The sequence below is a fragment of the Arachis hypogaea genome, chromosome 15 (genome assembly GCF_003086295.3).
Source record: "Arachis hypogaea cultivar Tifrunner chromosome 15, arahy.Tifrunner.gnm2.J5K5, whole genome shotgun sequence".
Classification (NCBI taxonomy): Eukaryota; Viridiplantae; Streptophyta; class Magnoliopsida; order Fabales; family Fabaceae; genus Arachis; species Arachis hypogaea.
This window is the reverse complement of record NC_092050.1, coordinates 53360230-53432318: the sequence shown is the minus strand read 5'-3', so window position 1 is coordinate 53432318 and position 72089 is coordinate 53360230. Positions and strand designations below refer to the sequence as shown.

Genomic DNA, 72089 nt, shown 5'->3' with positions numbered 1-72089 from the left:
AGCACCACAGACACATCCCTCAAGTTTCAAGCCCTTGGTGCCTAGCCTTATTCTTTATTAACTTTTCTTTCTTTTTTAAACCCTTATTGTTTTTTTCTTTTTCTTATTAGGATCTTATTATTTAGCTAGTCTCATGGGGTGTGTTTCAAGTATATGATTCAAGACAGATAGTTGCCTTCCCACCTTGTTGGTGAACCAACTTAGCTAAGTGATTACTACACCACAAATTTAAGGACCTACTCCACAACTTGAACATCACTCTGGTCTTTTATAACATCTCTTTTTATTGGACTTAAAAGCACAAGCATACAATAAGCAAGATGAAAATGAAGGCAGGCAATTTGACTAGCAAGCATAGACCTAGGCAAAAGCAAACTTAAAGACAGAATTGAAAATTCCAAAGCTACTATGGAAGCATGTTCTATTTCATACATGATTTTCCTTATTTAAAAAAAAAAAAACTTGAAATAGAAAGATGGAACAATGAGGGAACTCCACCACCTTTTACTCTTGGGGGTGCTCATGCTCTCCTTCCTGTTTGTCCTCCTTGTGTTTTTCTTGAGTGCTTGCACTCCCACTTCCCTTGCTTTTTCCAATCAACTTCTTCCAGAAGCCAGCATCTTCCATCTTCTTTTTCAATGTTTCCTTCTGCTGTTTCACCTTCCTTTCCTCTTATTCTGTGAGATCTTTTTGGACCTCATCATACCTAGGGATTGCAGAGTGTAGATTATGCATATGACTAGACATATTGTTCAACTTGGCTTGAGTGTTTATGTTGAACTCCTCCCTATGTAGTTTTCATCCTTCATTCAGTACGCTGAACTCATTGAATGCCTTCGTCTGAGCTAGCTGTCGTTGATTGAGTTCTTGAAGGCATTTGTCTTGATGCTCTTACCTTTCAGTCACTTGATTGATGGCTTGAGTGAGCTGGGAGTAGTGTTCCATTTGCTGTTTCTGCCACTCCCCTTGTTGATTCATCCAATTAGAAAGCAGTTCTTCTTGACGATCTATCCTTTGGGCTTTAATGTGCAGTTGTTATTCTTGTCCCTCCGTATAACTCCTCACTAGCTCCTCAATGGCTCCATGAATGTGATTCAAGTTGATGTTAGTTGGATCATAGTACTCTTCTTGCTGATATTCTTCTTGTTGAGGTTCTTCTTGGTGAGGTTCTTCTTGTGGTGTTCTTCTCCCCATTTGAGGCCTTCTTTGTTGTTGGGCGGGTGTCACATATGTTATACGATGGAGTGTAACCATCCTTCCAGGGTTTACCCAAGTTAGATTGCTGTCCTCGAAGACTACCTTGGCTTTCATACACAGCCTAAGGATGGTGCTGGGGAACCAAAGTCTAGCACCTGGATCATTCTTCTCGGCTGATTCTTGAATCCCCTCAGCTATAATTTCGTTCACATTGATGCCTCCACCTTTACTAAGTAGTGTACCATAGTAGCTCGAGTAATGTTGACCTCAGAATTGTTTGCAGCTGGGAGGATAGATCTCTTCACAAGTTCAAACCATCCCTTGGCTTCCGGGATGAGGTCTCCTCTCCTGATGAACCGAGGTCTTCTATCTGAATACCTTTTCCAGTCAGATCCTATAACACACATATCATTCACAATTTCTTCAAGTTCATCATTGTCGGGGCCGTTACTTATTCTCACGTGGTAACTGGGCTCATCAAAATGTGGTGATTTCAGCTGAAGAACCCTTGTTATGGCATTGGGGTTGAAGTCCACCTCTGTTCCTCTCACGTAACTTTTGAAGGTGAGGGCCTTGGTTTTGTCTTCTCTGACCACATTTGCATAGAATTCTTTGATGAGGTTTGCATTTATCTTTGCTTCTGGGTTCGTGAGCCTTTGCCAACCCCTTTGTTCGATCTTCTCTCGAATCTGTGGGCATTCATCTTCGTTGAACTGGAATGTTAACTCAGGCAATATCTTTTTGAGCTTTATCCGTTCAAATTCATGTTCATGGAATGCAGTTTTGAATTTCCCTTCATCAAAAGGGCTGCTCTCTACCGGTTCCTTTCTCTTTTGCCTCTTAGAGCTTGATGGTGCCATGAATGATTTTTGAAAAGTGAAGGTGTTGAGGTTAGTGATGAGTGGTGGAATTCGGTTGGGTTTGGATAGGGTGTAGCTTGGAGAATTGTACTTTGAGAGTGAGAAGTTTGAAGAAGTGGTTGCTGGAATGTGAAGGGAAGTACGGACTAGGAATCACTTATATAGGAAAATGATGAGTAAACGAAAGGTGTGGATTGATGGGGTGGTTGTGTGATGGACGGATGGGGTTTTACATGGGATGAGCACAAGGATCATCAACTTTATGATGGGGTTGGTTCAGTTTCCAAGATTGTTCTCCTTCCAATGTTGCATGGTAATAATTTCCAATGCAATCCCTCTGGAGACACGTGTATAATCTTCTCTTTTTGTGGTGGCCGAACCCTTCAATTGCCCCCATCAATTCTCCTTCAAAATAAAAGAAATCTGATTAAAAGAAAACTTGTGGAAAGTGGCGGCAAAATTTAAAAGACAAGAAAGAGTAACTACTTTTTTAAAATTGTTGTTGTCAACTACTAAGTGCTATTCACAAATGCAAACCAACTGACTAATTAAATTTTCATGTATGCAACCTTGGTGACACCAAACTTAGTTTGTGGCAATGTGGTGTAAGATGATTTGTTGAAGGTGCTAAGAGTGACATGCTATGAGCTGTATTCATGTCCTCTTAGTGTGCCTTGAACACCAAACTTGTTCTTCACTATATGTTGCATAAAAGGATTTATTCAAGGATATGTCAAAGTTGATTTGTGATCCATGAACCTTGCTTTATTAACTACTTTAAAAGCATGTAAAACATGGGTTGCCTCCCATGAAGTGCTTCTTTAGCGTCACCAGCTTGACGTTCTTCCTTTGTCAGGGTGGTTGGTAATGCTTCAAATCTTCCCCCCTTGTAATAAACCTATCTCCATTGGCTTCATCAATGATCTCTACATGTTCTAGGGAGAGAACTTTGTTGATGGTGAAAACCTTAGGTAACTGAGATGGGATGGTGGGGAGATGAGGTGGGATATCTAGGAAGTAAGCTGAGATCACTTTATCCCCTGAAGAGAAATCTTCTGTAGGGATCTTTTCATTCCTCCATCTCCTTGGTATCTTCTTCTTTGTTTCTCTTGCTGTTATCCTGCTCTTTGTGGTCTCTTTTCATAGGGGGATTTTGTTGCTGGTCCCATATGATTCTGGTGGTTTTGGCTCCACTTGAGTTTCCTTTAGCTGTGACAGCTGCTGAATATTTTGTTCATCACCCAAAGGAATCCCTGAGTGTACAGCTTGTGCCTCAATGCTTGTTTCTCCCATCATCGTTCTGTCATGCTCTGTCCTTAGTTCCTTGCCTTCCTGACTTGCTTCTTGTGAGGGTTTGAAGACATTGAAGGTGAGTTGTTCATCATGTACCCTCAGTATTAGCTCTCCTCGCTCCACATCTAAGAGCGCTCTGGCTGTAGCTAAGAATGGTCTTCCGAATATGATTGGGTGAAGATGACTTTCTTCCATTTCCAATATGACAAAGTCTGTGGGAAGAAAGTAGTTCCCAACCTTCACCAGCACGTTTTCAACCACTCCTATTGCTTGTTTTTTAGTTTTGTCCGCCAGCCTGATGACTACGTCTGTGGGCATCAGCTCATTGATTTGCAGCCTCTTCATAAGGGATAAAGGCATTAAGTTGATGCTGGCTCCCGGATCACAGAGTCCTTTATCAAACCTTTTTTCTCCTATGGTACAGGGGATGTGAAAACTCCCTGGGTCCTTCCTTTTTGTAGGCAGCTCTGGTTGAATGAGAGCACTGCACTCCTTATTCATCACTATGGTTTGTCCTCCCTTGAGTGAGCTTTTTCTAGTCAGCAGCTCCTTCATGTACTTAATGTATGAGGGCATTTGTTGGAGGGCCTTGATGAATGGTATTTTTATATGGAGATATGCAAATATGTCAAGAAACCTTGAGTATATTCTCTTCTCTACACCACCATTGAGTAATTAGGGAAAGGGTGCATAGAGTCTCAGCAGCTCCTTCTGTGTAATTGTGGTTTCTTGATGATTCTCTTTCTGCTTTCCTGCTGATGTATCTTTAGGTTGTTCTGATGGTTTGTTCGGCTCTTCCTCAGTATCCTTATCACTTATAGTAACCATCTTACAATCTTCCCATCTGACTTTCTTTGCTTCACCTCTCGGATTTTTCTCTGTGTCACTTAGGAAGCTATCAGTAGGTTTGGGAATCTTCTCAGATAGGTATCCCACTTGAATTTCCAGCCTCTTGATGGTGTCTCCCTGATTCTTGATATTGGCTCGCACCTCCTCTTTGAACACTTTGTTATCTTGAATCTCCTTGCATATGCCTTCAAGTAGAGTCTCAATCCTTGATAGTCTTTCTTCCAATGATGGAGAGTTGAGATTCGAAGGATGAGAAGGGCCATTTTGACTTTGGTATGGATGTTGAGAAGTGTTATTGGGTGGGTGTTGGTATGACCTCTGTGTGGAGTGTTGGTGAGTTGCATTGTTGTTGGGGTTGTGGCGTCTCTGATCTTGGCCTTGGTCTTGTTGATTTCCCCACCCAAAGTTTGGGTGGTTCCTCCAACCAGGATTATACGTTTTGGAGTATAGGTCATGGTTCTGCCTAGGTGAATTCCCAATGTAGTTGGCTTGTTCCTGATTACCCTCTGCTTCTTCATTCACTCCTTCATGGGTTACTATTGAAGTGGTGATTGCTGCTACTTGATTCCTCTCCATCTTCTTGGTGAGGTCAGCTAATTGCTTGGTAATCATCTTGTTTTGAGCTAGCAGTGCATCCACATTGTTCAGCTCCATCACTCTTCTAGTATTGCCTCTTTCAGAAGCATAGAAGTAGTCATTCTCTGTTATAGTCTCAATGACATCTATGGCTTCTTCAATGGTCTTCTTCTTGTTCAGAGATCCCCCGGATGAGTGGTCTACTGCCTTCTTTGGTTCATACGAAAGGCCTTCATAGAAGATGTTCAACTGCACCCATTCATTGAACATATCTGGTGGGCATCTTCTTGTCAAGTCTTTAAACCTCTCCCATGCTTCATATAGAGTCTCACCATCCTGCTTCCTGAATGTTTGTACTTCAGCTCTCAACCTGTTGATCTGTTGAGGAGGATAGAATCTTGCCAAGAACTTGTTCACCACATCTTCCCAGGTTTCTAAACTCTCCTTTGGAAAGGATTCCAGCCATTTAGATGCTTTGTCCTTGAGTGAGAAGGGAAACAGAAGTAGTCTATAGGTGTCAGGATGAACACTATTAGACTTCACAGTATCGCATATCCACAGGAAGGTGGTTAGATGTTAATTGGGGTCTTCTTGGACACTTCCTCTGAATGAACAATTGTTCTGAACAAGGGTGATGAGCTGTGGCTTTAGTTCAAAGTTGTTGGCATGTATGGTTGGCCTTTGGATGCTACTTCCATAGTTTCCTGGGTTTGGGTTGATGTAAGAACCCAGAACTCTTCTCTCTTGTCCAGCCTGATGCGCTGGACCTTCTCTGCCATGGTTGTGAGCCTCTTCTTCATGATAGTTCTCCATATTCTCCTCTATGTCTGGTTTAAAGTACTCTTCCTCTTCCTCAGCATGAACTACTCTCTTTCCTCTTGCTTCCCTCCTTAATCTAAGGAAGGTCCTCTCAGGTTCAGAATCAAAGGAAGTTGAAGCACCGCTTCTTCTACCTGTCATACAACCAACAAAGCAAAAGCAAGAGAGATAGATGCAGACAGTAATTTCTACAGAAATGCTGTTAGTGTGAGTGATGTAATATATCAAACAGTTAGTGTGTTAGTGACTGAATTGTAAACAACTAATAAAGGGAAGAAAATAGCTAAACAGAAAGTAAATTACTCAAATGAACTTAAATCAAACAAAATAAAAACAAATGCTCAATCTAGTTATCCACCAATTTAATCATTATTGATACAAAATCAATCCCCAGCATCGGCGCCATAAACTTCATGCACGGAAACTTGTCTCTCAACAAATTTCTTTCAGCAAGTATACCGAATTGTCGTCAAGTAAAAACTCATAGTAGAGTGAGGTCGAATCCCACAGGGATTGATTGGTCAAGCAACTTTAATTGGAAGAACGTTCTAGTTGAGCTAAGCAGAAAGTGAGTTGAGAATTGCAGGAAATTAAATGGCGGGAAAGTAAATAGCAGAAAATAAATGACGGGATGTAAAGTGCAGAATCTTAAATGGGGAAGGGAAGTTTAGCATGAAAGTAAATGGCAATAAGTAAAGATAATGGGTAAGATCAGAAATGGGGAATTCATTGGGCTTAGGAGATGTTGCATTCTCCGGATCAAGTTCATTTTCATCTCTTCCTCAATCAATGCATTCATTAATCTCCTTGGCAATCTTAAGTGATTGAATTCCAATTCCTTGGTAATTCAATCTCTTAAATCAGATCAATAGCCAATTCCTTGGTCTAATTGCTCATGAGAAGAGATGAAGTTTGGTCACTGATTATACCACATGTATTTCCAAATCAAAGTATTGGGAGAATTATATGTCACCATATCCGCCCAAACCCCAATTTGGTCCAACATGAGAAAACATTTCTAGCATGATCTCTTCATCCCTTTTCCAAGGTTCAGAAGAGATCCAAGTATGAATAGCTTTTTTTCCAAGATAACTACTCAATTGGATGAAGATTGAAAGCTTTCTAGTAAAATAAAGAGAAAATAAAGAAGAAGGATTATGAAAGCTATTAATGATCCATCAAATTACAACAGAGCTCCCTAACCCAATGAAAGGGGTTTAGTTGTTCATAGCTCTGGGAATGGAAAGCAAAGATGGAGAGTACATTCTGAAAGTTAAACTAGAAGTGCAGAGAAAGTAAAATACAGAGAGTAATTCTAATAATGCCAAAAGCCCCTTTTCTAGTTCAAAGCTTTCCCTATTTATACTACTCTTCTGATCTTCTAGTTGGCTCTTCAAGTCTTGAATATAGGCCTTTGGATCTTGAGTTGAAGCAGTTATCTTCTTCAGTGGGCTCAGCTTTACTTGCAGAGAAAGTGTGAAGTAGGCAGGGACTTTAGCTTAGGGCGTTAGGGGTGTTAATGTTAAGTGAAAATGTGGGGTTGAGAACGTTAGTGACAATCACCTTTTTCACTAACGTTCCTAACCCAAAGTGGTCCACGTTAACTTCAACGTTAGTGGCACTAACGTGACCACTAACGTTGACCCTTGGCCCTTTGCAAACGTTACTGGGGTTTACTTTTTTCAATAACGTTGAGAGTACCCCTTTCTCCCTACGTTAGAGTTCACGTTAGAATAGTTAACGTGGCCTTTAACGTAGGCTTGCCAAATCTTCGAGAGCGTTAGTGACACTTACCTTTGTCACTAACGCTTCAGAACGCCCGTACTTCCCACGTTAGAGTTCACGTTAACTAAGTTAACGTGACTTCTAACGTGGTATTGATAGCCATCTCCAACGTTAGTGACAAAGGTGAGTGTCACTAACATTGGCTCATCATCCCTCTTCTCCACGTTAGCTTCCGCATTAATGTAATTAACGTGGCAACTAACGTGGCTCATAGTGGCTCAATCCAACGTTAGTGACAAAGTTAAGTGTCAATAACGTTGGTGATTCTTGCTCCCTCTACATTAAAGTCCACGTTAACTAGGTTAACGTGGCTTTTAACGTATCCAATATGGGCTTAGTCCAATGTTAGTGACAAAGGTGAGTGTCACTAAGTTAATGTGGCTCTTAACATGGCCAATTGTCCCTTTTGGAACGTTAGTGGCACTTACTTTTACCACTAACTTTGGAGTTCTACTTCTCTTCTACGTTAGCTTCCACGTTAACATAGTTAACGTGGCAACTAACGTGGGCTATGATGGCTCACAAAGGCGTTATTGGCAATCACTTTTCTCATTAACGTTGTAAGCTAGCCTTCATTCCACGTTAGTGGTCACGTTAGTGGTCACGTTAGCTAGACTAACGTGGCTGCTAACGTGGTTCTTCCTTGCTTTCTTTATCCTAAAATCAAGCAATAAAGTGCATCAAAGCTCTGATCCAAGTTATGAGACATGCATCATTCAATTTGTCTTTTAATTCATGCATAATTCTCATGAAATCATGTAAAATTCACAATGTTTGCTTGAATAAAGATGTAAGTGATTATTTTCCCAAAACTTGCTTATTTCTTAAGAAAATGCGTGAAACTACCTTAAAACCATAAAGAAAAGGTCAGTGAAACTGGCCAAAATGCCCTGGCATCAGGAACAAACATTCATTCAAGCAAGTGAAATTCACCCAGACACTTAGACTAAAACACTTATTTAAAGAAATTAAACAAACATAATTTAGACATAAGTATACTGTTTAGCAGGGGTATCTGTAAACTTCCGATATCGGCAATTCAAAGTACAGGCAATCAAGTGACAATACAACCTTTTGGCATCTTTGTTGTTCATCACCCTTCCTAGCTTGGTTTTCTCTTTCTCCTTGAAGGATGGTGCATAGCTTTCCCGAAGGGTTGATTGTCTTCCTGCAAAACTATTGGAAGTTGCTTATTCCCCAAGCACTTGAGAAATGGTAAGTCTATATGTATACTTGTGATTTTCAAAAATTAAGTTGGTGTGTGAACACCAAACTTAATTCCTTTCTTACCTCTAAATGCAGCAAGGTGAACATACATGTGAAACTGCAAGTGCTTTTATTAAGAAGTTAAACTATGACTGAAAATCTAAAAATTTGTCAAGTAGTTTCTCTGATTGCTTGGAGCTTCTACCCATTTATGATGAAAAATGCAATGTGCTCTTTAAGGAAGCCCATGGTGAAACATCAATCTTAGAGTTGCACATTCATCTCTAAATTTCTTTGGTGTGCAACACCAAACTTAGCTCCTTGCAATGCAGAGAAGTCTTCTTGACTTTTTTATTGACTTGGTATGAAAAGAAAATTACCTTTGGTTGGGTTGCCTCCCAACAAGCGCTCTTTTAACGTCACTAGCTTGATGGTTAGCTCTCTTAGTTGAGTCTGTATTTCAGCTTAGGCCTTTCCTTCATATCGCCCATATAGTACTTGAGTCTTTGTTCATTTACAGTCAATGTTTCCTGTGATTTCTCTTCCATAATTTCTATATGTCCATAAGGAGAAACCTTGGTGACAAGAAAAGGTCCTGACCACCTTGACTTTAGCTTCCTTGGAAATAACTTTAGCTTGGAATTGTAGAGAAGCACTCTCTGTCCTTCTTCAAAGCTTCTTGGTGCCAACTTGAGGTCATGTCTTTCCTTTGCCTTTTCCTTGTAAATTTTAGCATTTACATCGGCTTGGGATCTGAATTCTTCCAATTCTTGCAGTTGCAAAAGCCTCCTTTCACCAGCAGTATTATTATCGAAGTTTAGCAGCTTGATGGCCCAGAATGCTTTGTTTTGAAGCTCCAATGGTAGATGATAAGCCTTCCCAACACCAATTGAAATGGTGACATCCCTATTGGTGTTTTGAGGGCTGTTTTATATGCCCAAAGAGCATCATCCAACTTCTTTGACCAATATTTTCTTGAAGCTTCCACTTTCTTTTCCTGGATTCTTTTTAGTTCTCTGTTGGATATATCTGTCTGTCTACTTGTTTGGGGATGGTAGGGTGTGGTAACCTTGTGCTTTACTCCATACCTCAAGAGGAGACTTTCCAATGGTCTGTTGCAGAAATGGCTTCCTCCATCACTGATAAGGGCTCTAGGTACCCCAAATCTGCTGAAATATTCTTCCTGAGGAAATTCATCACCACCTTATTATCATTTGTTGGAGTTGCAATGGCTTCTAGACATTTTGATACATATTCTACTGCCACTAAGATATATTTATTTGAGTATGAGGTTGGGAACGGTCCCATGAAATCAATCCCCTATACATCAAATAATTCAAGTTCTAAGATGAATTGTTCTGGCATTTCATTTCTTCTGGGTAGATTGATGACAAGTCATCTTATCCTAGTTTCACTAGCCTTTTTCTTTAGTTTTCAATTGAATTATGCACTTTCTTGAGCCATAAACAAGCCAATTGGGTAGATTTTTATATTTCGTTTGATTTAATCAACCATGTATGAATTAATGCAATTTCATGAGGTTTTATGCTATAATTGTCACATATTATGAAAGAATGAATATCTCATGATTTTGAGCATAGCTTTGATGTGTTTGGTTGATTAATGAAAGGTGAAGAAAGCTTGGAGAAAGGTTGAAGCAAGAAGGAATGGCTAGGAGGAAGAGAGGACAAAAAGTTTGAGCAAAAGTTTGCCTCAAACTTTAGCTCAAACTTTTGGATTAATTGAAAATGAACCAGGGAGCAAAAAGCTGGACCAAAAGTTAGCCTCAAACTTTTTGGCTAACTTTTGGGCAGAAAGCTGGAGCAAAAGTTAGCCTCAAACTTTTTGGCTAACTTTTAGGAAAAAAGTTATAGCAAAAGTTAGCCTCAAACTTTTTGGCTAACTTTTGGCATCACAAATCAACACCCTGGAGAGCAAAAGTTTGCGCCAACGTTAGCCCCTAACTTTTTGGCTAACGTTGGCGCATGAAAAACACACCCTGGAGAGCAAAGGTTTGCGCCAACGTTAGCCCCTAACTTTTTGGCTAACGTTGGCGCCATGAGTGTGCAAGGGGAGGCCAACGTTGGAGCAAAAGTTAGACCCCTAACTTTTGCCCCAACGTTGGTATCAGCAAAGAAGGGTGGCTGATGTGAAAAGTTGGAGTAAAAGTTAGCCTCAAACTTTTACTCCAACTTTTACTCAAGCTTTCATGATTCCAACCCGGTTTAATTCGGTTCTTCTCCAAACTCCAAGAGCAATCAACCAAGGCCTCTATCAACTCAATTCCATCAAGAGCAAAGGCCCAATTGAAGGCTTGAAGACCATTTGAAGAAAGTGCATAAATAGCATAGGATTTAAGTTTTTCGGGGAGCTTTTCCTGGGAGTTTTCAGAGAGAGTTTTTGGAGAGTTTTGGTGATTGAGTGAATTTTAAATTTCTAAGTCTTGGGGAAAGAGAATTGAATTCCCTTCCTCTTAGTTTTCTTGTTTTCAATTTCAATTGCAATTGTCTTGGATCTTGGGTGGAGAATTGAAGAACTTCTGTTTCAATCTCACCTTGGGATCTTGTTTAATTTTCTGCTTAATTGAATTTCAGTTTCGGTTAATTGCTTTTCATTTACTTTCTTTGCAATCTACATTTCCTTTGCAATTGTTCTTGTTGGATCTAGGTAGGCATTGAGATCTAGACTTGGTTTTCTAGTCTCTTGGGTCCTGAGATCCGGATTTCCCATTTCCTATTCCCTGTTTACTGTTTTCATGCTCATTTACAATTCTGTTTTTAAGATCCGATTCGATTCAAGACATCCTTTTCTTATCTGTGTTTGCAATTTACTTTTCCTTGTTTAATTTCTGTAAATCCAACTCCCAATTCCCTTTACAATTCAAGCCATTTACATTTCTTGCACTTTAAGATTCTGCAATTTATATTTCTTGCGTTCTAAGTTTCTGCCATTTAATTTCTTGCTCTTTAAGATTCAGCACTTTAAATTCCAGTTCTCTTTAATTTCATGCAATTCACCAATTTCCTTTACTTTCTATGCAATTTAAATTCTGCAAATCACAAATCTCTCAACCAAATCTTGATTCGCTTGACTAAATCAACCACTAAACTAAAATTGCTCAATCCTTCAATCCCTGTAGGATCGACCTTACTCCCGTGAGTTATTATTACTTGATGCGACCCGGTGCACTTGCCGGTTAGATTTGGGTGTTTTGGAGAAATTTGTTTCTCCACAGAATGATCCCATCAAGTTTTTGGCGCCGTTGCTGGGGATTGATTAGATTGACAATGATTAAGTGAGGTGGTAATCTAGATCTAGCATTTTTATTTTCTGTTTCTCTTATTTTCAATTAACCCACTAACTGTTTGAATTTTTGCTTAAGCTAACTTAAACTTCATTCTAGCAGTAGATTGAAGTGTCACTGGTTTGTGTGTTTCTTATGTTCTGCGTGTATGTCAGGTACAAGAAGAACTACACCCACCTTTCATGAACAAGACGAAAGAACTCTCAGGAGGTTAAGAAGAGCTGAAAGAGGGAAAAATATTGTTGGAGAAGAGGAATCAGAAGAAGAATTCCAGGATATGGAGGAACATTCAACCAATCCACCTGGTGGAGCTGACAACAACAATAACAACCCACCCCAGAGGAGAGTTTTGGCCTCCTATACCTTTGCAAATGCTAGACATTGTGGAAGCAGCATTCTCACCCCTAATGTCAATGCAAATAACTTTGAATTGAAGCCACAACTCATTACATTGGTCCAAAACAACTGCTCGTTTGGGGGAGGACCATTGGAGGATCCAAATCAACATCTATCTACCTTCTTAAGGATTTGTGACACTGTCAAGTCTAATGGCGTGAATCCTGAGACCTACAAGCTTCTGCTGTTCCCGTTCTCATTAAGGGACAAGGCTGCACAATGGCTTGAAACTTTTCCTCAAGGAAGCATCACTAGCTGGGATGATTTGGTGACTAAATTTCTAGCCAAATTCTATCCACCTCAAAGAGTTATCAGGCTAAAAACTGAGGTACAAACATTCACACAATTGGATGTTGAAAATCTGTATGAAGCATGGGAGAGATACAAGGCTCTGCTGAGGAAATGTCCACCAGAAATGTTCACTGAGTGGGACAAGCTACAGAACTTCTATGAAGGACTCACTCTAAAGGCTCAAGAATCACTTGACCACTCAGCTGGAGGATCATTGCAACTGATGAAAACAGCAGAAGAAGCTCAAAATCTTATTGACATGGTGGCCAACAATCCATATTTCTTTGCTCACCAAAGAAATCGCCAACCATCACAAAGGAGAGAAGTAATGGAGCTAGAAGGAGTGGACTCAATCTTGGCTCAAAACAAGATGATGCAGCAGCAAATTCAACAACAATTTGAGCAAATGGCCAAGAGGATTGATAGCCTCCAAGTTGCAGCAGTTAACACAAGCCAACCATCATCCACATGGGGGCAAAATGAAGAAACTCAAGAAGAACAACAACAAGAGCAAGTACAGTATATGCACAACCAAGGACCAAATGAAGTGTATGGTGATACATACAATCCATCCTAGAAGAACCACCCAAACCTCAGATGGGGAGATAATCACACCCAAAACCAACAACCATGGCAGAGGAACTCGAACCAAAACAACCCAAGAAGCAACCAAAACTACAACCAGCAGCAAACTAACCAGAACCCCTATAGAAAAACTCAAAACAACTACCCCAACCCCAACCAGTACCAATCCAATAACCAACCCACCAACCAAAATGCCTACCATCCACCACCCACATCTCATAACCCACCTCAAGTATCACCTGAATCTCAAAGACTCACTAACTTGGAGACCTTGATGGATAAATTGTTGAAACACCAGGAAATGACAACCAAGAATCATGAAGCCTCCATAAAGAGCCTAGAGAGGCAGATGGGGCAAATATCCAAGCAAATCTCTATTGAGAGACCTTCAAGCTCTCTGTCGAGTGGCACAATTCCAAATCCTAAGGAAGAATGCAAGGCAATACAAGTAAGGAGTGGGAAAACATTGATGTGCAATAATGACATTACAAAGAAGCAAGCATAGAGCAGCAAAAGGCCAATAGAAGATGAGGAGCAAACAGAGGCAGATGAAACCAAGGATCAAGTTGTGATGCCAAACAAGAGCACTGAGAAACTCAAAGAGAAGGATAACCAGTCACACGGTTCAAAAGAAGTAACTCAGGGATAGCAGCAAATAGGAAAGAGCGTCACACCTCCACTGCCATATCCCCAGAGGTTCAACAAAGAAACTAAGGACCAACATTTTCATAAGTTCCTTGAGACTTTCAAAAAGCTGGAAATCAATATTTCCTTGGCTGAAGCACTTGAGCAAATGCCTCTGTATGCCAAGTTTTTGAAGGAGCTTATCAACAAGAAAAGAAGTTGGGATGAGAAAGAAACTATACTGCTTACTGAGGAATGCGGAGCCTTGATTTAAAAAGGACTTCCTCCTAAGCTTGAGGACCCAGGGAGCTTTTTGCTACCTTGCACCATTGGGGAATTAACCATCACTAAAGCAATGTGCGATCTAGGAGCAAGTATCAACTTAATACCATCCTCCTTGGTAAAAAAGTTGCATATAGAAGAAGTTAAACCAGTACAGATATCTCTAGAGCTAGTAGATAAGTCAACAGTATACCCTAGGGGTATAATTGAAAACCTTCTGGTCAAGGTGGACAATTTCATATACCCTGCAGATTTTGTGGTTCTGGATTCAGATGGGGATGATGGTGATTCTATTATACTGGGAAGGCCATTTTTGGCCACTGCTAGAGCTATCATAGACATAGAGCAAGGAGAACTAACTCTCAGGATGCATGATAAGAGTGTCACTTTGAAAGTATTACCAGAAGCCCAGTTTAGTAATAGGAGGAGGGACTCTATGGAAATTGACAAGGTGATTCACAACAATATCCCAAGGCAGAAGATTGTGCAGAAAGATAAAAAAATCCAAGAGGATATTGGAGTATTAGCCACTGAAGAGAGAAATCCCCAAGGTAAGTCTACAGCCATAAAAGAAAGATCAACAAAAAAAGGGATGAAACGCAGAAACAAAACAAAAAGGGGTTAGAAGAACAGGAAGATTCCAACAGAGGGGCTTTCCAAAGGTGACAAAGTGCAATTGATATATCAACAACTGGGAGCAAGCCGACAGACTGATGACTATTACAATGTTAGCAACATACTCTCGTTGGAACATGCTGAAATTGAACACCAGAGAACAAAGAGGAGGATCACAGTCAGGGGAGACAAGTTAAGGCACTACAATCCTCAACCACCATAAAAGAAAGCCCCAATGTCAAGCTAGTGACAATAAAAGAGCGCTTGTTGGGAGGCAACCCAACCTGATGTAGTTTTCTTTTCATAGCTTTCTCAATAAAAATGTTGAATAATTGACATGTATTGCAAGGAGCTAAGTTTGGTGTTGCACACCAAAAACAACTTAAGGGAGAATGGAGGATTCTAAGTTTGGTGTTCCACCAAAACCTCATTCAAAAGCACATTCTAACTTCCTGCACATTGTTAGTTCCAAGCAATCGAACAGATTATTTAACCACTTAACTGCTTTTTAGTCTTAACTTCATAACCTTTAGCAAGGACACAAGATTTTACCTAGAGTTAACCTGCTGTATCCAGAGAAGTGGCAAGAACTCAAGTTTGGTGTTCCCACACCAAATTAAATCCACAAGCCACACTCAATTCATGCATACTAACTGGTCATCTAAGGGCTTGAGAAGCAAGCAACTTTTGAGAATTATGCAGGGAATTTACCACCATTTGAAGACACTATGCATCATAACTCAAAAGGGCACAACAGAAGGAAGGACAAAGGAATTGCAAACCAATAGGTTGTATTTATACTTAACTTTTACTGTTGAAAAATGTTTTGACTTGTGTTTTGATAGAGTGTTCATCTAATACAAGTAGAATTTCTCTTAGAATAAGTAGGCTAGTCTATGTGTGTGCTTGTGTGTTTACTTTCACTGAACAAAACGCATGCTTTGTCCCCTGCATTTTCAATTCAATAAAAGAAATGTTTGAGTGTGAAGTGAGATAGTTCTCTGTTAGATAGAAGTACAATAAAAGTAAGTGGTGGTATGTATGTGGGATTGTATGATAGCTCACTTTTAGTGAATAAGAGAACTAGGATGTCTCCTTCTAAGTAGAAAGTGGCCTACTATCTATGAATCTCAATCAAATAAAAATCCTTGGTTAGAAAGAAAAACAAAAAGAAAGAAAAAAAGGGGAGAAAAAGAAATAGCCAAAGAGTGGCAGAACAAAAGAAAACAAAAAGAAACAAAGCTGGACACCAATAGCTTGAACCTTAGAATATATGCCTGTGGTGTCTTTGTATTAGGATCTGCTTGGACTACTAAGTTCTTTGGAGTCCATCAACACTCGGTGAGTTGGGTTAACTAACCCGGGATCATCAGCTGAAAGTCCACTATCAAGAGCAACCTAACTACAAGGCATTTAGTAGCCCAAAGAGGTGCTGGGCATCAATGTTCTAAGAAGAAATGTGAGCCAAGTGTCTATAGTGAATAATGTGTCAAGTATAAAGAAAAGGAAATGAACTTGCTACACATGACACTCAAATAAAGCTTATGAGCAAGATAATAGCCAAGGATAAAGGAATAATGAGAAGTCATAGCAGTATGTTACTTGAAGCTTGAAGGAGGCTTTCTAGGCTTAAGAATCAATAAGAGGTGAGTGTGTACATATCCACATAAAACCCCATGAACTACCAATAACACTCTACTAGCATGAACATCCTCTTCCATTTCATTCTTTCTTCTCAATAAATCATTTCTTGCTTGGGGACAAGCAAGCTTTAAGTTTGGTGTTGTGATGACAAGTCATCTTAGCCTAGTTTCACTAGCCTTTTTCTTTAGTTTTCAATTGAATTATGCACTTTCTTGAGCCATAAGCAAGCCAATTGGGTAGATTTTCATGTTTCCTTTGATTTAATCAACCATGTATGAATTAATGCAATTTCATGAGGTTTTATGCTATAATTGTCACATATTATGAAAGAATGAATATCTCATGATTTTGAGCATAGCTTTGATGTGTTTGGTTGATTAATGATAGGTGAAGAAAGCTTGGAGAAAGGTTGAAGCAAGAAGGAATGGCTAGGAGGAAGAGAGGACAAAAAGTTTGAGCAAAAGTTTGCCTCAAACTTTAGCTCAAACTTTTGGATTAATTGAAAATGAACCAGGGAGCAAAAAGCTGGACCAAAAGTTAGCTTCAAACTTTTTGGCTAACTTTTGGGCAGAAAGCTGGAGCAAAAGTTAGCCTCAAACTTTTTGGCTAACTTTTAGGCAAAAAGCTGGAGCAAAAGTTAGCCTCAAACTTTTTGGCTAACTTTTGGCATCACAAATCAACACCCTAGAGAGCAAAAGTTTGCGCCAACGTTAGCCCCTAACTTTTTGGCTAACGTTGGCGCATGAAAAACACACCCTGGAGAGCAAAAGTTTGCGCCAACGTTAGCCCCTAACTTTTTGGCTAACGTTGGCGCCATGAGTGTGCAAGGGGAGGCCAACGTTGGAGCAAAAGTTAGACCCCTAACTTTTGCCCCAACATTGGTATCAGCAAAGAAGGGTGGCTGATGTGAAAAGTTGGAGTAAAAGTTAGCCTCAAACTTTTACTCCAACTTTTACTCAAGCTTTCATGATTCCAACCCGGTTCAATTCGGTTCTTCTCCAAACTCCAAGAGCAATCAAGAGCAAAGGCCCAATTGAAGGCTTGAAGACCATTTGAAGAAAGTGTATAAATAGCATAGGATTTAAGTTTTTTGGGGAGCTTTTCCTGGGAGTTTTCAGAGAGAGTTTTCGGAGAGTTTTGGTGATTGAGGGAATTTTAAATTTCTAAGTCTTGGGGAAGGAGAATTGAATTCCCTTCCTCTTAGTTTTCTTGCTTTCAATTTCAATTGCAATTGTCTTGGATCTTGGGTGGAGAATTGAAGAACTTCTGTTTCAATCTCACCTTGGGATCTTATTTAATTTTCTGCTTAATTGAATTTCAGTTTCGGTTAATTGCTTTTCATCTACTTTCTTTGCAATCTACATTTCCTTTGCAATTGTTCTTGTTGGTTCTAGGAAGGCATTGAGATCTAGACTTGGTTTTCTAGTCTCTTGGGTCCTGAGATCCGGATTTCCCATTTCCCATTCCCTGTTTACTGTTTTCATGCTCATTTACAATTCTGTTTTTGAGATCCGGTTCGATTCAAGACATCCTTTACTTCTCTGTTTGTTGCAATTTACTTTTCCTTGTTTAATTTCTACAAATCCAACTCCCAATTCCCTTTACAATTCAAGCCATTTACATTTCTTGCACTTTAAGATTCTGCAATTTACATTTCTTGTGTTCTAAGTTTCTGCCATTTAATTTCTTGCTCTTTAAGATTCAGCACTTTAAATTCCAGTTCTCTTTAATTTCATGCAATTCACCCATTTCCTTTACTTTCTATGCAATTTAAATTCTGCAAATCATAAATCTCTCAACCAAATCTTGATTCCCTTGACTAAATCAACCACTAAACTAAAATTGCTCAATCCTTCAATCCCTGTGGGATCGACCTCACTCCCCTGAGTTATTATTACTTGATGCGACCCGGTGCACTTGCCGGTTAGATTTGGGTGTTTTGGAGAAATTTGTTTCTCCACAGAAAGATCCCATCATAGATTCCCTGCTCTCTGGCATTCATTCCAGTGCTACACCATTTCTTTTTCATCCTTGAAAATTGTGGGCCAAAAGAATCCACATTGCAGTACTTTGGCTGCAGTTTTTTCTCCAAAATGTCCCCCTTAGCAAGAACCATGACAATTCCATAAGACTTCTGGTGCACGAAATTGTGATTACACTTTTCACAACTCCACACAACTAACCAGCAAGTGCACTGGGTCGTCCAAGTAATACCTTACGTGAGTAAAGGTCGATCCCACGGAGATTGTCGGCTTGAAGCAAGCTATGGTTATTTTGTAAATCTTAGTCAGGAGATTAATGATAAGAGTGATTGTATTTATGAAAAATAAATAACATGAAATAAATAGTACTTGTGATTCAGTATTGAGAAACAGGATGAGGTTCCGGAGATGCTCTGTCATTTGAATCCCTGCTTTCCTACTGTCTTATTCTCCAAACACGTATGGCTTCCTTCAATGGCAAGATGTATGATCCTCTCGGATGAAAAATACCAGGCACGGTCTCTGCACGGCTAATCAACTGTCAGATTTTTCGTCTCAGATGAAAAATGCCATGTACAGCTCCCGCACGACTAATCATCTGTCGGTCCCCACTAGCGTCGGAATAGGACCCTTGTCCTTTTGCACGCTGTCATTGCGCCCAACATTTGCAAGTTTGAAGCTCGTCACAGTCATCCCTTCCCAGATCCTACTCAGAATACCACAAACAAGGTTTAGACTTTCTGGATCCCAGGAATACTACCAATTGGTTCTAGCCTCTACCACAAAGGTTCTGATCTCACGGACTCGGTCCGTGGATCAAAGACCCAAGCGTTGAGCTCAAGCTGTCGGCCAATGACTACGTTGAGCTCAGATAGAACGGAAGTGGTTGTCAGGTACGTGTTCATAGAATTGAGAATAACGATGAGTGTCACGAATCATATCATTCTCTAGATTGAAGTACGAGTGAGTATCTTAGAATAGAATCAAGCGTGATTGAATAGAAAACAGTAGTAATTGCATTAATCCATTAAAACACAGCAGAGGTCCTCACCCCCACCTATGGGGTTTAGAGGCTCATGTCGTAGAAGATACAATATGAAGTGTAAAAAATGTCATAAGGTTAAGAATGAATCTCTAAAAGTAGTTTTTATACTAAGCTAGTAACTTAGGTTTACAGAAAATGAGTAACTAAGTGCAGATAGTGCAGAAATCCACTTCTGGGACCCACTTGGTGCGTGCCTAGGCTGAGCTTTCAAGCTTTCACGTGCATATGGCCGAAGTTGGAGTTAAACGCCACCCTAGGTGCCAAAATGGGCATTTAACGCCAAGAATTATGCCAGATCTGGCGTTTTACGCCAGAAAATTTTTGGCTGGCTTTTAACGCTAGTTTGGGCCACCAATCTCGAGCAAAGTATAAACTATTATATATTTATGGAAATCCCAAGATGTCTACTTTCCAACGCAAATGAGATCGCGCCAATTGGGCTTCTGTAGCTCTAGAAAACCCACTTCGAGTGTAGAAGGGTCAGAATCCAATAGCATCTGCAGTCCTTTCTCAGCCTCTGAATCAGATTTTTACTCAGGTCCCTCAATTTCAGCTAGAAAATACCTGAAATTACAAAAAAATACACAAACTCATAGTAAAATCCAGAAATGTGATTTTTGCATAAAAACTAGTAGAAATATAATAAAAAGTAATTAAACCATACTAAAAACTATGTAAAAACAATGCCAAAAAGGGTATAAATTATCCGCTCATCACAACACCAAACTTAAATTGCTGCTTGTCCACAAGCAGCTAAAAACAAAATAGGATAAAAATAAGAGAATATACAATAAATTTCAAAAATATCAATGAAGATTAGTTTCAACAAGATGAGCGGGACTAGTAGCTTTTTGCTTCTGAACAGTTTTGGCATCTCACTTTATCCTTTGAAGTTCAGAATGATTGGCCTCCATAGGAACTCAGAATTCAGATAGTGTTATTGATTCTCCTAGTTCAGTATGTTGATTCTTGAACAAAGCTACTTTATAAGTCTTGGCCGTGACCCTAAGCATTTTGTTTTCTGGTATTACCACCGGATATATAAATGCCACAGACACATAACTGGGTGAACCTTTTCAGATTGTGACTCAGCTTTGCTAGAGTCCCCAGTTAGACGTGCCCAGAGCTCTTAAGCACACTCTTTTTGCTTTGGACCACAACTTTAACCGCTCAGTCTCAAGCTTTTCACTTGACACCTTGATAAACCACTATTTTATGGTTTATCTTGTGTTTAATTGAATGGTTTCATCAAGTCTTCACCCACTTATTCATACTAATTGCATGATTTTACATTTCCCTTCCTAGTTTTGTTCTATGGTTGAAAACTTGCTTCCTAGAGATCTTTAATTTGTGTATTTTAATTCTCCTTTATACCATTCGATACCGTGATCCATGTGTTAAGTGTTTCAGGCTTTACAGTGCAGGAATGGCTTAGAAAATGGAAAGAAAGCTCGCAAAAATGGAAGGAACACAAGAAACTAAGGAGATGACCAGCGAGCATCGACGTGCACACAGGCTCACGCGTGCGCGCGACATGGAGAAAATTGCAGCAACGCGTGCGTGTGCCTGACGCATATGCACGGATTGGAGTCTGCACAAAAGACGTGCATGCGTGGACGATGCGTACGCGTGACAAGGAATGTCGCTGAATGACGCGCACGTGTGACTGACACGTACGAGTGACCTGCGCGATCTACAGAAATAACAGAAAATGCTGGGGGCGATTTCGGGCCACGTTTTGACCCAGTTTTCGGCCTAGAAACACAGAATAAAGCCAGGGAACATGCAGAGACTCAACACACACTCACACATTCTCATTAGAATAGTTTTTAGGTTTTAGATCTGAATCTAGAGAGAAATTACTCTTCCTCTATGTTTTCTTTACATTCATAGTTTGTTTTCTTACTTACTCTTTTATTTATTTATTCCATATTCTTAATTCTTGTTTAGAGTGGTAATTGGATTATTTTCATGGATTGTTAATGCAAAGGATTACCTTTACTTTTAATTAATTTTGAATCCCTATTTTATTTAAATTATCATGTCTTCTTCTTATATTTCTATGAGCGTTATATTCATGTCAATGGAGTAGATTCCATACCTGACATGGGGGTTGATTAAAAGGAGACACTTGAGTTGGAAGGCTTAAGTGATGGTTAACTGGAAGTTGCTGGCTAGTTTTGTATTTACTAACGCTAGACCTTCCCAAGGGAGAGGACTAGGATTTACGAATAAGAGTTAGCTCAATCACTTGACTTTCCTTTAATCATTGCATAATATAAATTCCAATTAATCATTCCCCCAGTCAAGGCTTTTTATTTTGAATAATATAAATTCCTTTTAATTTTCATTGCACTAAATTACAATTGTTTAATCTCTGTTATTCAACTCTCAAAATTCTTGGAAACTCCTGATTAATAAATTAGTATCCTTTCCAGCAACTCGTTAGAAGACGACCTGGGACTCATACTCCCAGTATATTTATTCTAATTTTTATGACACCTTTCTAAATTGATGAGGCAGATTTTAGCTGGTTAAGAGCTATACTTGCAACGCTATTCTTATATTACAATCTCTTAATTGGCCTAATATCTGCCACGCACCAATTTTTGGCGCTGTTGCCAGGGAGTTGCAATTGTGTACTAAATTATTAATTAGTGTACAAATTTTATTTTTATTTTGTATATTTTATTTTATTTTGTTACCATGAGCTATATGTTTCTCTCATTGAATGACGCGTTCACTGCCTGATCCGAGCTTAGCCGCATTTGATCCTGAAATTGAAAGAACTATTTCACGTATTAGGCGAGCTCGACGTCGGTTAGCCTCTGAGGGTGGTGAAGTGATTGTTATCAACTTACCATTCTCATCTGAGGGCGAATCTGAACCGCCATCCGAGAGCGAAACAAGCTCCTTTACTACTGATTCAGTTGATTCACGTGCAGATAGAATGGCAGCACCTAGGAGGATTACTCTCCAGGAAGCTAGAGCCCCAGATTTTACCTGCTCAGGAGCCCATCAAGCACCTCAGGGATTCTCAGACAGCCTATTCTACTGTTAGGCGTCAGGGTGCAAATGAAACTTCTATTCTATTAACCGCCTTCCCATTTTCTCTTGGGGGAAAGGCGAGGGAGTGGTACTACTCCCAACCTGAAGCGACTGTTACTAACTGGGATACGCTCAGGAGAGAATTTCTGGAAAAATACTTTCCAGCTGAAGTTACAGATAGATTGAGAAAATAGATCTCCTGCATTGTTCAAGGTGAATCAGAAACTCTCTATGAGTACTGGGAGCGCTTTAGAACCTTCTAGACGCATGCCCCCATCACATGATTGACAGGCTAGTATTGATCAGCTATTTCACTCAAGGCATGAAGCCTCGGGATAAAACTACACTAGAAGGTGCTAGTAATGGTTCTCTGAAGAAGTAGAAGACTGCAAATGAAGCATGGCAACTGATAAGCGATTTAGCTGAGTCTACCAGAAATCATAGGCACAAGAGCAGCCACTCAAAAGCTGTTGCAGAAGTTTTTTCTAGCACTGAGACTACTACTCTTACACAGAGTATACGTGAAATGACCAACCTACTGAAGCAATTGCAGTTGAATCAATAACAACAAGCTCAACCTTTCTCACCACAACAAAGCCAACAGTTAGTTCCCCAAAGAGTATGCGAAATATGTGCTGATTACAGTCATTATACAGATGAATATTCACAGCTCCAACAAGAAGACAATATTGTGGCAGCTACTCATAACTTCTATGACCACCCGAATCAAGGATACAGTCAACAACGCGGCAACTACAACCAAGGTAGAAACTATAACCAAGGATGGCAGGACAACTCCAACCAAGGTTAGAAGGATAATTCCAACCATGGCTGGAGGGACAACTATAACAGAGGAGGTAGAGACAACAATGGAAACCAGAGGTGGAATAACAACAACAGACAGCAGAATCAGAACCAACCTTACAGAGCTCCTCACTTAAGGCAATCACAAGGACCACAGCACAACCAACAACAGGTTCCTCAAATCACTTATCCTACTTCCTCATCAAATGATGAGATGCTTCGTTCTCTTGCACAAGGACAACAAGACATGCAAACTACACTGAACTCTACTCTAAATGGTCTGAATCCCAGTTTACAAGCTCTTACCGCCCGAATAGATTCATTACCTACTTCCACTAACCAACCTTTAAGCTCTAGTGGAATTCCTTTTCAACCCTTACCTAACCCCAATGGTGGGATCAATGCCATCACTTTGAGGTCCGGAACCACACTACAAGAGAGGAACCAAGAGGAGCCAAGCCCACAGGTACACGCCCCAGCATAGGATGTGATAGAAGTGGAAGATGCTGAAGAGGAAAAGGAAGTACAAGACATTGTTGAAGAAGAAGTAGCTCAACAAAGGAATGGACCACCAAAGGATGCAGAAGCTGCAAGTGGCGCCATCCCTATTCTGTTTCCACACCTTGCAAGGAAGCCCAGAAAGCAGATAGAACTTGATCCCAAAATGGTAGAAATTTTCAAAAAGGTTGAGGTAACTGTTCCCCTTATTGATGTTATTCAGCAAGTACCTAAATATGTAAAGTTTCTGAAAAATTTATGCATACATAAAGATAAAATTAATGAATTAGAAACTATTTCTTTAGGTAGTTCCATATCTGCTTTAATGGGAGGTATACCTGAAAAATTTAGTGATCCAGGTCCATGCATGGTTAACTGTACCATTGGAGGTGTAATATTTTTTGATTGCATGTGTGACTTAGGAGCGTGTGTTAGTATAATGCCATTGTCTATATATGATACTTTAAGGCTCCCTCCCTTAAAAAGTTCGGCAGCTTGTTTTGTGTTAGCAGATAAAAGCATTATTACATTAGTTGGAATTGCTGAAGATGTATTAGTGAGCATTAAGGGGCTCATATTTCCCATTGACTTCTATATCCTGGAAATTCCCCCTAATGACTCAGGAAGACCATCATCAATCCTGCTTGGAAGACCATTCCTGAAGACTTCGAAGTTCAAGCTGAATGCATTCTCAGGAACTTACTCCTTTGAGATAAATGGCAGAACAGTGAGTTTCAGTTTAAATGAAGCTATGAAGCACCCTCCGGAAGATCATTATATCTTCTAGTGTGACATCATTGATGAAACTATAGCTGAAGTTCACCAAGAAGAAATAGAAGAGAAGCACATGGAGCAAAGTCCAAGTGTGGGGACATCCTCTGAACATAATGAAGACACCTTACCGTTATCACTAGCCCCAGATGATCCAGAGCCTAGCCATGAGTAGAAATTGGAATTGAATCCCCTTCCTCCACACCTCAAGTATGCTTACCTTGATGATAATCAGAAGTTCCCAGTTATCATTGCAACTGCTCAGTGTGCGGAGAAAACATAAGAAAGCAATTGGGTGGAGCTTGGCGGATATAGTAGGCATCAGCCCTCAAGTTTATGAGCACAGAATGTATTTAGAAGAGGAATCCAAGCCTGTCCATCAACCCCAAAGAAGATTAAATCCCACCATCGTAGAAGTTGTCAAGAAAGAAGTAACCAGGCTACTTGAAGCAGATATCATTTACCCCATCTTAGACAGTGAATGGGTCAGTGCAGTACAAGTGGTGCCCAAAAAGTCTGGAGTCACAACAGTGAAGAATGAGCATGGAGAGCTCCTGACAACTAGAGTGCAGAATTCATGGAGGGTTTGCATTGACTATAGGCGTCTCATGTAACAACCCTGTTTTTTGAGTACGTGAGATCTTTTCTGAAGGCATGGATTTTTCTGGAAGATCAGTAAAGGAAACACCTCTTTTATATCATCAAGTATCTCAATCCGCATTATCATTATGTCATCCTTAAGCTAGAACATTTTTTTAGGCAAGCTCGATAACACGGTCATGAAAAACCTAGTTTTTGAACCGTATCGGTTAGGAGTTTTGATTCGGTTTTTCATAAATAGTCTCAGTTTGACGAACCGGACTCGATTCATGATAGAAGAGAGATAATAGTATAATATTAGTATTATATTAGTATTAGAAGATGATTGAATGATATTATAAGGTTACCTGGTCTGTTTTAGTTAAAAACAGGAAATCAATTTAACCAGGTTTATGGTTTACTAGTGCAGCATAGCACCAACACTCTCTGATGACTTTAGCAATGATAAGGCCTCATTATACATGTTTTATTCTCATAATAAATATGTTACCAGAGTCATTTATGCTAGTAGCTCAGAAAATAATTTTTAAAGATGTTTTCACAAGTGTTCTGATACATCTAGTTTTAGTAGTTATACACCTGGGATATTTTAATCTTATTTTAACCCACCTCCAAGCCAACCAATCACAACTCACCCTACACCCCTAAGACACTCCAAGGCTGGTCATTTACTCCCTTTGGATGAAAATGAGAAGAGAGAAAAGAGAGAAACTTTCATGAACACTTAATCTTCAAAGCTTGATTTCTTCTGAACTAAAACTCAAATCAAAACTCTAATTTCACCAAAATGATCCTCTCTTCTTCCTCTACATAACCATGTAACTTATCAAGGCTGGAAATAAGGTGAGATGGCTGTTCCTTTCCCTTTTCAATTCGGTTTTCAAGGAAACATGCTTAAACATGTGTTTTCTTGATGTTTTTCCTTAGGAATCATGCTTAACTTGACTTGAGGGCCAAAAAAGGTGAATTTACAGCAAGTCTAAGGTTAGAAATCACCTTCTAACGTGCTAAGGGAGATTTGGTTAGTTGAGGGGATTTAAAGTTGTTCTTGATGTGATTTAGGAGGAAAAAGTGCTAAAGGACCACCTGAAAGTCTAACTGAATTAGGAGCAGCAAAACTAGGTAGGGTTTGATGAATTTAATCTTGATTGATTGTTTTTGAGTTGTGTGATTATGATATAGTTTGGCTGTGCTTGAAATTGATTGTTTGTGTGAGTAATTCTTGTTGAAATTTTGGTGAAAATTTGATGAAATTTGATGATATTTAAGCTATGAATGTTGTTTTTGAGGGCTGCTGGAAAAATGAACTCTAGAGCTTATATTAGGGTTCAATTTGTGTTAAAATCACGTAGAAAAGATGGGGTTTTAGTGGCTGGGAATTTATTTTGAATTTTGGTAAAAATCGGTTGCTGAAAAGACTGAAAAACGGGTAAAAACAGAGAAAGAATCTGAAGAATATACGAAGAACATGAAGAACACTTTGAGTACGGTGAAGAATATTGAAGAACACCTTTTAGATCTTAGAAAGGGCAAGGAAGTAAATATTTTGGTGTTTGAGGGGTTATTTTGTGATTTCTGAAAGTTAGGGTGGTTAAAGTAGAAATATTAAAAGTTACGGGTGGTAAAAAGTGAATTTTAAAGTTAAAAGTAAAAGTAAAGTTAATTTTCGAAAATATATTAATAAAATAATAAATAATAATAAAATATTAAATAATAAAATTTAATTAAAAATAATATTTTAATAAAAATAATAAAATAATGCGAAAAAGGCAGTTTTCTGTAAAAGCTTTAGAAAGATAACTTTAAGTGCAGAATCTCATAATTACCTTCATAAAACACTTAGGGAGTAGTAATAACATGTTAGTGAGGCAAAGATAAAGAAAAGATAAAAATTTAAAGAAAAGATAAAAACCAAAGAAAAAGTCTGTAAAGTTTTAATGACAGAAAAACAGACATAGACTAGTGAACGAACTAGGGCAACATAGTTAGTCCTTGAGTTGCGACTAAGGTTAGGTATTATATGAAAAGTTAAAATGTCTCAGTATAGACTTAATGAACCTATACTTGGCACAGGCTAACTATTCATACCGAAATTTACATAAGCTTTAAATACATACGTTAAGCAGAGTAATCAGAGCAGAATAAAGTAACACAGAGAACAGAGTAACCAGAATAAAGTAAAGAGATAAAGAAAAGAAAAAGTAATAGGGATATAGAGAAAAGAGTAATGAGAGCAGAGGAAACAGATACAGAAAAAAGAATAATCCGAGCAGAGTAAACAGATAAAGAGAAAAGAGTAGTAAAACCCACAGACGGATAATTAGTTAAACACAGGAAGTACCCACGAACTGAATGATCATTGATCTCGGGAAAACCTACGAACTGTTAACTATTTTATATGCGGAAAGAACCCACGAACTGATAATAATTGATTACGGGAATAACCCACGAACTGATAATCATTGATTATGGGAATAACCCACGAACTGTCGTATGTTGATCTCGGGTATAACCCATGAACTGAAGATTACTATATTGTTGAGTATTGATCTCGGGTATACCCAGGAACTGAGGATTGTGTTTGTTGTTGTATATTGATCTCGGGGAAACCCACGAACTGAGGATCATTGTTTTGTTTGTGAATTGATCTCGGAGACGCCCACGAACTGAGGATCACTGTTTCCCCTTGTGCGTATATTATGCGGTCGAGCTTTGCGCCGACTGCCGGTAGTCACGAAGGAGTGGTATTCTTACCACCGAAACGTATGCACTAAGGACACAAAGGGAAACCATATCTGTGACTTGTTCCTAGGTAATGTCGGGCTGCAAGGTGTAAACCGACACGTGAGCTCATGGCCTGCATAGGACAGACATGCATCATACTTGGTTGTGCATTTTCTCTATTATGATTGTTGCATGAATGTATGCTTTCTTTGTCTGTATTCTATTCTCTATGTCTGTGTTTGTGTTATTTTCTTATATTTTTTGTTTGTGTTCTGCTATCTGTTTTCTCTATCTTCTCTACTTATCTGTGTTTTCCATTTACTGCTTCTTTGTATTCTGCTAATAGTCTACTAAACAACATAGAATTAATGAACGTAACTAATAACCCCGGCCCTACTAAGAACTCCCCAGTTCTTACCCCTTCTCTCTCCCTTCCCCCTTCAGATGGAAGCAAGAGTTCCTTTCCGTAGTTTGCTGACGACCGTTTGCAAAAAGGATTCCGCTCTAGGTAGTCTTCTGAGTATAGGGTGAATATCGTTTTCTGTTTATGTATATACTATGAGACCAGCCAATGTCTACACCCCGTTTGTACGTGAACTTTAATCTAAATCCTGTGTACGAGAATCCTATTGTGTGGCTACTTGATGAGGTACCAGAGAGACGTCCTATAGCAATGTCTGATCGTGCAGAGGAGTAGCAGATGATGATCTACCTTTTGATGACGTTTCACCTTATTTGAGTTTTGAAGACCTAGAACGTACTTTTCCTCGCTTTAGTAGTTTGGAGGGACTAGGTGAGTATAAAGTCTAGACTAGCCTAGGTGCCAGCTTAGGGACCTCTTGAACAGGTCAGGACTTGGGATGTTGTATGCATGTATATGTATATAGTTATTATCTAGCTATATCTAGGGGTGTTCAAACTAAAAGTCTATACTCTGATAAAGGCTGAATCACTGGATGTCGTTAGTTGCTTGTGATGTCTTTATGTGTGGTTGTTTATAACAGTTTTATCTGTTATTAATTGTGAATTGATTATGAGTGATTCCTTCTTTTAATCCAAATATTTTCAAAAAAATACATCGCAAATTAACTACGCTTTTAACAACGAATCAGGCTCATATGATAAATAATAGATAATAATTAGGAAGACAAATTGGTAGCGCTCAGTTTCCGGTATGATCTAGACATATTGAAAATTAGGTCGTTACAATTTGGTATCAGAGCAGTTCGTTCCCAGTAGAGCCTGGGGAGTGGACTGACTATGCTTCATTGCATACTCTACTTGTGTGTCTGATGCTGTTAGGGTATCTTCAAGATACATTTGGCATGAATGTCTATGAGTGCTCATTTTGGGAATGTTCGTGCGTAGCTTGAGATATTAAGACTGATCACCTTAATATTGATTGTTTGGTACGAATAAGACCTCAATAACTGTGAATAGGCATGGTTTAATCGATCTCCGAACGATGAATCGACGTGAGCCACAGCTATCTTCATAGCTGTTATGATCTTAATGGCTATGGATGTGTGAGATTTGGATGCTATCAGTAACGGACCGATCTTTTGTTAGGATGGCTTGAAGGAAATAGACCGATTGAAGAAGGATTCTTGCACGCGGCTAAAATTTTGAGGGAAAAATTTTCTTTTAGGAGGGTAGAATGTAACAACCCTGTTTTTCGAGTACGCGAGATCTTTTCTGAAGGCATGGATTTCTCCGGAAGATCAGTAAAGGGAACACCTCAGTTATATCATCAATAATCTCAATCCTCATTATCATTATGTCATCCTTAAGCTAGAACCCTTTCTGAGGCAAGCTCGATAACATGGTCATGAAGAACCTAGTTTTTGAACCATATCGGTTAGGAGTTTTGATTCGGTTTTTCGTAAATTGTCTCAGTTTGATGAACCGGACTCGATTCATCATAGAAGAGAGATAATAGATTAATATTAGTATTATATTAGTATTAGAAGATGATTGAATGATATTATAAGGTTATCTGGTCTGTTTTAGTTAAAAACAGGAAATCGGTTTAACCAGGTTTACGGTTTACTGGTGCAGCTTAGCACCAGCACTCTCTGATGACTTTAGCAATGCTAAGGCCTCATTATACATGTTTTATTCTCATAATAAATATGTTACTAGTGTCATTTATGCTAGTAGCTCAGAAAATAATTTTTAAAGATGTTTTCACAAGTGTTCCGATATATCTAATTTTAGTAGTTATACACCTGGGATATTTTAATATTATTTTAACTCACCTCCAAGCCAACCAATCACAACTCACCCTACACCCCCAAGACACTCCAAGGCTGGTCATTTACTCCCTTTGGACGAAAATGAGAACAGAGAAAAGAGAGAAACTTTCATGAACACTTAATCTTCAAAGCTTGATTTCTTCTGAACTAAAACTCAAATCAAAACTCCGATTTCACCAAAATGATCCTCTCTTCTTCCTCTAAATAACCATGTAACTTATCAAGGCTACAAATAAGGTGAGATGGCTGTTCCTTTCCCCTTTCAATTTGGTTTTCAAGGAAACATGCTTAAACATGTGTTTTCTTGATGTTTTTCCTTAGGAATCATGCTTAACTTGACTTGAGGGCCAAAAAACGTGAATTTACAGCAAGTCTAAGGTTATAAATCACCTCCTAACATGCTGAGGGAGATTTGGTTAGATGAGGGTTTCTGGATTTAAAGTTGTTCTTGATGTGATTTAGGAGGAAAAATTGCTAAAGAACCACCTGAAAGTCTAACTGAATTAGGAGCAGCAAAACCAGGTAGGGTTTGACAAATTATAATATCTTGATTGATTGTGCTTGAGTTGTGTGGTTATGATATGGTTTGTCTGTGCTTGAAATTGATTGTTTGTGTGAGTAATTCTTGTTGAAATTTTGGTGAAAATTTGATGAAATTTGATGATATTTAAGCTATGAATGTTGTTTTTGAGGGCTGCTGGAAAAATGAACCCTAGAGCATAAATTGGGGTTCAATTTGTGTTAAAATCATGTAGAAAAGATGGGGTTTTAGTGGCTGGGAATTTATTTTGAATTTTGGTAAAAATCGGTTGCTGAAAAGACTGAAAAACGGGTAAAAACAGAGAAAGAATCTGAAGAATATACAAAAAACACGAAGAATACTTTGAGTGTGGTGAAGAACATTGAAGAACACCATTTAGATCTTAAAAAGGGCAAGGAAGTAAATATTTTGGTGTTTGAGGGGTTATTTAGTGATTTTGAAAGTTAGGGTGGTTAATGTAGAAATATTAAAAGTTACGAGTGGTAAAAAGTGAATTTTAAAGTTAAAAGTAAAAGTAAAGTTAATTTTCGAAAATATATTAATAAAATAATAAATAATAATAAAATATTAAGTAATAATATTTAATTAAAAATAATATTTTAATAAAAATAATAAAATAATGCGAAAAAGGCAGTTTTTTGTAAAAGCTTTAGAAAGATAACTTTAAGTGCAGAATCTCATAATTACCTTCATAAAACACTTAGGGAGTGGTAATAACATGTTAGTGAGGCAAAGATAGAGAAAAGATAAAAATTTAAAGAAAAGATAAAAACCAAATAAAAAGTCTGTAAAGTTTTAATGACAGAAAAACAGACAGAGACTAGTGAACGAACTAGGGCAACATAGTTAGTCCTTGAGTTGTGACTAAGGTTAGGTATTATATGAAAAGTTAAAATGTCTCAGTATAGACTTAATGAACCTATACTTGGGTCATGCTAACTATTCATACCGAAATTTACATAAGCTTTAAATACATACGTTAAGCAGAGTAATCAGAGCAGAATAAAGTAACACAGAGAACAGAGTAACCAGAATAAAGTAAAGAGATAAAGAAAAAAAAAAGAGTAATAGGGATATAGAGAAAAGAGTAATGAGAGCAGAGGAAACAGATACAGAAAAAAGAATAATCAGAGCAGAGTAAACAGATAAAGAGAAGAGAGTAGTAAAACCCATAGACGGATAATTGGTTAAACACAGGAAGTACCCACGAACTGAATGATCATTGATCTCGGGGAAACCTACGAACTGTTAACTATTTTATATGCGGGAAGAACCCACGAACTGACAATCATTGATTACGGGAATAACCCACGAACTGATAATCATTGATTACGGGAATAACCCACGAACTGTTGTATGTTGATCTCGGGTATAACCCACGAACTGAAGATTACTATATTGTTGAGTATTGATCTCAGGTATAGCCCATGAACTGAGGATCGTGTTAGTTGTTGTATGTTGATCTCGGGGAAACCCACGAACTGAGGATCATTGTTTTGTTTGTGAATTGATCCGGGGACACCCACGAACTGAGGATCACTGTTTCCCCTTGTGAGTATATTATGCGGTCGAGCTTTGCGCCGACTGCCGGTAGTCACGAAGGAGTGGCATTCTTACCACCGACACGTATGCACTAAGGACACAAAGGGAAACCATATCTGGGACTTGTTCCTAGGTAATGTCGGGCTGCAGGGTGTAAACCGACACGTGAGCTCATGGCCTGCATAGGACAGACATGCATCATACTTGGTTGTGCATTTTTTCTATTATGATTGTTGCATGAATGTATGCTTTCTTTGTTTGTATTCTATTCTTTGTGTCTGTGTTTGTGTTATTTTCTTGTATTCTTTTGTTTGTGTTCTGCTATCTGTTTTCTCTATCTTCTCTACTTATCTGTGTTTTCTATTTACTGCTTCTTTGTATTCTGCTAATAGTCTGCTAAACAACATAGAATTAATGAACGTAACTAATAACCCCGGCCCTACTAAGAACTCCCCAGTTTTTACCCCTTCTCTCTCCCTTCCCCCTTCAGATGGAAGCAAGAGTTCCTTTCCATAGTTTGCTGACGACCGCTTGCAAAAAGGATTCCGCTCTAGGTAGTCTTCTGAGTATAGGGTGAATATCGTTCTCTGTTTATGTATATACTATGAGACCAGCCAATGTCTACACCCCATTTGTACGTGAACTTTAATCTAAATCCTGTGTACCAGACTCCTATTGTGTGGCAACTTGATGAGGTACCAGAGAGACGTCCTATAGCAATGTCTGATCGTGCAGAATAGTAGCAGATGATGATCTACCTTTTAATGACGTTTCACCTTACTTGAGTTTTGAAGACCTAGAACGTACTTTTCCTCGCTTTAGTAGTTTAGAGGGACTAGGTGAGTATAGAGTCTAGGCTAGCCTAGGTGCCAGCTTAGGGACCTCTTGAACAGGTCAGGATCTGGGATGTTGTATGTATGTATATGTATATAGTTATTATCTAGCTATATCTAGGGGTGTTCTAACTAAAAGTCTATACTCTGATAAAGGCTGGATCACTGAATGTCGTTAGCTGCTTGTGATGTATTTATGTGTGGTTGTTTATAACTGTTTTATCTGTTATTATTTGTGAATTGATTATGAGTGATTCTGTCTATTAATCCAAATATTTTCAAAAAAATACCTCGCAAATTAACTACGCTTTTAACAACGAATCAGGCTCATATGATAAATAATAGATAATAATTTGGAAGACAAATTGGTAGCGCTCAGTTTCCGATATGATCTAGACATATTGAAAATTGGGTCGTTACATCTCAACCAAGCTACTCGTAAGGATCATTACCCCTTGCCATTTATTGATCAGATGCTTGATCGCCTGTCAGGTAAATCCCATTACTACTTTTTAGATGGTTATATAGGATATTTTTAAATTCATATAGCTCCTAAAGATCAGGAGAAGACTACTTTTACATGACCCTTTAGAACATATGCATATAAGAGGATGCCTTTTGGCTTATGTAATGCACTGGCTACTTTCCAAAGATGCATGATGAATATCTTTTCAGATCTTATTGAAAACTATATGGAAGTATTTATGGATGATTTTAGCGTATACGGTGATTTGTTTAACCTATGCTTGGATAGTTTGGCTAGAATATTAGACAGGTGTGTTAGTTCAAACCTTGTATTGAATTTTGAAATGTGTCATTTTATGGTAAAACAAGGGATTATTTTAGGACATGTTGTGTCTAATACGGGTATTTCCGTAGATCCAGCAAAGGTAGATGTCATTTCTAGTTTACCTTACCCCTCCTCCGTGAGGGAAGTTCGTTCGTTCCTTGGCCATGCAGGTTTTTATAGGAGATTCATTAAGGACTTCAGTAAGGTAGCATTACCTTTATCCAGACTGCTACAGAAAGATATTGAGTTCGAGTTCAGTGAGGATTGCATGCAAGCGTTTGATAAGCTGAAGATCGCCCTAACTCAAGCTCCGATTGTGTGAGGACCAGATTGGAGCCAGCCACTTGAAATTATATATGATGCCTCCAACCATGTAGTAGGAGCGGCGCTGGCTCAACACGAAAGTAAAGATCCTTTCGTAATTACTTATGCATCTAAGACCTTAGATACTGCTCAATCTAATTACACGAAAGTAAAGATTCTTGCTATTGTTTTCGCTCTGGATAAATTCCGAGCCTATTTACTTGGTACTAAGGTGGTAGTGTACTCAAACCACGCAGCTCTAAAATATTTATTAGCTAAAAAAGAGTCCAAACCAAGGTTGATACGTTCGATACTGCTGCTGTAAGAATTTGATTTAGAAATTAAGGATAGGAGTGGTAACCAGAATTTAGTGGCAGACCACTTGAGTCGCCTTGAGCACATTAAGGATTACTCCGTTCCTATCAATGATGCTTTTCCATTTGATAGCTTGCATGCAGTATCCGAAGTAGTTCCTTGGTATGCACCTGTAGCTAATTATCTAGTTAGCCACACTTTCCCTCCCAATTTTACTAAGCATCAGAGAGATAAGCTGAAAAGCGAGTCTAAATATTATATATGGGATGACCCATACTTATGGAGGTGTGGTGCTGACCAGGTAATTAGAAAGTGTGTGCCTCAATCAGAATTCCAGTCCATTTTAGAGGCCTGCCACTCTTCTGAGAGTGGAGGACATTTTGGCCCTCAAAGAACAGCTAGAAAAATCTTAGACTGTGGATTCTGGTGGCCTACTCTTTTTAAAGATGCCGCTGAATTTTGTAAATCTTGTTCCCCAGGCCAAAGGTTTGGTAATATATCCAAGAGGGTTGAGATGCCTCAACAGATTATGCTTTTCTGTGAAATTTTTTATGTTTGGGGCATTGACTTCATGGGTCCATTTCCAAACTCTAATGGTTACCTTTATATACTGTTAGCTGTAGATTATGTTTCTAAATGGGTGGAAGCAATTCCTACCCGTACTGATGATGCTAACACTATTGTTTCCTTTGTTAGAAACCATATTATTTGTCGCTTTGGATCACCACGAGCAATCGTGAGTGAAAAAGGCACTCACTTTTGTTACAGGAGATTAACAGGATTACTGAAGAAGCATGGGATTGTTCATAAAGTAGCTACAAATTATTATCCCCAGACCAATGGACAAGCAGAAGTGTCTAACAGAGAGATTAAACACATTCTGGAGAAGATAGTAAAGCCTCACAGGAAGGACTGGAGTGCCAGGCTACAAGATGAACTCTGGGCGTATAGAACAGCGTACAAGACACCCATTGGGATGAGCCCCTTCCGCCTAGTGTACAGAAAGGCTTGCCACCTTTCAGTAGAGGTGGAACACAAGGCTTTCTGGGCTGTGAGGGAGTGCAACATGTAACAACCCTGATTTTCGAGTACATGAGAACTTTTTTGAAAGTACGGATTTCTCCGGAAGATCAGTAAAGGGAACACCTCTATTATATCATCAAGCATCTCAATCCTCATTATCATTATGTCATCCTTAAGCTAGAACCTTCTCTAAGGCAACTGGTGCACGAAATTGTGATCTCAGGCAACGGCGCCAGAAACTCTGTACGCACATCTTAATAAATCGTTTTTCATTCACAACTTCGATACAACTAACCAGCAAGTGCACTGGGTCGTCCAAGTAATAAACCTTATGTGAGTAAGGGTCGATCCCACGGAGATTGTTTGTATGAAGCAAGCTATAGTCACCTTGTAAATCTCAGTCAGGCGGATATCAAATAGTTATGGAGTTTTCTAATATTAATAATAAATAGATAGAAAATAAGGATAGAAACACTTATGTAATTCATTGGTGAGAATTTCAGATAAGCGTATAGAGATGCTTTCGTTCCTCTGAATCTCTGCTTTCCTGTTGTCTTCATCCAATCAGTCTTACTCCTTTCCATGGCTGGCTTTATGTAAGGACATCACCGTTGTCAATGGCTACGTTTAATCCTCTCTGGAAAATGGTCTGATGCACTGTCACTGCATGGTTAATCGTCTGGAGGCATCACCCTTGTCAATGGCTGCATCCTATCCTTTTGTGAAAATGGTCCAAATGCTCTGTCACAGCATGGCTAATCATCTGAGGTTCTCGATCATACTGGAATAGGATTCACCCTCCTTTTGAGTCTGTCACTACACCCAGCACTCGCGAGTTTGAAGTTCGTCACAGTCATTCAATCCCAGAGTCCTACTCGGAATACCACAGACAAGGTTTAGACTTTCCGGACTCTCATGAATGCCGCCATCAATCTAGCTTATACCACGAAGATTCTGATTAAGAGATCCAAGAGATACTCATTCAATCTAAGGTAGAACGGAAGTGGTTGTTAGGCACGCGTTCATAGGGAATGATGATGATTGTCACATTCATCACATTCAGGTTGAAGTGCGAATGAATATCTTAGAAGCAGAATAAGTTGAATTGAATAGAAAAACAGTAGTACTTTGCATTAATCTTTGAGGAATAGCAGAGCTCCACACCTTAATCTATGGAGTGCAGAAACTCTACCGTTTGAAAATACATAAGTGATGAAGGTCCAGGCATGGCCGAATGGCAAGCCCCCAAATGTGATCAATATGATCCTAAGATGAACTAAAAATCATAAGATGTCTAATACAATAGTAAAAAGTCCTATTTATACTAAACTAGTTACTAGGGTTTACAGAAGTAAGTAATTGATGCATAAATCCACTTCCGGGGCCCACTTGGTGTGTGCTTGGGCTGAGCTTGAATGTTACACGTGTAGAGGTCATTCTTGGAGTTGAACGCCAGTTTGTAACGTATTTCTGGCGTTCAACTCTGGCTTGTGACGTGTTTCTGGCGTTTAACTCCAAACAGCAGCATAGAACTGGCGTTCAACGCCCTTTTATGTCATCTAAACTCGGCCAAAGTATGGACTATTATATATTGCTGGAAAGCTCTGGATGTCTACTTTCCAACGCAATTGGAAGCGCGCCATTTTGAGTAATGTAGCTCCAGAATCCAATAGCATCAGCAGTCCTTCTTCTACCTCTGAATCTGATTTTTGCTCAAGTCCCTCAATTTCAGCCAGAAAATATCTGAAATCACAGAAAAACACACAAACTCATAGTAAAGTCCAGAAATGTGAATTTAACATAAAAACTAATGAAAACATCCCTAAAAGTAACTAGATTCTACTAAAAACATACTAAAAATAATGCCAAAAAGCGTATAAATTATCCACTCATCACAACACCAAACTTAAATTGTTGCTTGTCCCCAAGCAACTGAAAATCAAATAGGATAAAAAGAAGAGAATATACTATAAATTCCAAACTATCAATGAAACATAGCTCCAATCAGATGAGCGGGACTTGTAACTTTTTGCCTCTTGAATAGTTTTGGCATCTCACTTTATCCATTGAGGTTCTGAATGATTGGCATCTATAGGAACTCAGAGTTCAGATAGTGTTATTGATTCTCCTAGTTTAGTAAGTTGATTCTTGAGCACAGCTTGGTTTAGCCGCTTAGGCCAGGATTTTATTCCTTTAGGCCCTCCTATCCACTGATGCTCAAAGCCTTGGGATCCTTTTTATTAACTTTGCCTTTTGGTTTTAAGGGTTATTGGCTTTTTGCTCTTGCCTTTTTGGTTTTAAGAGCTATTGGCTTTTTCTACTTGCTTTTTCTCTCTTTTTTTTTTCGCTGTTTTTTTTCTGCAAGCTTTGTTCTTTGCTGCTTTTTCTTGCTTCAAGAATCATTTTTATGATTTTTCAGATTATCAAATAACATGTCTCCTTATCATCATTCTTTCAAGAGCCAACATATTTAACATTCTTAAACAACAACTTCAAAAGACATATGCACTGTTCAAGCATTCATTCAGAAAACAAGAAGCATTGTCACCACATCAATATAATTAAACTAAGTTCAAGGATAAATTTGAAACTCATGTACTTCTTGTTCTTTTGAATTAAAACAGTTTTCATTTAAGAGAGGTGATGGATTCATAGGACATTCATAACTTTAAGATAAAGTTACTAAATACTAATGATCATGTAATGAAGACACAAACATGGATAAGAACTTAACATAGAGGAAACGAAAAACAGAGAATGTAAGAACAAGGAATGAGTCCACCTTAGTGATGGTGGCGTCTCCTTCTTGAGGAACCACTGATGTCCTTGAGCTCTTCTATGTCTCTTCCTTGTCTTTGTTGCTCCTCCCTCATTGCTTTTTGATCTTCTCTTATTTCATGAAGGATGATGGAGTGCTCTTGATGTTCCACCCTTAGTTGTCCCATGTTGGAACTTAATTCTCCTAGGGAGGTGTTGATTTGCTCCCAATAGTTTTGTGGAGGAAAATGCATCTGAGGTATCTCCGGGATCTCATGGTGATGAGCTTCATGCGTCTCTTGAGATCCATGAATGAGCTCTCTTGCTTGCTCCATTCTTTTCTTAGTGATGGGCTTCTCTTCCTCAATGGGAATGTCTCCTTCTATGGAAGCTCTAGCTGAGTAACATAGATGGCAAATAAGATGAGGAAAAGCTAGCCTTGCCCTAGGAGAGGGCTTGTCAGCCATTTTGTAGAGTTCAAGGGAGATGACTTCATGAACTTCTACTTCCTCTCCAATCATGATGCTATGAATCATGATGGCCCGATCCACAGTAACTTTAGATCGGTTGCTAGTGGGGATGATGGAGCGTTGGATGAACTCCAACCATCCTCTAGCCACAGGCTTGAGGTCCAGTCTTCTTAATTGAACCGGCTTGCCTTTGGAGTCAATCTTCCATTGAGCTCCTTCCACACATATGTCCATGAGGACTTGGTCCAACCTTTGATTAAAGTTAACCCTTCTAGTGTAGGGGCGTGCATCTCCTTGCATCATAGGCAAGTTGAACGCCAACCTCACATTTTCTGGACAAAAATCTAAGTATTTCCCCCGAACCATAGTGAGATAATTCTTTGGGTTCGGGTTCTTACTTTGATCATGGTTCCTTGTGATCCATGCATTTGCATAGAACTCTTGAACCATTAGGATGCCGACTTGTTGGATGGGGTTTGTTAGAACTTCCCAACCTCTTCTTTGGATTTCATGTCGGATCTCCGGATACTCATTCTTCTTGAGCTTGAAAGGGACCTCGGCGATCACCTTCTTCTTGGCCACAATATCATAGAAGTGGCCTTGATGAGCTTTGGAGATGAATCTTTCCATCTCCCATGATTCGGAGGTGGAAGCTTTTGTCTTCCCTTTCCCTTTTCTAGAGGATTCTCCGGTCTTAGGTGCCATCAATGGTAATGGAAAAACAAAAAGCTTATGCTTTTACCACACCAAACTTAGAATATTGCTCGCCCTCGAGCAAGAGAAGAAAGAATAGACGAAGAAGAAGAAGAAATGGAGAAGAGGGAGAGAGAGAGGTGTTTCGGCCAAGAAGGGGAAGAGAGGGTTGTGTTGTGTGAAAATGAAGAAGAATGGAGGGCTATATATAGGGAAGGGAGGGGGGGTTGGGTGGGTTTGGGTGGGAAATTTATTTTGAATTTTGAAGGTAGGTGGAGTTTATGAGGTAGGTTTATGGGGAAGAGTGGATGGATGTGAGTGGTGAAGTGGTGATAGGGAAGAGAGATTGAGGTGATTGGTGAAGAGTTTTGGGGAAGAGTGTTTATGGGGTTGTGTGAAAGAGGGGTGAGAAGAAGTGAGTGGAGGTAGGTAGGGATCCTGTGGGGTCCATAGATCCTGAGGTGATCCTGTGGGGTCCACAGATCCTGAGGTGTTCAAGGATTTACAACCTTGCACCAAATTAGGCATCCAAAATGCCCTTGCACACAACTCTGGGCGTTCAGCGCCAGATTGGTGCTTGTTTTGGGCGTTGAACGCCCATTTGTTGCCCATTTCTGGCGTTGAACGCCATAACCATGCTTGTTCTGGGCGTTCAGCGCCAGCTCTTCTCCAGGGTACAATTCTGGCGTTCAAACGCCCAGATGCTGCCCATTTTGGGTGTTCAACGCCAGAACCATGCTCTGTTCTGGCGTTGAACGCCAGCCAGATGCTTCTTACTGGCGTTTAAACGCCAGTAAGGCCTTCCTCCAGGGTGTCATTTTTCTTCTGCTATTTTTGATTCCGTTTTCAATTTTTATATTTATTTTGTGACTCCACATGATCATGAACCTAATAAAACAAGAAAAATATAATTAGATAAATAAAAATTGGGTTGCCTCCCAACAAGCACTTCTTTAATGTCAATAGCTTGACAGTGGGCTCTCATGGAGCCTCACAGATGTTCAGAGCATTGTTGAGACTTCCCAACACCAAACTTAGAGTTTGACTGTGGGGGCTCTGGTTGACTCTGTTTTTAGAGAAGCTTTTTATGCTTCTTCTCCATGTTTACAGAAGGGTACCCTTGAGTTGTAAACACAAGGGAGTCCTCATTCAATTGAAGGACTAATTCACCTCTGTCAACATCAATACAGCTCTTGCTGTGGCTAGGAAGGGTCTTCCAAGGATGATGAATTCATCCTCATTCTTCCCAGTATCCAGGACTATGAAATCAGCAAGGATGTAAAGGCCTTCAACCTTTACTAACACGTCCTCTACTTGTCCATAAGCCTATTTTCTTGAATTGTCTGCCATCTCTAATGAGATTTTAGCAGCTTGCACCCCATAGATTCCCAGTTTCTCTATTACAGAGAGGGGCATGAGGTTTATCCCTGAACCAAGGTCACACAGAGCCTTTTCAAAGATCATGTTGCCTATGGTACAAGGTATTAGGAACTTTCCAGGATCCTGTTTCTTCTGAGGCAATCTCAGTTGATCCAGATCACTTAGTTCATTAGTGAACAAGGGAGGTTCATCTTCCCAAGTCTCAATACCAAATAATTTGGCATTCAGCTTTATGATTGCACCAAGGTACTTGGTAACTTACTCTTCAATAACATCCTCATTCTCTTCAGAAGAGGAATACTCATCAGAGCTCATGAATGGCATAAGGAGGTTTAATGGAATCTCTATGGTCTCTAAATGAGCCTCAAATTCCTTTGGTTCCTCAGAGGGAAACTTCTTATTGATCATTGGACGTCCCAGGAGGTCTTCCTCACTGAGATTCACGTCCTCAACCTCCCTTACTGGTTCGGCCATGGTAATTAATTCAATGGCCTTGCACTCTCCTTTTGGACTTTCTTTTGTATTGCTTGGGAGAGTACTAGGAGGGATTTCAGTGATCCTTTTACTCAGCTGGCCCACTTGTGCTTCCAAATTTCTAATGGAGGGCCTTGTTTCATTCATGAAACTGACAGTGGCCTTAGACAGATCAGAGACTAAATTTGCTAAATTAGAGGTATTTTGTTCAGAGTTCTCTATCTGTTGCTGAGTGGATGATGGAAAAGGTTTACTATTGTTAAACCTATTTCTTCCACCATTATTAAAGCCTTGTTGAGGCTTTTGATCCTTCCATGAAAAATTTGGATGATTTCTCCATGATGGATTATAGGTGTTTCCATAAGGTTCACCCATATAATTTACCTCTGCTATTGCAGGGTTCTCAGGATCATAAGCTTCTTCTTCAGAAGATGCCTCTTGAGTACTGTTGGATGCAGCTTGCATTCCATTCAGACTCTGAGAAATCATATTGACTTGCTGAGTCAATATTTTATTCTGAGCCAATATGGCATTCAGAGTATCAATTTCAAGAACTCCCTTCTTCATAGGCGTCCCATTACTCACAGGATTCCTCTCAGAAGTGTACATGAACTAGTTATTAGCAACCATGTCAATGAGTTCTTGAGCTTCTGCAAGCGTTTTCTTTAAGTGAATGGATCCACCTGCAGAGGTATCCAATGACATTTTAGCTAATTCAAACAGACCATCATAGAATATGTCCAAGATGGTCCATTCTGAAAGCATGTCAGAAGGACACTTTTTGGTCAGTTCTTTGTATCTCTCCCAAGCTTCATAGAGGGATTCACCTTCTTTCTATCTGAAGGTCTGAACATCCACTCTAAGCTTACTCAGCTTTTGAGGAGGAAAGAACTTCGCTAAGAAAGCCTTGACCAACTTATCCCAAGAGTTCAGGCTATCCTTAGGTTGAGAATCCAACCATATTCTAGCTCTGTCTCTAACAGCAAAAGGGAAAAGCATGAGCCTGTAGACTTCAGGATCTACTCCATTAGTCTTAACAGTATCACAGATCTGCAAGAATTCAGTTAAGAACTGAAAAGGATCTTCAGATGGAAGTCCATGAAACTTGCAGTTTTGCTGCATCAGAGCAACTAATTGAGGTTTAAGCTCAAAATTGTTTGCTCCAATGGCAGGAATGGAGATGCTTCTTCCATGTAAATTGGAATTAGGTGCAGTAAAGTCACCAAGCATCCTCCTTGCATTATTATTATTTTCGGCTGCCATCTCCTCTTCTTGTTCAAAAATTTCTGACAGGTGCTTGCTAGATAGTTGTAATTTAGCTTCTCTTAGTTTCCTCTTGAGAGTCCTTTCAGGTTCAGGGTCTGCTTCAACAAGAATATTCTTGTCCTTGCTTCTGCTCATATGAAGAAGAGGGACAGAAAAATAATAATAATAGGGATCCTTTTTACCACAGGTATAGAGGTTCCTGTGTGAGTAGAAGAAAAGAAGGAGATGAGAGAGAAAGAGAATTTTCGAAAATATTTTTTGAAAAAGAGTTAGTGATTTTCGAAAATTGTTTTTGAAAAAGGTTAGTAATTTTCGAAAATTAAAATAAAAAATTAAAATAATTAGTTAATTAAAAAAAATTTTGAAAAAGAGGGAAGATATTTTCGAAAATTAGAGAGAGAGGGAGTTAGTTAGGTAGTTTTGAAAAAGATAAGAAACAAACAAAAAGTTAGTTAGTTAGTTGAAACAAATTTTGAAGATCAATTTTTGAAAAGATATGATTGAAATTAGTTTTGAAAAAGATTTGATTTTTAAAATCACAATTAATGACTTGATTCACAAGAAATCACAAGATATGATTCTAGAACTCAAAGTTTGAATCTTTCTTAACAAGCAAGTAACAAACTTGAAATTTTTGAATCAAAACATTAATTGTTGAAGATATTTTCGAAAAATATGATGTAAAATTAAGAAAAAGATTTTTGAAAAATATTTTTGGAATTTTCAAAAATAGATAAGAAAAATGAAAAAGATTTGATTTTTGAAAAAGATTTTGAAAAAGATAAAATTGAAATTTTGATTTGACTCATAGAAAACAACTAGATTTTAAAAAATTTTTGAAAAAGTCAACTCAAATTTTCGAATTTTATGAGAGAAAAAGGGAAAGATATTTTTTTTATTTTTGAATTTTTAATGATGAGAGGCAAAAACATGAAAAAGACTCAATGCATGAAAATTTTGGATCAAAACAATGAATGCATGCAAGAATGCTATGAATGTCAAGATGAACACCAAGAACACTTTGAAGATCATGATGAACATCAAGAACATATTTTTGAAAAATTTTTAATGCAAAGAAAACATGCAAGATACCAAACTTAAAAATTTTTCATGTATGGACACTATGAATGCAAGAATGTATATGAAAAACAAGAAAAGACACAAAACAAGAAAACATCAAGATCAAACAAGAAGACTTACCAAGAACAACTTGAAGATCATGAAGAACACTATGAATGCATGAATTTTTCGAAAATTTTATGCAAACTTTAAAACATGCAATTGACACCAAACTTTCAACTTGACTCAAGACTCAAACAAGAAACATGAAATATTTTTTTTTAATGATTTTATGATTTTTTTTTGTATTTTCTTTTAATTTTTTCGAAAATCATTTTGAAAAAGAAAAATAAGGATTCCAAAATTTTTAATATGAATTCCAGGAATCTTATGCTCTTTAGTCTAAAGCTCCAATCAAAGGGTCAGGCATGGCTTAATAGCCAGTCAAGCTTTAGCATGTAAATTACATCCATTGAAGTGATTAGTTGAATCCTCAGTCCAAAGGAATTTGGACATGGCTTCACAGCCAGCCAGGATTCAACAAATCATCATGAAACACTAGAATTCATTCTTAAAAATTATGAAGAAAAATATATTTTTGAAAACATTTATTTTTTTTTTTGAAAACAAAGGAGAAAATTTTTGAAAGATTTTTTGAAAAATTTTTGAAAACAAAACAAAAAGAAGATTACCCAATCTGAGCAACAAGATGAACCGTCAGTTGTCCAAACTCGAACAATCCCCGGCAACGGCGCCAAAAACTTGGTGCACGAAATTGTGATCTCAGGCAATGGCGCCAGAAACTCTGTACGCACGTCTTAATAAATCATTTTTCATTCACAACTTCGATACAACTAATCAGCAAGTGCACTGGGTCGTCCAAGTAATAAACCTTACGTGAGTAAGGGTCGATCCCACGGAGATTGTTGGTATGAAGCAAGCTATGGTCACCTTGTAAATCTCAGTCAGGCGGATATCAAATAGTTATGGAGTTTTCGAATATTAATAATAAATAGATAGAAAATAAGGATAGAAACACTTATGTAATTCATTGGTGAGAATTTCAGATAAGCGTATAGAGATGCTTTCGTTCCTCTGAATCTCTGCTTTCCTGCTGTCTTGATCCAATCAGTCTTACTCCTTTCCATCGCTGGCTTTATGTAAGGACATCACCGTTGTCAATGGCTACGTTTAATCCTCTCTAGAAAATGGTCCGATGCACCGCCACTGCATGGCTAATCGTCTGGAGGCATCACCCTTGTCAATGGCTGCATCCTATCCTCTTGTGAAAATGGTCCAAATGCTCTGTCACAGCACGGTTAATCATCTGAGGTTCTCGATCATACTGGAATAGGATTCACCCTCCTTTTGCGTCTGTCACTACGCCCAACACTCGCGAGTTTGAAGTTCGTCACAGTCATTCAATCCCAGAGTCCTACTCGGAATACCACAGACAAGGTTTAGACTTTCCGGACTCTCATGAATACCGCCATCAATCTAGCTTATACCACGAAGATTCTGATTAAGAGATCCAAGAGATACTCATTCAATCTAAGGTAGAACGGAAGTGGTTGTCAGGCACGCGTTCATAGGGAATGATGATGATTGTCACGTTCATCACATTCAGGTTGAAGTGCGAATGAATATCTTAGAAGCGGAATAAGTTGAATTGAATAGAAAAACAGTAGTACTTTGCATTAATCTTTGAGGAACAGCAGAGCTCCACACCTTAATCTATGGAGTGCAGAAACTCTACCGTTTGAAAGTACATAAGTGATGAAGGTCCAGGCATGGCCGAATGGCCAGCCCCCAAACGTGATCAATATGATCCTAAGATGAACTAAAAATCATAAGATGTCTAATACAATAGTAAAAAGTCCTATTTATACTAAACTAGTTACTAGGGTTTACAGAAGTAAGTACTTGATGCATAAATCCACTTCCGGGGCCCACTTGGTGTGTGCTTGGGCTGAGCTTAAATGTTACACGTGTAGAGGTCATTCTTGGAGTTGAACGCCAGTTTGTAACGTATTTCTGGCGTTCAACTCTGGCTTGTGACGTGTTTCTGGCGTTTAACTCCAGATAGCAGCATAGAACTGGCGTTCAACGCCCTTTTACGTCATCTAAACGCGGCCAAAGTATGGACTATTATATATTGCTGGAAAGCCCTAGATGTCTACTTTCCACCGCAATTGGAAGCGCGCCATTTTGAGATCTGTAGCTCCAGAAAAATCACTTTGAGTGCAGGGAGGTCAGAATCCAACAGCATCAGCAGTCTTTCTTCTACCTCTAAATCTGATTTTTCCTCAAGTCCCTCAATTTCAGCCAGAAAATATCTAACATCACAGAAAAACACACAAACTCATAGTAAAGTCCAGAAATGTGAATTTAACATAAAAACTAATGAAAACATCCTTAGAAGTAACTAGATTCTACTAAAAACATACTAAAAACAATGCCAAAAAGCGTATAAATTATCCGCTCATCAGCAAGCTCGATAATGCAATTTCAAAGAACCTAGTTTTTGAACCGTATCGGTTGGCAGTTTTGATTCTGATTTTCGTAAATAGTTTCTGTTTGACAAACCGGACTCGATTCATGAGAGGAGAGAGATAATAGTATAATATTATCATTATATTAGAATTAAAAAATCCTTGAATGATATTATAAGGTTACCTGGTCTATTTTTGTTAAAAACAGAAAATCGGTTTAACCAGGTTTACGGTTTACTGGAGCGGCTTAGCACCAGCACTCTCTGATGACTTTAGCAATGTTAAGGACTCATTATACATGTTCTATTCTCATAATAAATATGTTACTAGTGTCATTTATGCTAGTAGCTCAGAAAATAATTTTTAGAGATGTTTTTACGAGTGTTCCGATACACCTAGTTTTAGAAGTTGTACACCAGAGATATTTTAATATTATTTTAATCCACCTCCAAGCCAACCAATCACAACTCACCTTACACCCCCAAGACCTCCAAGGCTGTCTCATTTCATCATTTTGGCCGAAAATAACAAGAGAGAAAAGAGAGAAACTTTCATGAACACGTAATCTTCAAAGCTTGATTTCTTCTGAACTAAAACTCAAATCAAAACTCCGATTTCACCAAAATGATCCTCTCTTCTTCCTATACATAACCATGTAACTTATCAAGGATGGAAATAAGGTGAGATGGCTGTTCCTTTCCCCTTTCAATTCGGTTTTGAAAGGAAACATGCTTAAACATGTGTTTTCTTGATGTTCTTCTTTAGGAATCATGCTTAACTTGACTTGAGGTCCAAGAAACATGACTTTCCAGCAAGTCTATGGTTAGAAATCACCTCCTAATGTGTTGAGGGAGATTTGGTTAGTTGAGGGATTTTGGATTTAAAGTTGTTCTTGATGTGATTTAGGAGGAAAAAGTGCTAAAGGACCACATGAAAGTCTAACTGAATTAGGAGCAGCAAAACTAGGTAGGGTTTGACAAATTTAATCTTGATTTATTGTGTTTGAGTTGTGTGATTATGATATGGTTTGGCTGTGCTTGAAATTGATTGTTTATATCAGTGATTCTTGTTGAAATTTTGGTGAAAAATTGATGAAATCTGATGATATTCAACTCTGAATTTATTTTCTTCATGGCTGCTGGAAAAATGAACCCTAATCCTTAAATTGGGGTTCAATTTGTGTTTAAATAATGTTGAAAAGATGGGGTTTTAGTGGCTGGGAATTTATTTTGACTTTTGGTAAAAATCGGTTGCTGAAAAGACTGAAAAACGGGTAAAAACAGAGAAAGAATCTAAAGAATTTATGAAGAACATGAATAACACTTTGAGTGTGGTGAAGAAAAATGAAGAACACCTTTTAGATCTTGAAAAGGGCTAGGAAGTAAATATTTTGGTGTTTGAGGGGTTATTTGGTAATTTCTGAAAGTTAGGGTGGTTAAAGTAGATATATTAAAAGTTACGGGTGGTAAAAAGTGAATTTTTAAAGGTTAAAGGTTAAAGTGGGGTAATTTTCAAAAATTTAATGATAAAATAATAAATAATAATAAAATATTAAATAATAATAATAATATTTTAATAAAAATAATAAAATAATGCGAAAAAGGCAGTTTTTTGTAAAAGTTTTAGAAAGATTACTTTAAGTGCAGAATCTCATAATAACCTTCATAAAATACTTAGGGAGTGGTAATAACATGTTAGTGAGGCAAAGATAAATAAAAGATAAAAAGTTAAAGAAAAGATAAAAACCAAAGAAAAAGTCTGTAAAATTTTAATGACAGAAAAACATACAGAGACTAGTGAACGAACTAGGGCAACTTAGTTAGTACTTGAGTTGCGACTAGGGTTAGGTATAATATGAAAAGTTAAACTATTTCAGTATAGACTTAATGAACCTATACTTGGGACAGGCTAACTATTCATACCGAAATTTACATAAGCTTTAAATACATACGTTAAGTAGAGAAATCAGAGCAGAGTAGAGAAACACAGAAAACAGAGTAACCTGAGTAAAGTAAAGAGATAAAGAGAAAAAGAGTAATATAGATACAGATGAAAAGAGTAATCAGAGAAGGGAAAAGAGATTCAGAGAAGAGAGTAAAGAGATATAGAGAAAAGAGAAACCAGAACAGAGTAAAGAGATATAAAGAGAAGAGTAATATAATAAAGAGATATTTATATATATGTTAGTTGCATGATGCAACCCAGAGCTATATTTATATATATATATTAGTTGCTTGATGCAACCCAGAGCTATATTCAATATATATTAGTTGCTTAATGCAACCCAGAGCCTCTGTAGGGAAACTAAATTACCTACAGCCATTTTCCGCTTCCCTAGAGCTGAGCAGAGTATATATATATTTTCCTGCAGTAAGCAGAGGCTGTCTCAAATGAGCGGCTATTATTATATGTGTAATGACCCAACTCCCAGTATGCCATGGTCATACAAGAAGCTAAGTGTTACTAAGTTATCCTTCCTAATTATTATTTATTATTTAATATATGAGCATGTTCCTTGTTAAAGCGATGCCAATTTTACGAGTAACTTTTTCTTTGTTGCGGATGTTCAGGTAAAATAAACAAGCATACATTGAGAGTAATAGAAAAGCGGCATAAAGAAACATAGAAATACAGCTGATAATATACATCATGTACACTATAACAAAACCTGTAGCGTTTACACAAGATCAAGTTAGTTTACATCTTCGTAATCCTACGTAGCTAATATTTACATGACACTCCCAGGGCCTGGCCCATACAAAAAGCCACTAAGCTGGCGCCCAGGCTAGCCTAACCACTATATAGCTCCTAGCTCTCGGGTGTACTAACACAAGTGAGAGACTAACTATCAGATAATGTCAGACTAGAGTGTCATCAAAAGAATGCCCCTTCCGCAGTCAAACTATATTTACACGTGGCCGTTCGGAGAATTGTCGTGAGGCTCGTCCATCTCCTCATCCTGCTCTATCTCTATCTCAGGATCCTCCTCCTCCTCATCGTCCGCAGCTACAGCTATACCCTCAGATCCACCAGAAACACTGCTGTCACTATGTACAAAACCATTCGCGAGCACAAGTCCGTTCGCGTTTATAGGAGCCACTCCACCGTCCGGTAGTGCCGGCTCATCAGGCTGTGGCAAGTCGGGGATCGGCTCAGGGGGAAATCCCACTCTGGTGGTATCACAGCTACGTAGTCACCAGCTAACTCAGGCTCATCAGGAATGATAGGCTCAGGTACCGCCTCATTCAAAGGTTGAGCTAGTATAGGGTGCTCAGGATCATCAGGAAAAGGATGACTAGGTACATCAGGATGTAACCAGGATAAGGGAAAGTCGTAAGGAGCATCAAGGTCAAAATGCGGGCTAGATAGATTAGGTAACGCATATCGTCTAATACGAGGCTCCAATCCCATGATGAAGTAACTGTGATGTACCGGATCCTCGTAGACGTAAGGGTCCTCGAACTCATAGAAGATCACGCCCGTCTCCATCTGAGCGGGAGGAAGGGAGAGAAGGGGTAAGAACTGGGGAGTTCTTAGTAGGGTCGGGGTTGTTAGTTACATTCATTTATTCGTTTTTGATTAGCAGATGGATAATAGAATACAGTAATGTAGTAAACAGAAGTTAAAAATAGATAGAAAAACAAAGAAAAGAACACAAGCAGGAGAATACAAGAAGGTAAAGCACAGACATAGCACTCAAGCAAGCAAACATAAAGAAATAGATCACACACAAGTAGGAATGCAACAGAGAATAGTGCGCAGACAAGAATGATGCATGTCTAGTCCTAGTGCAGGTAATGAGCTCATTTGTCGGTTTCTACCCGCTCCCGACGTAACCCATCATTACCAGCCGGATATGGCTTTCCTGTTGGCTATACCCCTGTGTACAGGAAATAACCCTTCTGCTACCACAGGGTCCACTGCACGCAGGAAATAACACATCTGCCACTGCAGGGATGTATGCCGAAACACCTTCTGTATACAGGAAATAGCCCCTCTGCCACTACAGAAATGGAACAGGTGGTCACGGTACTCTGTAGCAGGAAATAACCCCTCTGCCTTACAGAAATAAAATATGGATCTGTACCGCAGGAAAGCGTTTCTCAGTGGTTGCACCATTATCTATCTGACAGCCACAATGCAGCAAATGAACATATAGATATCTCTGAGGTTACCTTAATGCAACAAATGACCTCTCAATAGGTCCTCTGCTCTTTATCATATTACTCTCTTTGCTTTGTCTCTTTATTCTACTCTGTTTGTTCTTTTCTCTGCACTTCTTTACTTTATTCTGCTTTCTCTGTTTAACGTATGTACTTAAAGCTTGTGTAAATTTCGGTATGATTAGTTAGCCTGCCCCAAGTATAGGTTCATTAAGTCTATACTGAAACAGTTTAACTTTTCATATAATACCTAACCCTATTCGCAATTCAAGGACTAACTATGTTGCCCTAGTTCGTTCACTAGTCTCTGTCTATTTTTCTGTCACTAAAACTTTACAGACTTTTTCTTCGATTTTTATCTTTTCTTCAAATTTTTATCTTTTATTTATCTTTGCCTCACTAATATGTTTTTACCACTCCCTAAGTATTTTATGAAGGTAATTATGAGATTCTGCGCTTAAAGTTGTCTTTCTAAAGCTTTTACAGAAAACTGCCTTTTCCGTATTATTTTATTATTTTTATTAAAATATTATTTTTAATTAAATATTATTATTTAATATTTTATTATTTTTTATTATTTATCATTAAATTTTTGAAAATTAACTTACTTTTCCTTTTAACCTTTAAAATTCACTTTTTACCACTTGTAACTTTTAATATTTCTACTTTTACCACCCTAACTTTCAGAAATTACCAAACAACCCCTTAAACACCAAAAATTTTACTTCCTTGCCCTTTTTAAGATCTAAGGCCTGTTCTTCATTGTTCTTCATCACACTCAAAGTGTTCTTCATGTTCTTCATAAATTCTTCAGATTCTTTCTCTGTTTTTACCTGTTTTTCAGTCTTTTCAGCAACCGATTTTTACTATAATTCATAATAAATTAGCAGCCGCTAAAACCCCATCTTTTCTACATGATTTTAACACAAATTGAACCTCAATTTAAGCTTAGGGTTTCGTTTTTCCAGCTGCCCAAGAACATGAACTTTAAAGCTTGAATTTCATCAAATTTCATCAAAATTTCACCAAATTTTCACCAAGAATCAATCATATATGCAACCAATTTTTAGCACAGCCAATTTATACAACATTCACACAACTCAAACACAAATAATCAAGATTAATTTCGTGACACCCTACCTGGTTTTGCTGCTCCTAATTCGATTAAACTTTCAGGTGGTCCTTAAGCACTTTTTCCTCCTAAATCACATCAAGAAAACACATATTTAAGCATGTTTCCTTGAAACCGAATCAAAAGAGAGATGGTGCAGCCAACTCACCTTGATCCCAGCCTTGATAATTCATTTGATCATGTAGAGAAAGAAGAGAGGATCATTTTGGTCGGATTGGAATTTTGATTTTAGTTTTAGTTCAGCAGAAATCAAGCTTTGAAGATTTGGAACTAAGAACTTTTCTCTCTTTTTCTCTCTACCTATTTTTGGCCACAAAGTAAAAATGAGCCAGCCTTGGTTGGCTTGAAGGTGGATTAAAATAATATTAAAATATCTCAGGTGTATAACTACTAAAACTAGATGTATCGGAACACTTGCAAAAACATCTCTAAAAATTATTTTCTGAGCTACTAGCATAAATGACACTAGTAACATATTTATTATGAGAATAAAACATGAATAAAGAGGCCTTAGCATTGCTAAAGTCATCAGAGAGTGCTGGTGCTAAGCTGCACTAGTAAATTGTGAACCCGGTTAAACCGGTTTTTCTGTTTTTAACTAAAACTGATCAGGTAATCTTATAATATCATTGATGAAGCTTCTAATACTAATATAATGATAATATCATCCTATTATCTCTCTTCTCTCATAAATCGGGTCCGGCTTGTCAAACTAAGACTATTTACGAAAAACCGAATCAAAACTCCTAACCGATACGGTTCAAAAACTAGGTTCTTTGCGACCGCGTTATCGAGCTTGTCTCGGAAAAGGTTCTAACTTAAAGATGACATAATGACAATGAGGATTGAGATACTTGATGATATATCAAAGTTTTTCCCCTTACTGATCTTCCGGAGAAATTCGTACTTTTAGAAATGATCTCGCGTACTCGAAAATCGGGGTTGTTACAATATGCGCATTTATTTAGGAACGGAAAATCGTATCCGGGAAATCGGGATTACTCGTGACCGGATAAATGTTAGGATTGCAGGCAGCCAACCGACACATGAGCTCATGGCCTGCGCTAGGGCTAAACATGCATCATTCTTGTCTGCGCATCATTCTCTGTTGCACTCCTTTCTGTGTGTGATCTACTTCTTTATGTTTATCTGCTTGTATGCTATTTCTGTATTTTATTTTCTTGTATTCTTTTGTTTGGGTTCTGCTTTCTGTTGTCTCTACTTTCCCTTTCTATCTTTATCTTCTGTTTACTGCTTCGCTATATTATGTTATTCATCTACTAATCGACCCCAAATAAATGAACGTAACTAATAACCCTGGTCCTACTAAGAACTCCCCAGTTCTTACCCCTTCTCTCTCCCTTCCCCCTTCAGATGGAAGTAAGAGTACCTTACCAAAGTTCGCTGATGACCGTTCGCAAGAAGAAGATTCTGCTCTAGATAGTCTTCTGAGTCTAGGGTGAATATCGTTCTCTATTTATATGTATATACTGTGAGACCAGCCAATGTATGCACCCGGTTCGTATGCGCACTTTAACCTAAATCCTGTGTACGAGATTCCTATTGTGTGGCTACTTCATGAGGTACCAGAGAGACATCCTGTGGAAAAGTCTGATCGTGCAGAGGAGTAGCAGATGATGTTCTATCTTTTGATGACGTTCCACCTGACTTGAGTTGTGAAGACTTAGAACGTACTTTCCCTCGCTTTAGTAGTTTAGAGGGACTAGGTGAGTATAAAATCTAGGCTAGCCTATGTGCCAGCTTAGGGACCTCTTGAACAGGTCAAGACCTAGGATGTTGTATGTATGTATATGTATATGTATATAGTTATTATCTAGCTATATATAGGGGTGTTCTAACTAAAAGTCTATACTCTGATAAAGGCTGGATCACTGAATGTGGTTAGCTGCTTGTGATGTATTTATGTGTGGTTGTTTATAACTGTTTTATCTGTTCTTACTTGTGAATTGATTATGAGTGATTCCGTCTGTTAATCCAAACGTTTTAAAAAAAATAAACCTCACAAATTAACTACGCTTTTAACAACGAATCAGGCTCATATAATAAATAATAGATAATAATAAGGAAGACAAATTGGTAGCGCTCAGTTTCCGGTATGATCTAGACATATTGAAAATTGGGTCGTTACACAACATGAATTTTGAAGAAGTTGGTGCTAAAAGAAAGCTACAACTAGCAGAATTAGAAAACCTTCGCCTAGAAGCATATGACAACTCCAGGCGATACAAAGAGAAGATGAAGGCTGTCCATGACAAGCACATAAAAAGGAGAGAATTCAGACCAGGGGAGTTAGTTCTTCTTTATAACTCCAGACTGAGGCTTATGCCAGGCAAACTAAGATCAAGATGGGAAGGTCCCTACAGAGTAGAGAAGGCAGAGCCATACGGACTTTTTCACCTACGTCATCCTTCCAGCTCCAAATTCATAAAGGTTAACAGACATCACTAAAAGCTTTATCATGGAGAAAAGATGAAGGATCATAAAGAACTAGAGGTTTTCCTCTTGGAAGACCCACCAACAGAAGCAGAATGAGCCTAAAGACCGTCCAACATAAGGACGTAAAAGCAAAGTGCTAGGTGGGAGACAACCCATCATGGTATGATCGTTTCGTTTCAGTCTTAGTTTTATTTTACTTTATTCTATTTTGTTTTTGTTAATGACTCTTCTCATAATCTCTATATATAGCCTGCATTTGCATTTGCATTTTGCATGCAAAAAAAAAAAAATGCACGCGACGCGTAAGCGTCGCTGACGCGTCCGCATCATAGGTGCTTTTGAAACAAGAAGAAATGAAGCAGTGAGTTACGCGGGAGCGTGGCTGAAGGTGTGCCTTAGGCACAAAACACACCCACGCGTATGCGTCAATTGCAAAAATAGCCTTCAACGCGAGCGCGTCAACCACGCGTGACCCTGCGAACTCGACGTAAATGGGTATATGGAAGAGAGTTATGATGGAGTGGGGCTAGAATATGCTAGAAGTACAAGCCCTATCACGCGAACGCGTGCCCCACACCGCATCCCCACGCGTCAATTTTGCAATGGAATGAGCTGTTCTCGCGCCAATGGCACAGTTCATTTCACGCGAACGCATGACCCACGCGTCTGTGTCACCTGAAATTATCACAAACACGCGAACGCGTGCACCACGCGTCCGCATCGCTTGCGCCGCACAGCTTATCCAGATCAGCGCTAGATATCTTATCTTTTCTTCCCCTATCTTAATTTATTTTTTCTTATCCCTTCTTAATTCTTTCTTCTTCCTTCTTCCTTCTTTATTTTTTCCTACTTTTTACTTTCTCCCTCCTTCTTTTTTACATCCATTATCAAGGTTCTTTCCTTTTCTTCTTCCCTTTTTACTTTTCCATTATTATTTTTATTTATGTTTTCTTCTTCCTTTTCTTTTTCTTTTTACTTTTATTTTCTATGTTTTCTTTTTCTTTCTTTTTCTTTTTACATTCTTTTAATTGGTGTTAGAAATTTAATTGGGTGATTATTTTCTTCTATAATTTCTTGTGGATTATTTAGAATTGTTTGATAATTAATATTACTTCTTAAGAGTTGCTTGCATGTTCAATTTAATACCTTCAACAACATATTTAGCATGCACGCTAAGTGTTTGTGAAAAAGCCCATATGCCATTGTGCATTATTTCAAATTATTCTATTCTACTACTCTAATGCCTGTTTTTCACAAAAACCCCTTTTTATATATTATTGATTGAATATAATTGTAAATACAAATAGATTGTTCATTTGAATAACTTGATAATCAAATTGGACATTTAATGCTTGATCTATGCTATTCATGCCTTTGCCGGCATGCCAATAAACATCTTGCATCTACTTGCCATAACTTGCACTTGCTATATTTCCATTGATGGACTTTTCACGTGTAGTCGTGACCATGTGTTAACGACATCCTTCTTTACCGTGCATTGATTATCACTTGTAATGTGCTCTTCCTTGCTCGAACCCTTAGCTTTACATGTACTTACCTTTGTCCCTTTTCAGGATGGCCACCAAAAAGGGTAAAGAGAAAGCTACTCCCAAACAACCCGCAAGGAAAGGAACAAAAAGAGCACTAGTGGCAGAGCCATCTTCAACAGCAGTAAAGCCCTCAACAAAGCGAATCAAGAGGATCATCAAGGTTGATGAAAAAGAGAAAGCTTTTCCAGCAAAGGACACTGCGCGGTTCACCAACTGCTACTATTAGCAGATGTTCCCCATCCTAGCTGAGAGAAACTATAACAATGAGTACCTACTCATTCTCCCGACCCACATTGTTGAATTTGTTGAGCCCCGCATTGAGCAAAGACATTGGGGATTCCTACGGAGACAGCCACGACAGGTTAACCTATCATGGGTAGTTGAATTCTACTCCAATTTTCACATACCAACCATGCAGTCTGTCTATGTCCGTCAGAAGAAAGTACCCATAACTGAAGAGGCCATTCAACGAGCTTTAGATCTTCTCCCTGCTCCAGAAGGATTGGACGCATTCCAAAAAGCCTCATTCAAGCACCAGACATACCAATTTGACTGGGACGCCATTCTCAGAGTTATAGCACAACCTGGCAACAGATGGATCTATGGATACCATCGATCTCGACCAAAGAGCATATTGGCTTCCGCACTCACCTTAGAGGCTCGAGTATGGGCACAGATTATGTCCCATTACGTCTTTTCAAGCACTCACGAGTTCTCCTTCAGTGCGGACATGGCTGTTCTACTCTGGTGTATCTTTACAGACCAGCACCTCAATTTACCAAGACAAATTCGGCATGCTATGGTACACGTAAAGATTGCGGGCAACCTACCTTTTCCCGCCTTGGTTTCAGATCTAGTCTCAGCAGCCAGAGTCTCCTACAGAGCTGGGGACACCAAGGCCATGATTCCACGAAATGATCAAATCATCCCTAACAGGAAATATATCAGACCTCCAGTAGCCACTACTAGCCGGACTGCAAAACTGGCCAAAGATATTCCTTCTCCTTCCACATCACAAGCACCTTTAACAAACTAACTACTCCATCAGATACTTGAGAGGTTGGACCGGCTTGACCGGAAAGGAAAGCAAAGGGAGCGCCGTAACAAGCGCCAATTTACATACCTCAAGGAGTTGCTTGTTGGTAACCACCCACCTGAAGTAGACCCAGATACCCCGGACTCCACTTCATTTACTAGCACAGGAAGCCATGACGGTCCCAATTGTGGAGATGCTGCTACCAGCCCCCCTTTATTCCTGACTGATAGCACCGAGGACGGTGCCAAGCTTTAAGTGTGGGAAGGTCGGTCAGTACCTGACTTCCGGAGGTATTTACTCTTTCTTAGCACCAATAAAATAGGATATTTATTTATCTTTCTTTTGTTAGGATAGGATGAAATTGCATAGTAATAGGTAGTTGCATGCATGTTCTAATTGGTTGAAAATTAATAAGTTTCTTTTTAAGACCCTATTTTTTTTTTCAAATTTCACTAATTTAAATCAAAACTTGTGTTAAACTTGTTTGGAAATTGTATTTGGAACATAGTTTAAAGCTAAGAACACACAACCCAGTGAGAATTGAGCCTAATTACATGGTTACACTATTTAACCATAAAAATTTTATTCTTGTGTGTGTTCCTTCTCTATTATTGTAATCTATATTTTGTTCCATCCTATATGTCCAATATTTAATATGTTATGTGCATGCATATGATTGAGGCCATTATTTGATTATTAACTCACTTATCCCAAATAGCCTACCCTTCCATTTACCTTTGTTAGCCACTTTGAGCCTTTTAAATCCCATTTGTTCTATATTTTATCACATCACTAACCTTAAGCGGAAAAATAAATTAATTACCCCAAATTGAATCTTTGGTCAGCTTAAGATAGAGATTGTGTGTCAATTAAGTGTGGGAAAAATGACTGGTGCTATGACCAGTTTAGCTTTCAGAGTTTCAAACGCTTGCAGACACTCTGTGTCAAAAATAAATGGCGTGTCAGCAGCTAGCAGTTTGCTCAGAGGCTTTGCAATTTTTGAAAAATCCTTTATAAACCTCCTATAGAATCATGCGTGCCCCAGAAAGCTTCTGATTGCCTTAACATTGGTAGGTGGTGGTAATTTTTCAATTACCTCTACCTTAGCTTGATTCACCTTTATTCCCTTATTCAAAATTTTGTGCCCAAGGACAATTCCTTCAGTCACCATAAAGTCCTAGATGGTGAAGATAGGAGCTGAATGAGTCTCCAAATACTGAGAAGTCATCCATGAAGACTTCCAGAAATTTTTTTATTATATCAGAGAAAATAGAGAGCATGCACCTCTGAAAGGTTGCAGGTGCATTGCACAGACCAAATGGCATCCTTGTGTAGGCAAATACTCCAGAAGGACATGTGAATGCTGTTTTCTCTTGGTCCTGAGGATCTACTGCAATTTAGTTGTAACTTAAATAGCCATCCAAAAAGCAGTAGTATTCATGACCGGCTAGCCTCTCTAGCATCTGGTCTATGAATGGTAAAGGAAAATGATCCTTTCTGGTGGCTGTATTGAGTCTTCTGTAGCCAATACACATACGCAATGCTGTAACTGTTCTTGTAGGAACCAGTTCATTCTTTTTATTATGAACCACTGATATGCCTACCTTCTTGGGGACAACTTGAATAGGGCTCACCCAGGGGCTATCAGAAATAGGATAAATAATCCCAGCCTCTAGTAACTTAGTGACCTCTTTTTGCACCACCTCCTTCATGGCTAGATTTAGCCGCCTCTGTGGTTGAACCACTGGCTTAGCATCATCCTCCAATAGGATCTTGCGCATGCATCTGGCTGGGCTAATGCCCTTAAGATCACTTATGGACCACCCAAGAGCTTTCTTGTGTGTCCTTAGCACCTGAATTAGTGCTTTTTCTTCCTGTGGCTCTAAGGTAGAGCTTATGATTACGGGAAAAGTGTCATCTTCTCCCAGAAATGCATATTTCAGGGATGGTGGTAGTGGTTTGAGCTCAGGTTTAGGAGGCTTCTCCTCTTTCTGAGGAGTTTTCAGAGGTTCTTTTATTTCCTCTGGTTCCTCCAGCTCAGGCTGAACATCTTTAAAAATGTCCTCTAGCTCTGATTCGAGACTCCCAGTCATATTGACCTCTTCCACCAGGGAGTCAATAATATCAGCGCTCATGCAGTCCTTTGATGTGTCTGGATGCTGCATAGCTTTGACAACATTCAACTTAAACTCATCCTCATTGACTCTTAGGGTTATCTCCCCTTTTTGGACGTCAATGAGGGTTCGTCCAGTTGCTAGGAAAGGTCTTCCTAGAATGAGAGTTTCACTTTTGTGCTCCTCTATTTCCAGCACTACAAAGTCAGTAGGAAAGGCGAATGGCCAAACCTTGACAATCATGTCCTCAATTATGCCTGATGGAATCTTAATCGAGCCATCAGCAAGTTGGAGGCATATCCGGGTTGGTTTAACTTCATCAGTCAAACCAAGCTTTTTGATAGTGGATCCATGTATTAGGTTGATATTTACCCCAAGATCACATAGAGCTGTCTTGGTACAAGCACCCTCTAATGTGCATGGTATCATAAAGCTTCCAGGATCTTTAAGCTTCTCTGGTAAGCTTTTCAAGATGACTGCACTGCATTCTTTAGTGAGAAAAACTTTTTCAGTTTCTCTCCAATCATTCTTATGACTTACGATCTCTTTCATGAACTTAGCATAAGAGGGTATTTGCTCAAATGCCTCTGCAAACAGAATCTTTATTTCAAGAGTCTTGAGATAGTTTGCAAAGCGGGAAAATTGTTTGTCCTGTTCTGCTTGGCGAAGTTTCTGAGGATAAGGCATCTTGGCTTTATATTCTTCAACTTTAGTTGCTGCAGGTTTATTTCCTACAGAAGGGGTTGGAGAAGCCTTCTTTAGGGGGTTGTTATCAGCACTTGCAGGTGTCTAATCCCCTATTGGCGTTTGAACGCCAAAATTGGGTGCTTTTTAGGCGTTTAACACCAGGTTGCCACCATCTTCTGGCATTTGAACGCCAGATTTGGCTACCCATTGGGCGTTTAACGCCAATTTTTCCCCCTTTTCTGGCATTTGAACGCCAGAATCATTCCTCTCTCGGTTCTTACTGTCCTCAGAGGGAATTTGGGCAATGGCTTGGTCATCATCTTTTAGTTGTTCCTTCCTTGGCTTTCTGCTACCTTGAGTTGAGATATTCAATGTCTTCCCACTCCTTAATTGAACAGCTTGGCATAGATAACTGCTGTCTTGTTTGATTTAATTGTTTTTCCATACTCTGGTTAGCATCTTTAGTTTCTTGCAGTATCTCTTTAAATTCTGCAAACTGTTTTGTTATAATAAGCAATTGCTGATTGAGTTCAACAACTTGTTCTTGAGGACTAAGTTCAGTAGATACTGCTTTAGCTTCTTCTTTCATGGAGAACCCACTACTTAAGTATAAATATTAATTTCTAGCAACTGTATCAATGAGCTCTTGAGCCTCTTCAATTGTCTTTCGCATGTGTATAGATCCACCAGCTGACTGGTCTAGAGACATCTGGGCCTTTTCTGTAAGCCCATAGTAAAAGATGTCTAACTGCACCCATTCTAAAAATATTTCAGAGGGATATTTCCTTAGCATCCCTCTGTACCTCTCCCAGGCATTATAAAGAGATTCATTATCCTCTTGGTTAAAGCCTTGGATGTCCAGCCTTAGTTGTGTCATCCTTTTTGGAGGGAAATATTGATTCAGAAATTTGTCTGATAACTGTTTCCATGTTCTTGTGCTTGCTGTGAGTTGGTTATTTAACCACCCCTTAGCTTGATCTTTTACAGCAAATGGAAACAGTAATAATCTGTAGACATCCTGATCTACTTCCTTATCACGTACTGTGTTAGCAATTTGTAAGAATTGTGCCAGAAACTTAGTAGGTTCTTCTTGTGGAAGACCGAAATACTGGCAATTTTGCTGCACCATGATAATGAGATGAGGGTTTAGCTCAAAATTGCTGGCTCTTATGGGGGGTATACAGATACTACTCCCATATGCAGCAGTAGGGGGGTTGGCATATGACCCCAAAGTCCTTCTGGACTATTCATTTCCACTTAGGTCCATGATGGAGAAAGGGAGATGATGTAGATTGCAAATAAAATATATTTTTGTTTTTATTTTATTTAATTAAGAATAAACCGAATTAAAAAGGAAATAAGATAAAATAAAATATTTGGAAAATAGAATATAAGTTTCGAAAACTAAAAGAGAAAATAAGATAAAAAAATTTGAATACTAAAATGACTAATTAATTAAAAAGATTTGAAAAATTTTGGATATAATTTTTTAAAATTGGAGAGAGAGAAAGTGGTTAGGGAGTTTTGAAAAAGGATATGTCTTAAAATTAAAGATACTTGTAAAAATAAATAAATAAAAGAAAATATTTGAAAAAGATGTGATTTTAAAATTTGAAGATTGAAACTTTCTCAACAAGGAAAAACCAAACTTAAAATTTTTCAATCAAACTAATAAAATGGTATAAGTAATTCCAAAATTATGAATAAGAAACGAAAAAGATTTTGAAAAATTTTATGGAGGATTTTCGAAAAATATATAAAAAAAGAGAATTGAAAAAGATTTAAAAAGATAAATTTTAAAATTAAAATTCTAACTTGACTAACAAGAAACTACCAAATTTTAAAAATTTTGACTAAGTCAACCTAGGTAATTCGAAAATGATAAGTAATTAAAGGAAAATATATTTTTTTGAATTTAATGAGGAAAGAGAAAAACAATAAAATGACACCAAACTTAGAATTTTTAGATCAAAACAAAGAAAACAAACAAGAAAACTTTGAATGTCAAGATGAACACCAAGAACACTTTGAAGATCAAGATGAACACCAAGAACAAATTTTGAAAATTTTTAAGGAAATAAGGACACAAAGGACACCAAACTTAAAAATTTTTATATTTTGGACACTAATAATTCGAAAGTGCACAGGAAAAACAAGGAAAGACACAAAACAAGAAAAACTAAAGATCATACAAAGAAAATAACAAGAACAACTTGAAGATCAATGAAGAACACGGTGCATATATTTTCGAAACTTAGAGAAAAATTAGAACATGTAATTGACACCAAACTTAAAGCATGAAACTAAAATCAAACAGAAGACTCAATTATTATTTTATTGATTTTATATATTTATTAAAAGTTTTCAAAATTATCTAGAAAAAGAAAACAAGGATTTTAAAATTTTAACAAAAACAATAATAGAAGATGCAATTTTAGTGACTGTAAACCAAAAAGATAAATTTTTCCTAATCTAAGCAACAAGATAAACCATCAGTTGTCCAAACTTGAACAATCCTCGGCAACGGCGCCAAAAACTTGGTGCACGAAATTGTGATTACACTTTTCACAACTCCGCACAACTAACCAGCAAGTGCACTGGGTCGTCCAAGTAATACCTTACGTGAGTAAGGGTCGATCCCACGGAGATTGTCGGCTTGAAGCAAGCTATGGTTATTTTATAAATCTTAGTCAGGAGATTAATGATAAGAGTGATTGTATTTATGAAAAATAAATAACATGAAATAAATAGTACTTGTGATTTACTAATGAGAAACAGGCTGAGGTTCCGGAGATGCTCTGTCATCTGAATCCCTGCTTTCCTACTGTCTTCTTCTCCAAACACGCATGGCTTCCTTTAATGGCAAGCTGTATGATCCTCTCGGATGAAAAATACCAGACACGGTCTCTGCACGGCTAATCAACTGTCGGATTTCTCGTCTCGGATGAAAAATACCATGTACAGCTACCGCATGGCTAATCATCTGTCGGTTCCCACTAGCGTCGGAATAGGACCCTTGTCCTTTTGCACACTGTCACTCTGCCCAACATTTGCAGGTTTGAAGCTCGTCACAGTCATCCCTTCCCAGATCCTACTCGGAATATCACAGACAAGGTTTAGACTTTCCGGATCCCAGGAATGCTGCCAATTGGTTCTAGCCTCTACCACGAAGGTTCTGATCTCACGGACTCAGTTCGTGGATCAAAGACCCAAGAGATACGCACTCAAGCTGTCGCCCAATGACTACGTTGAGCTCAGATAGAACGGAAGTGGTTGTCAGGCACGCGTTCATAGAATTGAGAATAATGATGAGTGTCACGAATCATATCATTCTATAGATTGAAGTACGAGTGAGTATCTTAGAATAGAATCAAGCGTGATTGAATAGAAAACAGTAGTAATTGCATTAATCCATTGAAACACAGCAAAGCTCCTCAACCTTACCTATGGGGTTTAGAGACTTATGCTGTAGAAGATACAATATGAAGTGTAAAAAATGTCATAAGGTTCAGAATGAATCTCTAAAAGTAGTTTTTATACTAAACTAGTAACTTAGGTTTACAGAAAATGAGTAACTAAGTGCAGATAGTGCAAAAATCCACTTCCGAGACCCACTTGGTTCGTGCCTGGGCTGAGCTTTCAAGCTTTCACGTGCATATGCCCAAAGTTGGAGTTAAATGCCACCCTGGGTGCCAAAATGGGCGTTTAATGCCAAGAATTATGCCAGTTCTGGCGTTTTACACCAGAAAGTTTTTGGCTGGTTTTAACGCCAATTTGGGCCATCAAATCTCGGGCAAAGCATGGACTATTATATATTGCTGGAAAGCCCAATATGTCTACTTTCCAACGAAATTGAGAGCGCGCCAATTGGGCTTCGGTAGCTCCAGAAAATCTACTTCGAGTGCAGGAGGGTCAAAATCCACAGCATCTGCAGTCCTTTCTCAGCCTCTGAATCAGATTTTTGCTCAGGTCCCTCAATTTCAGCCAGAAAATACCTGAAATTACAAAAAAATACACAAACTCATAGTAAAGTCCAGAAATGTGATTTTTGCATAAAAACTAGTAGAAATATAATAAAAAGTAATTAAATCATACTAAAAACTATGTAAAAACAATGCCAAAAAGGGTATAAATTATCCGCTCATCAACTTCCCTTCCTTCTTCCTCTGAAATGCATTGATATGCGGAAATTTCCTCTCAACAAATTTCCTTCCGGCAAGTGCACCGGATTGTCGTCAAGTTAAAACTCACAAAAGGGTGAGGTCGAATCCCACAGGGATTGGTAGATCGAGCAATGTTAATTGAAGAATTACACTAGTTGAGCAGAATCAAAATTGAAATTGGGATTGCAGAATGTAAAATTCGTGGAAAACTTAAATTGCACGAAAGTAGATGGCAGAAATTAAATTGCAGAAAATTAAATGACAGAATCTTAAATTGCTGGAAAGTAAATGGGAGTGGGGAATTAGCATGAAATTAAAGAGCAGAAAGTAAATAAAATGGGTAGGTAAGAGAATGGGGGTTTCATTGGGTTCAGGAGATGTACAATTCTCCGGATCAAGTTCATTTTCATCTCTTCCGCAATCAATGCATTCATTGATCCCCTTGGCAATCTTAGGTGATTGGATCCCAATTCCTTGGCTCACCAATATCTATAAGCATGAACAATTTCCGAATTCCTTGATTTAAGTGCTCATGGGAAGAGATGAAGAATGGTCACTGATTATACCACACAAATTCATAGATCAAAGTGTTGGTAGGATTACATGTCACTATATCCATCCAAACCCCAATCTAATCCAATGTGAGAAAGCATTTCTAGGATGATCTCCTCATTCCTCTTCCAAGGTTCCGAGGAGATCCAATTATGAATAGCTTCATTCCAAGATAACTTTTCAATTGGATGAAGACCGAAAGCTTTCTAGTAAAATCAAGAGAAAATAAAGGGGTTTAGTTGTTCATAGCTCTCAAAATGGAAATTAGAATTGCAAAACACATCCTGAAATTAAAGTGCAGTAAAATGAAAGCTAAAAAAAAGGAAAAAAATCCTGTAAAAAGTCTCTCACTAACTTCAATTCTAAGATATTTATACACTTTCTTCCATTGATCTTCAAGCCTTGAATTGAGCTTTTGGTCTTGATGGAATTGGGTTGAAGATGGCTACAATTGATTGCCCTTGGTGTTGAGAAGAGATCTGTGTAAAATTTGACTCCTGATGCTTCAAGTTTGAGTCAACGTTTGATGGCCAACATTGACTCAAACGCCATTTTAAAATACGCCAGCAAAAACCAGAAAGCTTGCTGTCATTGGTGTTTGACTCAACGTTGGAGGGCCAACGTCAGCTAACCCACGCGTACGCATACCGTACGCTTCCGCGCAAATAGCCAAAAATTCTCATCCATGCGTACGCGCACTGTGCGCGTGCACGTGGATGCAAGATTTTTAGTTTCCAGATTTAAAACAAGGCAGGGGACGTTGGAGGCAGCGTTGTACCTCCAACTTTCCCTCTAACGTTGGCTTTTTGGCGCGTACACGCACTTTGCGCTTAGGCGCCCATTGCTTTTTTTTTTCTTTATCCGCGCGTACGCGTCACTGACGCGCACACGTCGATTCAAAATTTTTCAATCTCAATTCTGTGCTGCGCATCGCGGACGTTGGAGACAGTGTTTGATGCAATGTTCGACCTCCAACATTCGGTCTTGGCGCGTACGCGTACCGTGCGCTTCCGCGCAAACAGGTCAAAAATGCTTATTTACTCGTACGCGTGTGATAAACCCCGATTTTGTGATTTATCTTTTGCTTATTTTAGGGGATTTTACCACCTTTTCTTACATTTATTCAATGAAATAGCATGGTTTTGTAATTTTCCCTTGAATTGTGCTTAATTGTAAAAACATGCTTTTTAGGCCCTAAATTGGTGATTTTGATCCACTTTAATTCCATTCGATGCCTTGATGTATTTGTTGAGTGATTTCAGGTTCATAGGGCAAGTATTGGATGGAAGAAGTGAGGAGAAAAGCATACAAAGGGGAGAATGCATGAAGAAACAAATATTAGGAATGCATCAAAGGACGCGTACGCGCACAAGGCGCACACGCGCAAAAGTGGTCTCGCCTATAGACGCGCACGCGTACATGCCGCGTCCGTGCGGATGGAGAATTTGCCAATCGACGCTCAAGCGCAAATGGCGCGCACGCGCACATGGCGTGCACGCGCCGGTACTCTCACCTGGCCCACTTAAAGGCAAAACGCTGAGGGCGATTTCTGAGCTGCCCAGGCCCAAATCCAACTTGATTCTGAGTGTATTTCATGCAGAATTGAAGTCTAAGTAAAGGGGGAGCAATTAGTTGTAGGATTAGCATCATATAGGTTTGTTTCTAGAGAGAGAAGCTCCCTCTTCCCTCTAGAATTAGGGTTCTTAGGTTAATTTCATCTTAGATCTAGTTTCAATTTCATGTTCTCATCTTGTTTTCTTTACAATTTAATGCTTCTACTGTTGATTCTCTAAATTTGTTGTGTTAATTCTACTTTTATGTCTCTTTTGTGATGATGAACTTTGGTTGGATTTGGATTTTTTCTTTAATGCAATTTAATGTTTGATGTCTTTTATTGTGAATTTGAGTTATGATCTTACTTTTCGTGCAATTGGTAGTTGTTAGATTTTACTATTTCTTGCAATTTACTATGCTTTTCTTTTATGCTTTCCAAGTGTTTGACAAAATGCTTGGTTAGTCTTTAGAGTAGATCTTGAGCATTCTTGGCTTGGAAAGAGTAATTGGGCAATCTTGAGTCATGAAAACCCAACTCATGTTGGTGATCTAGAGTTGTTAGTTAATATTGTTTCCGTTGATGCTAATCTTTTGCTAATTTAATTAGTAAGTTGATTAGCACTTTTGGATTGAGATTAGCTAGTCTTCTTAAACTTTCTTCGAGTGTGAAGATAATATGATACCTTCTTCCATCGTCGAGGATAACATAATGAGATAAATTCTTGTTTATATGTGACATGATTAATTAGTCTTGTTTAACATTCTCCCTATATGTTGGAGTTAACTAAATAAGATGAATTAATCATTGCATGACTAGGATAGAAAGCCTAAGATCTCAACTCATGCCATGAATGTCTCTCTTCTTTACTTGCTTCCTTTAATTGCTTGCTTGATTTACTTTTCTTGCACATTTAATTTCTTGCCCTCTCACCAATCAAAACCCCCCTTTTACCCCTTTATAGCCAATAAGCATACACTTTATTGCAATTCCTCGTGAGACAACCCGGAGTCCAAATACTCCGGTTAATTCTTATTTGGGGTTTGTACATGTGACAACCTAAATTTTTGTATGTGAGGACTCTTTGTTGGTCTAGAACTATACTTGCAACAAGCATTCAATTGAGAAATTCTATATCAACAAGAGTTCTCGCTCATCAAAATGGCGCCGTTGCCGGGGAGTTGCAATGGTGTTATATTATTGGCTATTGTATATATTGTGAATAGCTTGATTTTTGGTTTGCTTGTTAGTTTTTGCTAGTTGTAGGGCTTAGTTTTCTTTATTTCTTGTTAGCTTTTATTTTTGTTTTCTCTTTCACCATGAATTCTCATCACTTTGGCTATGAGTGTGGTTCAAACTATGTTGTAGGAAATGGAAGCTTCAATGAGGATGTGCATCAAGGATTTGGAAATCAAGGATGGGAGGAACCCCAAGCTTATGGACAATCTTCTTGGCAACAACCCCCTCCCGACTCTTATGGGTATAATCCTAATCCTAATGCATACCAATCTAATGTATGTGATGACCCTTTCCCTCAACATAGCCCTTAACAACCATACTCACAAGCCTTCTACCACCATCCACCTCCATATGATCCCAACTAATACACACTATACCAACCACCATATGAACCATATCTAGAGCCACCACCATTCCAACACCAATACTCCCAAGAACCACAAAGTCCACACACACCACCTCAAGAATTTTACCAATATGAACCACCTTCCAACTATAATACCTTTCCCTCAAACAATGAACCCTCTCTTCCACCACAACCCTCCGATGAAGCCTTTATGCTAGAATTAAGGGATCTTAAATCTCATATCTTAAGGCAACACGAGGAGGATGAAAAGAAGTTTGCGGAGTTAAGAGCGAAAATGGCTATTATGGTAGAAGCCATTGGCAACATAGTCTCATCCCGCCTAAGCCTATACGATCAAGGCACTCCCATTGTTGAATGTGGAGAAGCAACCAAGGAGCTTAGTGAGGGAGTGAACTTGAAGCTCCAAGGTGAAGAAGAGGAATTAAAGAAAGAAATGCAACAAGAGGAGGAGGTAGAGATTATTGAACAAGAGGAAGTAGTGGTTGGAGCCTTAGGATATGTTGAGTACATAGAAGAAGCACAAATTGAAGATCCTTCTTTCATGGAGTTTGAAGTTGATGTTGAGAAGGAGAGTGCACAACCTCCAAGACACAATGTGATTGAAGAAGTGAGAGAAGTGCTCCAATCAATAGGCCTTCCTATTTATGATGATTCCGCATCAACATATGATCCTTTTGAGCTTGAAGAATCCTTCCCCACTATGCTCGGAATTGATGATGAGGTAGATTTTACTCAACCCCCCATTTATGATTTAAGTGATGGGAAAGAGCTAGAGGACATTGCTGAAGAAGAACGTGAACTTGAGGAAGCTTGGCAAGAGGTAGAGCATGAAGTATCTTGCCAAGTGGTGGAAGCCTTCCAAAAAGGATGGACTGGAGTGGAACGTGTTTTGTCAAGATCGTTGGGAACTCCTCCACCTAGGTTATCATCTAATCCTTCATTTGAGTGGGTAAAACTTCTAATTCTTAGCTTTATTATCCCACTTGAATATGGTTTGCTTGAGACGGATGGCCAACTTAGGATGCTTTGTGGAATTAAGTGTAGGAGGAGGATGTTTAGTGGTTGGCGTTGTAAGTCTAGGCTCATTATGGTTGAAGCTTCAAGGTGCAAAGGTTGGACTAGTGCTCAATTGGATGGGTCTAGGAGGATGGTTTGGTGCTTCCATGAGAATTCATCTCTCTTGCCACCCGGAGGAAATCACCATGATCAACTCAAGGATGGGTGTGAAAACAAAGTGTGGGATCCCAGATCGCACAAGGAAGATCAACTTTGGGAGCCTATGGTTTGTGAAGAACTCCATCAAAGCTTGGAGTTATTAACTTTGAATGATGAAGCACAATGGAAGTCCAAGCATTGGTGGATGTTCAAGGATGGATTCAAGCACAAGCCACCTTGATGAAGAGCTCCCCATAAGTCCAACTTAAGGACAATAAACCAAAGTGCTAGGTGGGAGACAACCCACCATAGTAAACTCTTTCCATTTTCTCTTTTGTATATATTAGTAGTACTAGTTTAATTTCATGTTTTGAATTGCTTAGTTGAGTTTATTTGGGAGTCTAGTAGGTTAAATAAGGTTTTATGATGTTTTGGTAGTTGTTTGGAGGTTTGGAATGCTTGGTTTGGTGCAAAAACATAGAAAATTTTTGAAAAAACAGAGCACCATCCACGTGCACGTGCACTCTATGCGTACGCGTGCCCAAGTATTTTCGATGATACACGCACACGCGTCATGTACGCGTACGTATGGATTGAGTTTTTCCACCCCCTCCATACATTCACCCGAGAGTTGTGCCTGAAGTGTGCCAACTTTGTGCCCCAGGGCAAGCGAACGCGTACCTTGCGCGTCCGCGTCGACTCTCTGCCTTGCCATGCATCCGTACGCGCACTGCACGCGTACGCGTCGCTTTCATTTTCATCAATCCACGCTTACGTGCACATGACGCGCACACGTGGATTGCCCTGTTGCACTCACCTTCTTTTCTTCTCTTCCTTCTATTTCTTTCCTTCTTCTCTTTTCTCTTCTTTTCTTTCCACCCTTCAAACATCATCCGACACTACCAAACACCATGTAACACCATTTCTTTTAATTAGTTAGTTAGTTTAATTTTTGTTTTCCATTATAAGTGTTGGATTACTAATCTTGTTTACCATTTACTGCTGCTTATTACTAATGGGATGTTAGTTTAACATCATTGTTGTTATTGTCATTGTTGGATTCCTTTGTTGAGGTTTCAATTTATTACTTGGTCTTGAATTTTCATGTTGAACATTTGTGAATACCAAGTACATGTTATGTTTCCTTCATGCATCTTAACTTTTTGAATTGCATGTTTTGGCCACCATGCATTCACCATCTATTGTTAGGCAATTGTATATTATCATTGATTTTTTTAGGTAATGCTTGTTTATGGTTTACCCCTATTCACGTCACTTATTTCATGCATTGAGATTGTAGAATTGTGAAATTGGATCGAAAGCTTACCTAGCGATATATTTTTGAGCTTTGTAAAGCTTTGTGGACCATGCTTTCTATGTGATTGATTTTCACTTCTATCTTCTTTTTCCTAAGTTCCATAGTATCCATGTGTTTCACCTCCATGTCACTTAGGTGTTGCAACAACTTCAATATGTGTCATTGATTGTTGTGTGAGTTTCATATACCATTTTGTTCACTAAGTCTACCTACACATCAATTAACGTCCATGCATTATCCAATTTCACAATTGCTTGATTAATTGCTTGAATGCTTTTATGCTTCTTCACTATTTTTTTGGTTGCCCTAACCTACAAGGCTTTTAAAGTATCTTAAGCACACTAGAATGAGTGAAGTGTATGCTTTCTTTTGTGTAAATGTGACATAGCTTTTTATACTAACGTGTGTGTGTGTTCTAAACCGCGTGCAATTTTAGAACCCACACACCTTTTTTTCATCAATGTCACACTAATTCGCTCATTCAATTCTAGTGACTCACCTCATTCCAACAATTCATTCTTCCTTGATTTTGTATTTTCTCATCTTACGGTGTTTATTTTATTTTTCATGATCGATGCACCATAAGCAAAAATGGAAGCAGGAGAAGAACACGCAGCATCAGTTGACCTACCAGCTGAAGGTAGCAACTAGGAAAGTCGTCGTGCCCCCTTGCTCATTTAGTGCACTGAGGACGGTGCAAAATTTTAAGTGTGGGGAGGTCATCCGACCGCTCGACATTTTTGGGTGACAAGTTTCTAATCCCAACACTTTTGCATTTCATTTTAGGATTTTTAGTTGCATTTTCTTATTTTGCATAAGTATATATTAAGCCTAGTCAAAATCATGATATTTTCCAAGGATTTTATCTATAAGGCACCCCAATTGATTGAAAAAAAAAATTTTTAGAACTTGCTTGAATTATATACTTTGTGGAACATGATTTTTGAGCTAAGAACACAAGCATGTGAGATTTGAGCCTAATTGTGTGGTTACATCATATATATCCACTTATTTTCATTCTTGTGTGCATTATTCTCTCCCTATGATTGTAATCTTTGATTTGTTTGATTCTTTATGTCCATTATTTTGTGTATACATGCATTTATATGATTAAGGCCATTGTTCAAATAGCTCACTTACCCAAATAGCCTACCTTTTATCTTCCATTGTTAGCCAATTTTGAGCCTATACTTAAGCCATTTGTTCTTAATTATAGCACATTACAAGCCTAGGTAAAAAATAATAAATGTCCTTAATTTTGATTTTTGATTAGCTTAGACTAGTGAGAGTGTTCATTGTTTGATTTTGGGAAAGTTAGGAACATTGGGTAGAGATAAAAGTGTGTTTTTGTATTTGTGTTGAGAATCTTGGAAATTGGGAACATACTCATGTATTAATTATGTGTAAACCATATGCATTGATGTTCTTGTATATATTTTAGTTTGAAAAAAAATGAGAAAAACAAAAAGAAAAAATATATATATATATAAGAAGAAAAAGAAAATATATAGAAAAAGAAAGACAAAGAATTACAATAAAAAGGGGACAAAATGCCCCAAAGCAAGGTTCAATAAAAGTCAATGCATATGTGTGGTGATCAAAAGAGAATGCATGAGTGTGTGAAAAAGTGAAGAATGGGTAGTTAGGTTTGCTTATAATTGTATAGGATGTCATAGGTTAGGTGGGAAGTTTAAGCTTATCAAAGATCCAAATTTCCAGCTCACTTGACCAAATATGCATCCTACCTTGACCCTAGCCCCATTACAACCTAAAAGAAAAGACCGCATGATAACTGTATGCATGCATAAAATAATTGTTGATTGTTAGATGAAAAACAAATCTTGGAAAGCATGATTAGGGGAGAATTGAGTGAATCAATCCCATACACTTGAGTGCATAGAGCGGATACACATCCGGCGAGGGTTCAATCGCTCAATTACATGTTTCCACCCATGATCATCTTTTCTTGCAAGTTTATGAACTCTTTTAATGATTCAATCCAATTGTGGTTTGCTTTGATCGCTAATACCTTAGCCCTTGTGCTTGCATGTGTATTCTTGAAAATTGATTTATTTTGACTAAGCCATTACATCATGTAGATAGGTTGCATATAGATAGATTGCATGTAGTTAGTTGCATTGAATAAATAATAATACCCTTTGCTTCTTTCTTAATTTTAGCATGACGACATGCTTAGTTTAAGTGTGGGGAGATTTGATAAATCCCGATTTCGTGATATTTATCTTGTGCTTATTTTAGGGGATTTTACCACATTTTCTTACATTTATTCAATGAAATAGCATGGTTTTGTAATTCTCTCTTGAATTGTGCTTAATTTTAAAACATGCTTTTTAGGCCCTAAATTGGTGATTTTGATCCACTTTAATTCCATTCGATGCCTTGATGTATTTGTTGAGTGATTTCAGGTTCATAGGGCAAGTATTGGATGGAAGAAGTGAGGAGAAAAGCATACAAAGGGGAGAATGCATGAAGAAACAAGGATTGGAAATGCATCAAAGGACGCGCACGCACACAAGGCGCGCACGCGCAAAAGTGGTCTCGCCTATAGACGCGCACGTGTACATGCCGCGTCCGCGCGGATGGAGAATTTGC

At 38.5% G+C, this 72089-nt stretch overlaps 2 non-coding genes across 2 annotated transcripts; both read left to right on the top strand.

Annotated features, from left to right (window-relative positions):
- The first annotated feature begins 5040 nt into the window (after positions 1 to 5040).
- LOC112753477 (small nucleolar RNA R71) lies at positions 5041 to 5147 on the top strand. The gene has a single exon (XR_003177862.1). It is a non-coding gene; the product is annotated as a small nucleolar RNA R71 (small nucleolar RNA).
- Positions 5148 to 41933: 36786 nt separating this feature from the next.
- On the top strand, positions 41934 to 42041 carry LOC112752567 (small nucleolar RNA R71). The gene has a single exon (XR_003176998.1). It is a non-coding gene; the product is annotated as a small nucleolar RNA R71 (small nucleolar RNA).
- Positions 42042 to 72089: the final 30048 nt, after the last annotated feature.